The following is a 72089-nucleotide window of genomic DNA, read 5'->3' as shown; positions in this document are numbered from 1 at the left end:
TGAAAGATACATTTTAGAAAGTCCGATATGCTCATGTGGACTAGCAAAATGAGGATAGTTTTCACTTTTTTCTTTACTTGTCCAACATATACTGTAACTCGAAATAACATGTACTTTTACCAAAAGGATATACATTAGACTCAGTACTATTCGGAAATGCTCATGCAACTGCACCTGTAAATATGCAGATTCTTGAATCTGTTCATTTATATATCGTAAAATCAGGCAGATTTGACGCCCTTTTCTCATTTGACTGCATCCCAGTGAATGTCACCTATTGCTCTCATTCGATTTGAATCGTTTTGACATGAGCTGACCAAATTATAAACAAGATGATACAGGTAGATAGTTCCATGTATTGAACGAGTTTCAAGTCCTCCTCTGGAAACGAAAATGTTACGAAAGGTTAATTGGATACACGTGTAACCAATCACTTTTTCAAAACCTATGCGACCACGTCCAGCTGTAGCCTTTACTTTACTTTTATTCTCAATAGACCACCAGTGGTGGTATAAGAGTACATATCACACACATCAATTATTACATACAGTCAAAATGGCGGCGGAGGGTAACAATATATTGTAGAAAACCAGTTGTTGGTATAACATATTATCTAACTTTTGTCAGAAGAAAATATGGCGGAAAAGATGGGTTTTGATAGCAGAACAGGTTTGAAATTGGCGGACCAAAATGTCGCTTACATTATAATAAAGGAGTTGTATATCCATATAACTTTCCCCGTTGTTAAGCACACCAACTTCTAAATGCCATCTAAAGAAGTTCACTATATATGCAGCGTTTTTTTAAGACCAAGCGTTTAACTGCTGCCTGACTGTACTATTTTCAGGTTTGATCACCCTGAAATACAATAAAGTGACATAAACATAAACAGTTAAGTTCCCATGCCTCATTTCTAATTCCTCCACCTATAACCAAACAGCGAGAACTGATAATTATTTTGAATTGTCTATTCCTACATGGTGGCTGATTTGGTTCATCTGGCTGACACATTTCTCACACAACATCATAATTTATCGCTTTCTCGCCTTAAAATTCGGAGGCGAGAAAGCGAGAAAGCGATATCACGAGACGAGAAAGCGATAACACGAGACGAGAAAGCGATAGCACGAGACGAGAAAGCGATAGCACGAGACGAGAAAGCGATAGCGCGAGACGAGAAAGCGATAACGCGAGACGAGAAAGCGATAACACGAGACGAGAAAGCGATAGCACGAGACGAGAAAGCGATACCATTACGCGAGAAAGCGATAAAGCGAGAAAGCGATAGAGCGAGAGAGCGAGAAAGCGATAAAGCGAGAAAGCGATAGAGCGAGAAAGCGATAGAGCGAGAAAGCGATAGAGCGAGAAAGCGATATTACCTACAATTCAGTGCTGTCTGCGCATGATCGACTGCAAACGGGAGCTCAGTCGCCATCGTAATTTCTGGATAGTATTAAATGGTTTTCAGTAATGTTCTTGCCCACGAATGGCGGTGTATGACTAGACTTTTAGAAAATATCTTATAGAGATGTAGACTTTCCTTTGACATGCAATTTGCACGTATGCAATAGTCATATCGTGAAATAACGGAAACGTTCATTTTGTGATGTGACTTAAGGAATTACATATTTTTTGACATAACTGGATTCGAATTGTCTTAACCAACTTAATCACACCAACCAATTGAATTGTTTCTTTGATGGGCATTTTAGATTTTGAGTTGATGAAGAATAATGACAATTATATTGATATACAACTTCTTTTATTCTGTGGAGGCGACGTTTCGACATAGATTCTAATGTCGTTGTCAAGCAAGTGATACATGAGTAACAAATTGAGAGAATATATACATGAGTTGTTATTACGGTAGATAGGGATGAGTTGTTTATACATTAAATGAGGTTGATGTACAACGCTTGTAGAAGAGATTGAGTAAGTTGATTGGAAGCCAGAAGGGTGATATACAAGGACTGAATTAGAATTTATAGGAGGCCAGGTTGATGTATATACAAAAGATGGGTTTGATGTACATAGTTGAATTGAAACAGATAATGTACACAAGAAATATTATTGATTACTTTATCAAGTAATAATAGGCATTGGGAATGTAGTATCCTTCATCTCTGTTGAGAGCGGATCATATCTTCTTGATGTGTACTGCTTCCCAAAAGTTTCCGAATTTTCTAGTCTGACTGGTTCTTTTTTATGGTTTTCTTTGAATTATGATGTTGTGTGAGAAATGTGTCGGAAGTGCCAGATGAACGGGAGGGACCTATGACAAATAAGGCATTGTGACGAGTATATTTTCATGTCAATTTCCACCATGAGTGGCCAGCACTAAGACAATCAACCACATCCAAACCAGCATCCTAAAATAAAATCACCGAGTGAGTGTGTGAATTGAAATACATGTATATGTCGCCTAAGAGCAATATTCATGTTTTAGGTTCATTGTTGATGGTTTTGTGACGCCATATTGTACGCCATCAGTTCAATTCCAACTTAATGGAATGGTGAGTTACACTTACATTTCAAACAAATTGAGCTTGCGTTTCTTTGCAGCTCAGTTTATTACATATACATCACATTCAGAGAGTTTTGAAGTATGTGACACTATAAATGAGCTGTATGTAGACGATTCAAAAATAATTATCAGTTCTCGCTGTTTGGTTATAGGTGGAGGAATTAGAAATGAGGCATGGGAACTTAACCGTTTATGTTTATGTCACTTTATTGTATTTCAGGGTGATCAAAATACAGCTGTAGTTTCTTTGAATTAATAAAAACGATGAAATTTATTAACTGAAGAACTTCACCTACATGAACCCAATTCGCTCCTACCCAAAGATAGAGGAGACGCACGTGACAGTAAAGCACCTTGGTACCTCAATGTAGTAACAGAACCATTCCACAGTCAATGGTGTAATCTAAGCAAATAAAAGGATGCAGTCAAACGTTCGTCTAATCAAAGCTGAAAATAGTACGCAGTTAAACGCTGGTCTAGCCATATATAGTGAACTTCTTTGGATGGCATTTAGAAGTTGGTGTGCTTAACAACGGGGAAAGTTATATGGATATACAACGCCTTTATTATAATGTAAGAGACATTTTGGTCCGCCAATTTCAAACCTGTTCTGCCATCAAAATATCTATCAAAACCCATCTTTTCCGCCATGTTTTCTTCTGACAAAAGTTAGATAATAGACATGTTATACCAACAACTGGTTTTCTACAATATATTATTACCCTCCGCCGCTATTTTGACTGTATGTAATAATTGATGTGTGTGATATGTACTCTTATACCACCATTGGTGGTCTATTGAGAATAAAAGTAAAGTAAAGGCTACAGCTGGACGTGGTCGCATAGGTTTTGAAAAGCTGATTAGTGTATCCAGTTAATCCTTCGTAACATTTTCGTTTCCAGAGGAGGACTTGAAACTCGTTCAATATATGGAACTATCTACCTGTATCATCTTGTTTATAACCTGGTCAACTCATGTCAAAACGATTCAAATCAAATAGAGCAATAGGTGGCATTCACTGGGATGCAGACAAATAAACCCTCCTACACATCTACAAAACATTTATCTTGTACACACAGGAGTGAGTCGCTCCCGTCCTTCTCTATCCCCAACGAAACTCCTTACAATATATTAAAAAGCCACAGGTGCAAAGACTAGTACCTACTACCTATTACTTACTAGAAGAAACCAAATGACTCAATAACTACCAGACTGGGTCAGAAAATAAAATATCAGAATATATACAGAATAAACCCTTTAAAACATCCCTATCCAGCCACACATTACAGTGTAAACTCGATTATCCAGACTAACTCACAATGTCAAGGCCACGCACCACACGTTTCACAACCAAAACATAAACACCGTACCCTGGCTCCCAGCTCTACTTTTAACATTTAACCCCAATTCATCTATTTAGTAGACTCCTTATGAGCTTATCAGCAACAGTTTAACTGTTCTGCACAATAAGTCACAATATACTTTACACCACTTACTTAGTTGAACTTATAGGCAATCAACTTCCCACCTTCTTCCGTCCAACTTCTCAGCTCCCCATCTAAACTAACTTATTTTCAATATACAGGTGTTTATCATATAGTGCTTTATTCCCCAAGCAATAATTTTATTACGTTTTGGTTAAACACACCTACCACGTCGGTCGATGAATTGTGGCACTGTCTCAAGTCGATAGTTGGGAGTTCGGGGACAGACAAACATATACGTATGTACAGAAGCCATTCTTGTAGAAGTATGAGAGGTTATGGCACATACATTTAGAACAATACCTTTTCACATAATAGTAGATATATATATGTGTGAAATATGCACACATTAAACGACCAGATGAAAGGCACATGGTGCATAAAATTCCACCACTGATACAATACAGCCCGACGGGGAGTTGGTTTGGTTGGTCTGTTGTTTAACACCGCACTAGGCAATATTACAGCTATATGGCGGCGATCTGTAAATATTCGAGTATGGACCAGACAATACAGTGATCAACATTATGAGCAAAAAACGCCACGGAGTTGGGTTACGATGACATTGTCAACCAACCAAGTCAGCGAGCCTGACCACCCGATTCCGTTAGTCACCTTTTAGGACAAGCATGTGTTGCTGAAGACCAATCTAACCCGGATCTTCACGGGTAACATGGGGAGTAGGCAAATGTGTAGCTTAGCCCAGTGAAAACAGAGCTCATAAAACAGGACTCATAAAATACCTAAAGGTATTAAGAGCAGTTATGGGCGTAAACTTCTGTATTTGTATAACACGATGCAACGGAGTACATTCTTATTCTCCATCGAGTGAATGAAAGCTGAAAACGTACAGTGATAAACAAACAGTGATAAGATAACAAGGGAAGCCAGTACTTAATTAGCGCTAAATTGGTAGGGTTGATGGACAAATGGAAGCCAGGGATTGTTAATCCCGGCATGAATAATGAGATAACAATGGTGGCATTTAACAAGGGAAATGACAATAAAGAAATGCAAGCCGGGAATTAATCCAGACCTCATTTCAACGAAAACACACTCGGTTTCTGGTGTTATTGTTGGATTATTGTTTGGACAAGTCAAAGGATTAATTACAAAAATGCCACAGAATTCGAAAGCATGTTCATTTTGTTTCTATACGATTAAACCAAATGACAATAAAGCCTCCTGTTGGATTAAATCATACGCAGGTTAGACGTCATGTGCAGACAGGGCAGAATTATGTGAAATATCGCTTTCTCGCTCTATCGCTTTCTCGCTCTATCGCTTTCTCGCTCTATCGCTTTCTCGCTCTATCGCTTTCTCGCTCTATCGCTTTCTCGCTCTATCGCTTTCTCGCTTTATCGCTTTATCGCTCGCTCTATCGCTTTATCGCTTTCGCTCTATCGCTCGCTTTCTCGCTCTATCGCTTTCTCGCTCTATCGCTTTATCGCTTTATCGCTTTTCTCGCTCTATCGCTTTCTCGCTCTATCGCTCTTCGCTTTCTCGCTCTCGCTTTCTCGCTTTTCGCTTTCTCGCTTTCTCGCTTCGCTTTCGCTTTCGCTTTTCGCTCTATCGCTTATCGCTTATCACATATCACACACATCAATTATTACATACAGTCAAAATAGCGGCGGAAGGTAATAATATATTGTAGAAAACCAGTTGTTGGTATAACATGTCTATTATCTAACTTTTGTCAGAAGAAAACATGGCGGAAAAGATGGGTTTTGATAGATATTTTGATGGCAGAACAGGTTTGAAATTGGCGGACCAAAATGTCTCTTACATTATAATAAAGGCGTTGTATATCCATATAACTTTCCCCGTTGTTAAGCACACCAACTTCTAAATGCCATCCAAAGAAGTTCACTATATATGGCTAGACCAGCGTTTAACTGCGTACTATTTTCAGCTTTGATTAGACGAACGTTTGACTGCATCCTTTTATTTGCTTAGATTACACCATTGACTGTGGAATGGTTCTGTTACTACATTGAGGTACCAAGGTGCTTTACTGTCACGTGCGTCTCCTCTATCTTTGGGTAGGAGCGAATTGGGTTCATGTAGGTGAAGTTCTTCAGTTAATAAATTTCATCGTCTTTATTAATTCAAAGAAACTACAGCTGTATTTTGATCACCCTGAAATACAATAAAGTGACATAAACATAAACGGTTAAGTTCCCATGCCTCATTTCTAATTCCTCCACCTATAACCAAACAGCGAGAACTGATAATTATTTTTGAATTGTCTACATACAGCTCATTTATAGTGTCACATACTTCAAAACTCTCTGAATGTGATGTATATGTAATAAACTGAGCTGCAAAAAGAAACGCAAGCTCCAATTTGTTTGAAATGTAAGTGTAACTCACCATTCCATTAAGTTGGAATTGAACTGATGGCGTACAATATGGCGTCACAAAACCATCAACAATGAACCTAAGACATGAATATTGCTCTTAGGCGACATATATTTCAATTCACACACTCACTCGGTGATTTTATTTTAGGATGCTGGTTTGATGTGGTTGATTGTCTTAGTGCTGGCCACTCATGGTGGAAATCGACATGAAAATATACTCGTCAAAATGCCTTATTTGTCATAGGTCCCTCCCGTTCATCTGGCACTTCCGACACATTTCTCACACAACATCATAATTCAAAGAAAACCATAAAAAAGAACCAGTCAGACTAGAAAATTCGGAAACTTTTGGAAGCAGTACACATCAAGAAGATATGATCCGCTCTCAACAGAGATGAAGGATACTACATTCCCAATGCCTATTATTACTTGATAAAGTAATCAATAATATTTCTTGTGTACATTATCTGTTTCAATTCAACTATGTACATCAAACCCATCTTTTGTATATACATCAACCTGGCCTCCTATAAATTCTAATTCAGTCCTTGTATATCACCCTTCTGGCTTCCAATCAACTTACTCAATCTCTTCTACAAGCGTTGTACATCAACCTCATTTAATGTATAAACAACTCATCCCCTATCTACCGTAATAACAACTCATGTATATATTCTCTCAATTTGTTACTCATGTATCACTTGCTTGACAACGACATTAGAATCTATGTCGAAACGTCGCCTCCACAGAATAAAAGAAGTTGTATATCCAATATAATTGTCATTATTCTTCATCAACTCAAAATCTAAAATGCCCATCAAAGAAACAATTCAATTGGTTGGCGTGATTAAGCTGGTTAAGACAATTCGAAGCCAGTTATGTCAAAAAATATGTAATTCCTTAAGTCACATCACAAAATGAACGTTTCCGTTATTTCACGATATGACTATTGCATACGTGCAAATTGCATGTCAAAAGAAAGTCTACATCTCTATAAGATATTTTCTAAATGTCTAGTCATACACCGCCATTCGTGGGCAAGAACATTACTGAAAACCATTTAATACTATCCAGAAACTACGATGGCGACTGAGCTCCCGTTTGCAGTCGATCATGCGCAGACAGCACTGAATTGTGGGTAATATCGCTTTCTCGCTCTATCGCTTTCTCGCTCTATCGCTTTCTCGCTCTATCGCTTTCTCGCTTTATCGCTTTCTCGCTCTATCGCTTTCTCGCTCTATCGCTTTCTCGCTTTATCGCTTTCTCGCTCTATCGCTTTCTATCGCTTTCTCGCGTAATGGTATCGCTTTCTCGTCTCGTGTTATCGCTTTCTCGTCTCGCGTTATCGCGTTATCGCTTTCTCGTCTCGCGCTATCGCTTTCTCGTCTCGTGCTATCGCTTTCTCGTCTCGTGCTATCGCTTTCTCGTCTCGTGTTATCGCTTTCTCGTCTCGTGATATCGCTTTCTCGCTTTCTCGCCTCCTGAATTCTAAGGCGAGAAAGCGATGGCCCTAATCAGCCACCATAAATTTCCTTCACCCATGATTTCCTGACACTGAGGTTTTACATTCTCAACCAAAACCGAGGAGGAGTCTTTTATCAAACTTATAAACCATCTAAGACAACAAAAATTACATATGTATTATTTTCAATTTGTGCATGTACTGAGTAGAACAACATTGTGGAACAGCCCGCAAATGATGGAACAGCCGGTGTCAACTGGGATGCGACTGGCAGCCAACACCTTGCCCCGCACGCGCAATCTCATTCCTCACTAGAGCTGTGTATCGTGGCCTAAGTGGCGAGACAATATATCCCGATACCAGTTTAATGAGGCAAGACGATATATCCTGAAACTATTGGCAAGGAACCTGCGAGACGATTATCATCACGATACAATATAGTGGCGATACGATACGTATCCCGATAATTTACAATTTCGAATAACAGAACAGATATGATAGATAAAATGACTGAAACTGTATTTCTTATACAGCAGAACTTGTGTTACATTCACACACACCTAAACAGTTGTTGATCAAATATAGTTTCAGCATTTAATGACTGACTGAGTTTGGTTTTACGCCGCTTTTAGCAATATTCCAGCAATATCACAGCGGGGGACACCAGAAATGGGCTTCACACATTGTACCCATGTGGGGTACCCGGCGTGACGAGCCAACGCTTTAACCACTAGGCTACCCCAACGCCCCCAGCATTTAATGCTTAAGAAAGTACAGACAAACATATTCAGCATACCTTAATGTAATATATATATACATTTGAAAGTGAAATTTCCTTTAGGAAGTTGTGATTCTACACCAATGCTTTCACAAACAACTTAATGTAATTTATATCAGAATTCCAAAGTATTGAAAAGAAGTCTGCTTTCTAAATTGTATGTTTTATTTGTTCTCTTTCTTAACAAAGGTAAGACATCGTTTTTAGTTATTAATAGTGTTATTTGTCAAACAACTAAAACATATTTCAGTTACTTGAAGACAAGTATTCTATAGTTCACAGAGTTTGTAAAATGTTCACACTCTTTCACTTATACACCAACCCCTTTGTCCATGTAACAAAGATAACAGACACAAACAAATTCCTTTAAGCTTCAATTTGTTTTAATTCAGAAGGATTTCAAAGACACTCCTTTCCTATTACTAATGCCATATTCCTTACAACTTTAAGTAGTATTCAAGTTGTATCATGATATATGGTTGCGGTTGAGGGGGTCGCAGATTTATACGGTCATGCTCTTTGTAACCGTTCATCTACAGACACTTGGTTGGACACGTATAGTTCCGTTCAAAATAAACCTCCGCTTCACTTGGCGAACACCAGGTTGTGAGTGAGTGAGTTAGTTACTTAGTTTTATGCCGCTTGTAACAATATTCCAGCAACATCACGGCGGGGGACACCAGAAATGGGCTTCACACATTGTACCTATGTGGTGAATCGAACCCGGGTCTTCGTCGTGACGAGCGAACGCTTTAACCACTAGCCTACCATAGGTTGTGTATTTTGAACAGTGCAGTTGATATCCTTAAATTATGTAGTTTCTACTGAGATTAGATTTTCCAATTATAGTAAAAAAATGTGTGTTAATTTTTTCTTCTTATTTTTAAATATAGAGAAAAACACATTCCAGAAACGTTGTGATCGCCAGAAGTGGAACATCATTAACTCTAGTCAGCTTATTGTCTTCTGATATATCGTTTCAAATGCGTAAGCAGCATGGCGATTCTGGGTAGAATGGACTTCAGTAACCCATGCTTATCGTAAGAGGCGACTAACGGGATCGGGTGGTCAGGCTCGCTGACTTGGTTGACACATGTCATCGGTTCCCACTTGCGCAGATCGATGCTCATGCTGTTGATCACTGGATTGTCTTGTCCAGACTCAATTATTTACAGACCGCCGCCATATAGCTGGAATATTGCTGAGTGCGGCGTAAAATTAAACTCACTCACCCACTCGTAAGAGACGACTATCGGGGTCGGGTGGTCAGGTTCGCTGACTTGGCTGATGCATATAATGGTATCCCGTGTAGATTAGTTCTCATGGTGATGATCACTGGATTGTCTGGCCCTGTTATATTGCCTGTCGTAAAACTGCTGGACTATTGCTGAATTTAGCGTTTGGGCGTGCGTGTTTGTGTGTTTTGGCAAATGCTGAGGACCAGTCACTGAATTTACATAATAATGATTCGTTCTTCTCATATTTCTCACATTACATTAACATCTTTCATGCACTTAAGGGCCGTTGGCGTAGCCTAGTGGTTAGGGCGTTCGCTCGTCACGCCAAAGACCCGAGTTCGATCCCCCACATGGGTACAATGTGTGAAGCCCATTTCTGGTGTCCCCTGCCGTGATATTGCTGGAATATTGCTAAAAGCGGAATAAAATCATACTCACTCACTCATGAACTTTTACCATCTAAATTACACCTGACTTAATTGCCTTTATTAACTTGTGAAATTGGCAAGGTATGTCATACTGCAAGTGAGCATGGGCATAACAAGAGCCCCCCTCACAAGATACATGATGAACTCTCCACTACTTGCATCAGACCCGTGAAGATCCGGGGTAGAATAGGTCTTCAGCAACCCATGCTTGTCACAGAAGGCCACTATGCTTGTCGTAAGAGGCGACTAACGGGATCGGGTGGTCAGGCTCGCTGACTTGGTTGACACATGTCATCGGTTCCCAATTGCGCAGATCGATGTTCATGGTGTTGATCACTGGATTGTCTGGTCCAGATTCGATTATTTACAGACCGCCGCCATATAGCTGGAATATTGCTGAGTGCGGCGTAAAACTACTCACTCACTTGCATCACTTACTCCATATCCGTGAGTGTTATTTTTGAAAGTTGACCTGCTGGATCAAATTATATGACCTTGACATTGTATACAGTGAGATCAAAATGCCTTCGTGTGAGATCAGTGAGCCGTATTCATTGAGCTTTTTATTTGACTGAATGAAGCATATGCTGCTTGTCTGAATATTTCAGAAATATCAAAACGTCCTTGATGTATTACTCCGATGCGAAGATTCGAACCCGGTTGTCTGACCTGGGAGTCGAACTTTTAAACCTGCCACCTACTACTGCCGCCCCTTATCAGGGTTCGTCTGTCCCTACCAGTGACCGATAGCGTGAGCATCGATACGTTGAGTATAAGGACCTACACCCCATCTTCAGGTACTCGTAAGAACACACGCACGATTGATTGATTCATGCGGCAGCTTTATTGGCTGAGTTATTTGTTTGAATTATTCGATTAATTGAGTCATTTGTTTGAATTATTCTATTGAGTTATTTTTTTTAATTATTCGATTGAGTTATTTGTTTGAATTATTCGATTAATTGGGTTATTGATATTGATTGTAGTATCCACATGACTGATTGATAGGTTGGTGAGTTATTTGTTTGAATTATTCGATTAAGATATTTGTTTGAATTATTCGATTGACTTATTTATTTGAATAATTCGATTAAGTTATTTGTTTGAATTATTCGATTGAGTTATTTGTTTGAATAATTCGATTAAGTTATTTGTTAGAATTATTCGATTGACTTATTTATTTGAATAATTCGATTAAGTTATTTGTTTGAATTATTCGATTGAGTTATTTGTTTGAATTATTCGATTGAGTAATTTGTTTGAATTATTCGATTGACTTATTTATTTGAATAATTCGATTAAGTTATTTGTTTGAATTATTCGATTGAGTTATTTGTTTGAATTATTCGATTGAGTAATTTGTTTGAATTATTCGATTGACTTATTTATTTGAATAATTCGATTAAGTTATTTGTTTGAATTATTCGATTGAGTTATTTATTTGAATTATTCGATTAAGTTATTTGTTTGAATTATTCGATTGAGTTATTTATTTGAATTATTCGATTAAGTTATTTGTTTGAATTATTCGATTGAGTTATTTGTTTGAAGTTTAAGATTTATTGAGTTATTGATTGATTGTTGAATCCACATGATTGATCTATTGATTGCTGAGTTGATTGGTAGGCTGGTTGATTGGTAGGTAGGTAGGTTGGTTGGTTGGTAGGTTGTTGGTTTGGTTGGTAGGTAGGTAGGTAGGTTGGTTGATTGGTGGGTAGGCTGGTTGATTGGTAGGTAGGTAGGTTGGTTGGTAGGTTGTTGGTTTGGTTGGTAGGTAGGTAGGTAGGTTGGTTGGTAGGTTGTTGGTTTGGTTGGTAGGTAGGTTGGTTGGTAGGTTGTTGGTTTGGTTGGTAGGTAGGTTGGTTGGTTGGTAGGTTGTTGGTTTGGTTGGTAGGTAGGTAGGTTGGTTGGTAGGTTGTTGGTTTGGTTGGTAGGTTGGTTGGTAGGTTGTTGGTTTGGTTGGTAGGTTGGTAAGTGGGCTGGTTGGTTGTCTAGTCGTGTATGTTGTATCGTAGCCACGTCCCGATCTAGTTACCGATTTAAATGCTCCTCCTCGTCGACCCATACAAACCTATGCAGGAATGTGTCGTCAATGTGCACAGCGCCATCTACGATTAACGTGTACAGGAACTTAAGAACATAAAACCTAAAGAGTTGGCTTTGCGGTTGGAATCGCAATAATTTCTCAATCACGTAAACATTACCGTTCTTCTTGAATGTGAAATGAGGTTAATTCAGACGAATCTCAAAGATATGTTAATATTTATGTGAGCACAAAAGGTTAGAAACCCCGACTCCTGTTCGCGATCCGTTCAAGCCTGTGGCATGTAATCAATAGCTCATTGGATCGCTTGTACAAAGACTTTCTTTTCCACGGGTTGTCGCATTGGTGTCAATAGATCTGATAAAAGCCGGACAGTTGGAATCGGTCGAGGTCACCTTCCCATGACATTAACCATTATTTGGTTAGTGCCGGCATTCATGTGCACAGATGAATGAACGACCTTGTAGACGCCACCTAGCGGAAGTAGGTCAAGTCATTTGATGATCTCTACAGAACCTCATGAGGCAATGTGAGTGAGTTTAGTTTTACGCCGCTTTTAGCAATATTCCAGCAATATCACGGCGGGGGACACCAGAAATGGGCTTCACACATTGTACCCATGTGGGGAATCGAACCTGGGTCTTCGGCGTCCGAGTGACAGTGACGTTGAGGATAGGAGAGTTTGGGAGTTAGATTTTAAGCCACTTTTCGCAGAATTCAAAATATCACGGCAGGGGATTCACAAAAATGGCTTCACTCAGTGAGCATATAATATACTCATGCCAATAATGGTTGTCACCCCCCTCCCCACCCCAACCCCACACCCCTTACACCCCCACCCTCTCCAATTAAAAAACTTGAAGGGGTTGACAACCATTATTTGCATGAGTATATTTAGAAAGTCGAACCTGGTGTTTCATCATCATCGCCGTCGCCTTCTTCATCATCATCATCATGGGGCGGTGGGGTAGCCTTGTGGTTAAAGCGTTGGTTCGTCACGCCGAAGACCCGGGTTCGAATCCCCACATGGGTACAATGTGTGAAGCCCATTTCTGGTGTCCCCCGCCGTGATGTTGCTGGAATATTGCTAAAAGCGGCGTAAAACCAAACTCAGTCAGTCAGTCATCATCATCATCAACAACAACAATCGTCGTTGCATGATGATGATTATTATAATCATCATCATCATAAAAACATCGTCCTAATGACGTCATCGTCGTCTTCGTCGTCACCGGAATCATTATAACGGTATATCCGGTACTCCACACACGGACAAAGAAGAAGGTGGACTTGACCAATAGTTCAACACGTTTCGCCGTTTGCAGGTGTATCAAGTTGTCAGTGTAGATATTTACCAGGAACCAAGTCGGTGAGCTGTGAACACGACCCTTCAGCGCAAGGCATCAGCTGATTCCCCACGTCCTTGACACACAAAACCCCTATGACATGAGGTGTGTAACTTACCAGGGAGAGGGGAAGATCAGGTTACACACACAAGGACGGTGGAGGAGAAGAATGTTATGAAGTATTAGCAAACGTTTCATGTTGATGACGATACCCGTCTCGGAGTCCTTACATTACCCAAGCACAGCAACAGATATATCAGAATCTATTTCAGATTACATCAAATTATATACAAATTATATTCAAATCAACACACCTGAAATGTTTCTAAATTTTATATATATGTATATGTACACATATATGTGTATGTTAGTCTGTCGTACAAATTTCTGCATGGGCTCCTTTTTATTGGATTTTATTCTAATTTAAAACTTTTTTCTGTGAAATATATACATTTCAGAGACTAGCTGTTAGTCCAATGTGTGTGTGTGTGTGTGTGCGCGCGCGCGCGTGCGTGTGTACTGAATTCTCGAAGCCTCGCCCCTACATATTCCTTCTCTCTTCGTGGTTTTACGGATGTCTCGAACCTCAGATACGTCGAATTCTTTACTTCGGGACAACGGTCGTGATACCGTTTGATCAGTTGTATAAACTGCATAAAACCCGGTTCAATCGCGCGATTTCACACTACACAATAAGGAGGAAGGATAAGAGTTCACACTACACAATTTCACACTACACAATAACGAGGAAGGATAAGAGTTCACACTACACAATTTCACACTACACAATAACGAGGAAGGATAAGAGTTTTATTTAAGTCCATTCAATGGTTTATCCATCAGTTAAGCAGTGTAGTTTGTTTCGACACATTAATTGTATCCAACGAAACCCTATCGCTCAAACCGAAACCTTCGCGAATAATACCTCTACGCCTTTACCGTTCACAGTGACAAAACACTGTCGACCAGACCGATGTTTTCTCCGAGAAGAGAAGCAAATAATGCCGCGGGACCTTTATCTTTCACAGAAACAACACGTAAGGTAAATATGTTGCCACATTCACGGGTCATGTATCGACTTTAGGTTCCATTGCGTTTACAAAACATGTTTGATAAAACAAAATTACAGGCACAGGTGGTTTCAGAATCTTACGTAGAGCTAAATCTCCTTTAAACTCCGATTAGAAATTGTATATGAGGTAAGTTTCCACTCTCAGTATGAAGAAGCCACTGGTGCATGTCGGGAAATGACGTCATGGAGCAACCTGAATCTCGCGAGATGTCTTTCACAAAGACAGATCCAGGTCATGCAATGGCTGAATGGAAACCTGAACGCCCAGACGGCGAGGTGGGCAGTCTGAGGTTTCTGAACTAATATCTCACCCCAAAGCCCTTGACAGACATTTCAAACGACCTCTAAACATTGAACAGTGGAAAAATACCAAGCAATGTCAAAAACCGGAAAGGTTACAGAGCAGAACCAAACCTGTGCCACGGCAAAACACAGGTCAAGTCACGTGATGGTCTCTACAGAACCTCGGGTGGCAATGACGTTGGGGATAAGCGAGTTTGTGAGGGAGTTAGATTTTACGTTATTTTTCGCAGAATTCCAGTTATCACGGCAGAGAATTCAAAAAAATGGCTTCACTCACTGAACCTATAGTATTTAGAAGAACGGCCGTTTCATCATCATCATCATCATCATCGCCGTCGTCATCATCACCATTGTCGTCATTGTCGTCGTAATTAATCATCATCATCATCATCATCATCATCAACAACAACAATCGCCAACATCATCAAAAACATTGTCATAATCACATCATCTTCGTCTGTCGTTGAAATACAGCGAGTTATTGTTGGTTTGACACAACCGAGAAAACATGAATAAAGAATGTGTGCGAGTGAGTGAGTGAGTGAGTTTAATTTTACGCCGCTTTTAGCAATATTCCAGCAATATCAACGCGGGGGACACCAGAAATGGGCTTCACACATTGTACCCATGTGGGGATTCGAACCGAGGTCTTCAGTGTGACGAACGGACCAAGCTTTTACTTAAGGAGACATAAAGTTCAACACATCAAATTTCGGCAAAACACAAACAGAGGACCGTAAACACATCACAAACCCCAGGACAAACGTTCAAACACATGGTGCATTTTGGAGTCATTTATTTCCGTGAAGACCCGAGATAGAATTGATCTACAACTCCAAATTGCGTAGATCGATACTCATGATGTCAATCACTGGATTGTCTTTTCCAGATTATTTACAGACCGCCGCAATGTAGCTGGAATATTGCTTAGTGCGGCGTTAAACAACCAGCTGCATTACAATGTACAGGACGGAGAATGATACAGGTACATCGATGTCAGGTAACACTTGGATTTGTTTGTTTGTTGTTTAACGCCGCACTCAGTTGTCTTGCAGCTGTATGATATATAATCGAGTCTGGACCAGACACTCAAGTGATTGACATCATGAGCATCGATCTACGCAATTGGCGAGTCTGACCACCCGATCCCGTGAGTCGCTTCTTACGACAGGAATGGGTTGCTGAAGATCAATTCTATCCCGGATCTGCAGGGATAACAACAGTTTGGGAAGCAAGTCTTGTCGACAGATACTGTAAATTATGTCCCGTACATTTTATGTCCGCATCTGTTTATTTGGACACGAATGCCGTCTTTTTCTTGGGACACGACATTCTCTCATAGGCGGATCCAGGCGTGGGGTGCAGGGGTGCGCACCCCCTTTTTGTCCTGAAAGTCTATTAAATGAAACTCTCGTGAAAACGTGTGAAAACGAACTGCACGCACACGCACACGCACACGCACACACACCTGAGTGACTGTGGTTGAATGAGCTATCTACTTGGAACTGTATTCCAGTCATATCAAGGTGAGTCGTCCCTTTAAAGTCGCTTACATCCATGCTAACCCAACCGTGAAGATCCGGGGTAGACTTGATCCACTGCAACTCCAAATGGCGTAGATCGATCGCCTCTTACGACACGCATGGGTTGCTGAAGACCAATTCTAACCCGGATCTTCACGGGTAACAGTTTGAGGAGCAGGTGTTGTCGACAGATACTGTAAATTATGTAGATTTTATGTGTGCATCTGTTAATTTGTATACGGATGCATGAAGTGAGTGCGGGACTGTGGTAAAATGAGCTGGCTACTTTGATCTATATTCAAGTTATATCACGGTCGTTCGTTTAACATGGGAGGAAAACCCGTAGAAAAGCTGGGCTTAGACCTACTGTGAGTGAGTGAGTGAGTTTAGTTTTACGCCGGCTATATGGCGGCGGTCTGTAAATAATCGGATCTGGACCAGACAATCCATGGATCAACAGAATGAACATCAATCTACTCAATTTGGAACCGATGACATATGTTAACCCAGTCAGCGAGCCTGACCACCCGATCCCGTTAGTTGCCTCTTACGACAAGAATGGATTACTGAAGATCAATATTCTAACCCGGATCTTCACGGGTTAGACCGAAAGTGAGTGAATTTAGTTTTACGCCGCTTTTAGCAATATTGGAGCAATATCACGGCGGGGGACACCAGAAATGGGTTTCACACATTTTACCCATGTGGGGATTCGAACCCGAGTCTTCGGCGTGACGAGCGAACGCTTTAACCACTAGACTACTCCACCGCCCCTTGACCCACTAGTATTGGTAAGATGTACACACACCAATTGTAGGGTCGAAAAAGGATTCGAACCTATGATTAAAGGTTTCAGGCAGCCAAAGTGACGCAGTTTTGCACAACGAAGTAGTTGTTGATTTACCACGCTTAGCGCTAGTTCAGGTTGACGGGCACCGGTCTGTAAATAATCAAGTCTGCGCCAGACAATCCAGTGATCAACACCATGAGTATCGATCTCCGCATTAGGGAAACAATGACAAGTATCAACCATAAGCGAGCCTGACCACCCGATTCCATCGGTCGCCTCTTATGAGGTGAGGTGAGGTGAAACGTCGTGCTTGAGAATATTTGGCTCATATGACGACGTGCATGCGTGTATATGTGTATATGCGGCTGCTTGTACTAGCCCAGACTGAAGCTGGTTTTATAGTGCTAGCCCAGTCAGATACCATGCCGCAGTGAAGCATGAATACCCCACTCAGACACATTATACTGACTCTGAGCCGACCAGTCCTTGTTGTACCCATTAATGCCGAGCGCCAGGCAGGGACCAACAAGTACCATATTTTAACATCTTTTTGGTATGACGCGGTCAGGGATCGAACCCGCGACCTTCCGCTCTCCTGGCGGACGCTCTAACCACTACACCACGGAGGCGGTTCGCCTCTTACGACATGCATGGGATGCTGATGACCAAGTATAACCTGGTTATTCACCATTAAGAAATACAATGTGCATATTGTGAGCTTGTCTGTTTAGTTCATTCGTCCTGCTTCTACTGGCAAACAAGGATAAGTTGGACCAGCGCAGAGAACGCGTTTACGAGAAGTTGGCGGTGCACACGGATTCCGCGCGTAGCTGCACACGCCTTGCTCATAAGACTATCACGTGGTCGGTGTAGCAAGTCGGTAATATTCGGATATATAGATATATATTTCAAGGGAATTAAACATGTCAAAGTTAGGTAAGCACGGTCAGATAATACATTATCATACCCGAGAAGTGGCATACAATGTTATTAAGTACATGGAGAAAGATGAGGTGAGGTGAAATTGGGTTTAACGTCGCTGCAGAATATTTCGCTCATATGACTCCGAGCCGACCAGTACTTGTTGTAACCATTGATGCTGAGCGCCAGGCAGGGACCAACAAGTACCATATTTTAACGCCTTTTTGGTATGACGCGGTCGGGGATCGAACCCGCGACCTTCCGCTCTCCGGGCGGACGCTCTAACCACTACACCACGGAGGCGGTCTCATGGACAAAGAATGTACATCTTCGAAACAGTCACTGTTAAAAACAAGCTATGCCACCGGTTTATCTCTCTTCACTGCTATAATGAAAGATAATTTTAACTGTAACCCTTTAGCCGCAGGGTTTTCAATATGTATGAACGTCGTCTTAAACATCGTAATTGCATTCAGTCAAGGTAATAACAATAATAACAGTGATACAATGCTTTACCCATCCACAAGGTGCAACTGTTCTGTGCAACTGTTCTGCAAGTGTTCTGTATTTTATGTATCATAATCTTGGTAATATTGCCAAATATTTTATGATTTTGTTTATATATTTGAACGCAATTTTAATGTATAATCGTGTCTCGTTGGCCTAAGTAGGCCGGATATTTTCTACAACTTGTCGATGAAATGTATTTTTATATCTGGAGAATGTGTGACACGGTAAAATAAACTAAGTTTCTTCTTCTTCTTCTTCTCTCTCTCTCTTCACTTAGGCGCATCCGAGCAGGTGTCGATCATGATAATGGGGCAGAGTAGTTTCGTTAGCCCAAGCAAGTCGCGAAATCGTCCTGTGATTAAATCCCAACTCGATGATTTCAACCAGTGCACATTCGCCAGTTTGTGCAAAACTCATATGTAGTGTGAAACAACTGCCAACCCTTGACAGTATCCATGAGATGGTCAAAACAGATCTCAATTATACGGGTTCTCGAGAATGTTTACGGTTAACTCTGAAGCAAATGGGATTGAGATGGCACAAAACGAAGTAAAATCGCAAGCTACTGATGGAAAGGAAAGATATAGTTGCAAAACGAATGTAATACTTACGAGCAATTAAAAAATACCGAGCTAAAAACCGGCCAATCATCTTTATTGATGAAAGGTGGTTACATGTGCACCACACTGTCCCAAAATGTTGGCAACTGGAGGGTGACATGGATATAGGTGGGGTTCGACCACCGTCTGGGTCTGGATCTCGGCTGATAGTAGTGCATGCAGGTTCTGAGAACGGATTTGTGCCAAATGTACTGCAAATATTTGAGGCTAAACTCAAAACGGCAGATTATCACGATGAGATGAATTTTGAGAATTCCTCAAAATAGTTGAGTGAAAAATTGATACCCCATATTCCACCCAACTCCGTTATTGTTATGGACAACGCTCCACTCCATGGCAAGCAAGTTGACAAGTGCCCAACAACCACCAATAGGAAGGGTGACATCAAAGCTTGGCTAAAAAGGCACGATATTGCGTTCAATGACAAAATGTTCAAAGCCGAACTGTTGTTTCTTGCCAAATCTAACAAAGCCGGTCCCGTATATCGCGTAGCTACCATACTGTAGTAACATGGGCATGTCGTTCTGCGGTTACCTCCGTACCATGCAGATTTGAACGCAGTTGATATGGGCCAATGTCAAGAATTATGTTGCCATGTTAATACGGGTCAGTTGTCAGGTCGGTGCTCAACTTATCCTTGTTTGCCAGTATTCCCTGCAACATCCCTCTAATCAAATCTTATATTCCAGAAAAACTCGAGCCGAGCATTATGTTCTGTATGTTTGTTGTTAAACGACCACTCAGCAATATTCAAGCTATACTCCTCACAAAAAATTAAGCAACAAGTATTTTCAGTTTAATATCTTTATCAATCTCGATAGCGAAATTTAAATATTCAAAGAATACATAACCTTTAGTGACTGTCACATTGATTTACCTGATAACATTGACATCATCACCCGAACACATCCACTCTCAGAAACAACTTGCAAAATATGTGGCATGAATGTGCTCAGCTTTCAACAGATGCACCCTGATCGGTGTGAACCTACCTGTAATCATTCCTCTGGAACAACAACCGGGTCCTAAACTTCCATGCCCGTCCTTGGAATAATGCCTGAGAAAGAGTTGTAAATGAAGTTGTTTAGATCAACATCATCACACATATGGAACTGACCTGCAAGCTCACTTGATTTTAATCCCATTGAACATGCTTGGGACATTATTGTAAGTTGTGTTCAGGGTCTTGATGTTCACCCCGTAGACTCTGGATGACCTTGAGCAGGCGGTACAGAGAGAATGGCAGAACATTCCACAACAGCAACTTTAAAGGCTCATTTGGTCAACGCAAAGACCTGTAAAGGTTGCATTTGTGCTCATGGTGGTCATATGTCTTACTGAACACTGCTTCTCTGTCCAAAACTGACTTGAACTTTAATGTTACCATTTTGCTCCATCAATGCAGCACATTTTGCACGACTGTTTCACGGGTACATGCTTTTGATGATTTGTAAGTCTATTATTGCTCAATACCATTTAACTACATTTTGTTAATCATGTGTACATATGTATCACCATTCTATTGCATCATTCCATGATTTGCAATTTCAATAAATGAAAATGTAATGAGACTAAACATTTGTGTTGCTTAACTTTTTGTGAGGAGTATATATGGCGGCAGTGTGTAAATAATATGTGTCTGGTCCAGACAATCCAGTGATCAACAGCATGAGCTTCAAACTACACAACTGGGATACGATGACATGTGTCAACCAGCTGATCCCTTTGGACAAGCATTTGTTGCCGAAGACCAATTCCAACACCCGGATATTCACTGGTTGCTGAACTAAAGAATAACACTGAAACATAACCCTGTAAATGGTTTATATACAATGTAGATTAAGACACAATGACAGCAATCGGCAGATTTATGTACATTTCTATATATTTTGCACGCTCCATGGACAACAGACTACTTAAACAGGTCCAGCACATCTTTCCCTTTTGTCATTACATAAAGTGTGTGTGTCATTTAACCAAAAGGGACTATTTCAGAGATGCCATCCCCAGTTTGGACACTTTACTCCAAATAAAATGGCATTTATATATTTGTACAGCAACTAGCAGTCAATATTCAAGCTCACCATTGGCTGTGGAAAAGTAATGACATCAATTCGTGATTAGTGCTTACTTACTCTTTCACGAGTTTCTGTGTAAGCCTGTTATGAAGTATATCTATTCGAATGTCAGAAATATGTCAGACAGATGTTTCAGCAGTGATAAAAAAACATTTATATAATTGCAATTTATTAATTTTTTTCGTTTTGTCATTTTAAAAAACAATTTCAGTGGCTTCATTTGTAGTCATTTTTCTTTGTCATCATGGTAACAAGTTGAAATATCTGATGCCTCATCAAAGAAATCTGAACCATTATTCATATTCCATCTTCAAATTATGCTTAACCCCAACTGTTGTTAAACTACAGTCAGCCACACACACAAACAGCAAATTCTCCAAGTCGTATCTCAGCTTACACCTTTCAGCTTCCACACAGAGTTACTCCCCTTACAAAGGGAGATAATGATGCCATAAACTCCAGACAAGAAGACCATGGCCACCTTTGTGTTGTCTGTCCTACCATGCGTGGAAGTTGGTATTACAAGTATCACTTGTCTCTATCTTTTCATTCAAAGTACTTACATCAGAAAAAAAGAGTGAAATATTGTGAGTAAGAACAGATTTCTCAAAACATATTTTGAAAATATTTACCACAAAGAAATGAAATCTATAAGATAGAGATTAGCTCACTAAAAAAAAAATGAATTCAACCAAAAATTAATTATTCAAACTTATGATAGTGACTGTGTTATGACAAGAGTTGAAAGATGATAGTCAACCCAATTCCTCCAGTACCCAAGACCCTGTGCTCCCCTCCACAGAGTAATCTGAGCGCTACAGTTAACTTAACATGGACACAATCGTGACAAAGTTGTACCATATTTCAGCTACATTATCAAGTGAAAGCTTTTTGAGGGATTAAAGCCACTTTGGTTAAAAACACAAATTCAACCAAGAAACAACAGATCCCTCGATCATTACATTTCTGATGCATTAAACCATGTCGAAAAGCAACATTTCACATGGAATCATTGGTAACCGACAAATTTGCCATCATGATCAACTTTAACACCAATCAACGACTGTACCTTTGTAGATCACACAATGGAACGTTTCATTTAGTATTCGTCTATAAGGAACCCACTGGACATCAATTGGGACTTAAAAACAATGATTTATGTAAATTGAAAGCTTCAGTTTCAGTTCTGACTGAAGAACAATAAAAGCACCCGTCTTGTCCCAATGTCAGATGAATATCCCACATTTTGGAACTTCGTAACAAAGGACTACAAGACCAACAGCTTTGTTCTGTTGAAGAACTAGTAAGTTTAAAGCACTTCAAATCTATATTCTCACATTCAAAAAATGTCTTTGTAACATCAGGAATTCAAGTGTCGTCATGATCCATGGTGAATATATTCAGGACTCCATCATATCTGTGTTATTGGACGTCGTCTCCTCACTAGCTGGCTGATTGTTGTTGTTCGTTACACGAAAGGACTTCTGTAACACATAGGCGTCCGCTGGCTCTATTCGCTTGTAATAGTTTTGTTTTTCTTCCACAATTTCAAACCCAAACTTTTAGTAGAATCTAATCGCACCATCGTTGTTTATTTGTACATGTCTGAAAACATACAAGATACGAATAAGTGAATAAGTGAGTGAGTAAGGGAGTTGGGTTTAATCAAAGTGACTATTTCGATAGGGCTGTGTATTGGCAAATAATTGTATTGCAATATAGAGCTTAGGCCAGACCAATTTTATTTCTTGTTTTACGGATCTGCCGGTCATATTTTTTCAAGAAAATTGAAAAAATATTTCCCCACTCAAAAAATAAAATCCTAATGTTTTATTGGTCAAAACTGTAAATTTACAAGAAAAGTTTTTTGGGGGATTGTGTTTTGTCCCATATACACTTCATAAATTGCCAAATGTAAAATACTTTTAGTATTTATTTATTTTTATTTTTCCCTCCTGCCTTTAGGTTTTCTGAGGACAAAAATCCGTAAAACAAGAAATAAAATTGGTCTGGCTCTGGATTTATGTCATCCAGGCTTAGGTGTTGAAACAGTAGAGAGCATACACTCTTCCAAAACAGCATGGTCGTTTTGATTTGCCAGATACTATTCACTGTGTCAGATAGGCCTACTAATCACCACCAATACCCCGCTGATCGGGCATTAATCCGGATTAGCAGACCTTGTCTCATGTCAAGACACGTGGGACACTCGCGCTTCACTTCATCCGCGGAAGATGAAACCTTCGTGCGGATAAGTGCGGTTGGTTTGTAAAATTTACTGTCCGGGAAAGGAAACCGCATATCCGTTATAGACAGTCACTTTAATAACGTAAGAGATTGGTTTTATATGATAATTGACCGGCAATCGAGGTTTCCGGATATTTGGGGTCTGGGGTCTCACTGTATTGTGATTCGGGTACCCGTACTCTGATACGTATTGCAATATATCAGTGTTTGAAGGTGAGGTGAGGGAGGTTTATTGTACATGCAGAGCCTATTTTCTACATACTATAGTCCTAAAAACAAATGTTATGGTTGTGTTAAACACACATTTCGAATTTAGATTTGATTTTAGGGACTGAATTTTCTTTTATATAAAATTTGTTGCATCAAAAGTATGCTGTTTTATCAATTAATTGTAATGGAAAACATAAGTGCGAATGGAAGTGTAAAATTTAACTTAAGCAAAACAGATAATCACAAAATTTCATATATATTTATTATCCAATTCAGTTCTGAGGTCAGGTGAGGTGAGGTGAAATTGGGTTTTACGTCGTGCTTGAGAATATTTCGCTCATATGACGATGTGCATGCATGTGTATGTGTGGCTGCTTGTACTAGCCCAGACATAAGCTGGTTTTATAGTGCTAGCCCACCGAGATACCATACCGCAGTGAAGCATGCATACCCCACTCAGACACATTATACTGACTCCGAGCCGACCAGTCCTTGTTGTACCCATTAATGCCGAGCGCCAGGCAGGGACCAACAAGTACCATATTTTAACGTCTTTTGGTACAACGCGGTCGGGGATCGAATCCGCGACCTTCCGCTCTCTGGGCGGACGCTCTAACCACTACACCAAGGAGACAAAACCATTGCAATACATATTGTTTGAAAGGTGAACTGGTTGGTGTACTGGTAGTACTGTGAGGTCCTACTATTCAATGAGAGAAACAACTTGAGAGATGCACACCTTAGATGTTTACTGATTTGGTGAAACCTACAAGCATGGTGCGGTAAAATTTTAAAATGTAATTTGTCAAACAAGGATTTGAACCCATGATCATAGGTTCTGACATACTTAAGAGTACTGGCACAGCTAAGTGCAGTCCTCAGACAACTGGGCAAGCCATGAGTGAGTGAGTGAGTTTAGTTTTACGTCGCTGTTAGCAATATTCCAGGAATATCATGGCTGGGGACACCAGAAATTGGCTTCACACATTGTACCCACGTGGGGAATCGAACCCTGGCCTCGAGTTTTTACTCAAATTTGAGAAAATGTAATTCCCAGAATGAACTGAAATCAACATTAAACTAAAACATAGTAGACAATTTGAGTTTTGTGGATAGATTACTAACATTATTTGGGCTTTTGTATTTTCAAAATGTAATTGAGTTAAAAATTCAGCTGTTTCAAATTTTCAAACTCAGTTTGAAATTTGAGTAAAAACTAAGTTTGTTTTGAGAAATCGGGGCCTGGTGTTTGGCATGACGAGCAAACGCTGTAACCACTAGGCTACCCAACTGCCCCAGGCCAGCCTTGAAGGTTCAATTGAATACATAATGGGTGAAATGATGACCAACAAGCCCTTGGCATTTTCTTGCCATGTTTGTTCATTTGTTGATTAAGTTAATGTCCCACTCCTCAATATTACAGTTATATGACAACAGTCTGTACAATGTTGAGTCTGGACCAGACATTCCAGTGACTGTTGTTGTGGCCAACAAAATTGTCAAGTGAGACATTATTGAAACAAATACACTATCCAGGTAACGCAGCAAAGATGCCAACCTTAATTTAGCACAGTTAGTATTTTGGCAAAAAAACTGATGCAAGAATTATTATTTTTTGTCCAAAATTAGTATTAACTTTTACAAAGAATTTTCATATTGAATAAAAAATATATATATATAGTCTAAGACCTTGTTATTATCGTTGTACTCACCTAAATCAGTAGCAAGTATCCACATATAGCTTGATACTGAATAAAATGTGGTTGAAATTTATTGTGTATGGTATGTATGCTATTTGATAATTTAATTTAATGCATTATTTTAAAAAAATTGTATATTTTAGTGCTATCGTAGTCACGTATTCTGTGTTGTTTTTTCGTAATGAATACCATAAAATCGTATGGGTTGGCATCTCTGTGACACTGTTAAAACTCACAATTGTGCACTCGACCACGCTTCAACAGATGGGCTGTTAAAATAAGCTGAGTAAGTGTTGACCAATCTCAATTCATTCTGATGAATAAAAATAGGTTTAAACCAACAGATGGATTAAAGAGCATTAGAAAACATCCATTATTTTCTCACAAACTCTGCATTTACATAAACAAGGACAACATGGTTCCCACTGTAGCTAGGTATGGCTCCTATCACTTTTGTGTACACTGCACACACAGCAAGCAACCACCATACCCAGTATAAGAATGTAGTGGTGAGAAAAAAAAACACCCTCCTCGGAATACTTACAGAAATACATTGTCAAAGTTTGCATCTTTGTCACATATCCTGAGAACATGCTGCAGCATGACCGTCCCTGAAACACATTACGACATCTCCTGTATATAGATGGCCTCAAATAATGGAGAAGAAGGAGTTGGGTTTACCACCACTTGGAGTGAGTGAGCGAGTTTAGTTTTAAGCCGCACTCAGCAATATTCCAGCTATATAGCAGCGGTCTGTAAATAATGGAATCTGGACCAGACAATCCAGTGATCAACAGCATGCGCAAACGATCTGCGCAATTGGGAACCGATGACATGTGTCAACCAACTCAGCAAGTCTGACCACCCGATCTTATTAGTCGCCTCTTACGACAAGCATGGGTTACTGAAGATCAATATTCTAACCCGGACCTTCACGGGTCTAACACAACTTGGAACAGTGTTCAAGTTATATCATTGCTTGTAAGCTTAAAATGGAGGGATGTTCAAAATGATACATATCTCAGACATTTACCACTTTGGTGAAAGCCACCAACATAGGTATGGTGCTGACAACCTAGAGTGAGTGAGTTCGGTTTTATGCCGCTTCTAGCAATATTCCAGCAATATCACGGCCGGGGACACCAGAAATGGGCTTCACACATGGTATCCATGTGGGACGAGCGAACACTTTAACCACTAGGCTACCCCACCACCCCCTGACAACCTAGACACTAAGCAATATTCCAGCTATATGGCGGTGGGTTGTAAATCCAGTCTTGACCAAACCATCCAGTGATCAACAGCATGAGCATTGATCTAAGCAATTGGGATACAATGACATGTGTCAACCAAGTCAGCAAGCCTGACCATGCGATCTCGTTAGTGGTCTCTTACGACAAGCATGGGTTGCTGAACATCAATTCTAGCCCAGATCATCATGTATACCAGAATTCAAACCCACAATCATTGGTGTGTGTGTGTGTGTGTGTGTGTTCATGTGTGTGTGTGTGTGTGTGTGTAATTGAATGATTTGTGCACACTTCTAGAAGGATTAGAAGCCGGGGGATGATCTGATGTCCTTGACATATTTGAACATAATGTTGTTCATTTTTAATTTCAAATTAGTAACTGATTCTTGATGATGTTTGCTAGTTGTTTAACATGACACTCATTAATATTCCAGCTGAAAAACAGCAGCCTGTAAATAATCGAGACTAGACAGACAATGTTGATTCATATCCCGAATAATGATCAGCCTCTTTGGGGTACAAGAACATTCTGTGATCAACTTGTACTAATCTCCCATGATCCCATAGCCCACTACTATGTCTCAGTTTAGCTTAGATCACCACTCTGGCACAGAATACCGACTCCAAGGCGACCAGTCCTGGTTTTATCCCCTTCTGCCAGGCAAGGCAGGGTAACAATAAGTATCATCTTTTAGTGAGTGAGTGAGTTGGGTTTGTAAAACCTACGTTATTAAGCACAAACAGTGATACTTAAGTTGAAAACTTTTAATAAAACTTAAAACAAAAATATACATCCAGCCATAATATCGTGCTACAGATCAACTCAAAGTATTGTTATGTGAACCTATATAGCTATAAACCTCACAATGAAATGTATGAACCTCAAGTGACAGAAGTAACAGACAAAGCCGGAGTGATTATTTTTAGTTTCGTATCATATTTTTAGTTTTCGCATCACTGTGCTTATAACTACTGTTTCATGCCACTATTAGAATATTCCAGCAATATCAAGGGGACACCAGAAATGGGATTCACACATTGTACCCATGTGGGGAATTGAACATGTGACAAGCAAACACTTTAACCACCGGGCTGCCGCCCCACCATCTTTAAGCATCTGTATTAGACAGTCTGGGATCAAAACACCGACCTCTGTTCTCCAGGCAGACACTCCATCCACTTGGCCAAGGAGTCGATGTTCCCGAGAAGGAAAGACTTACCTATGCCCAGTCTCCTGTAAGCGCCAGACAGCCCAGGGTCATTATGTAAAGTCTTCGCTGGTTCTCGGACGTGTCGATCCGACAACACACTGCTCCTATAACTATGTCATTGTAATAGGCTGGAACAAAGAAAAATGCACTTTATGACTTACGCCAACTATAGGATACATGGCAGGGTTTAACCTTAATGCAGAAGAGTTCGTGCATGCAGTATGTACAAACGTAAAAAAAGGTCACAGAAAACATATACTGTAAATCACCAAAATTTGCGTCACAATGTTTTTGCGAGTACCGACCAACAGACGTTTTGATATTTTTCTCAAAACTAGATTGCAACTGATAGTTCTACCTACTGTAAATCCAATTACATATTAAAGGTGGCCGCTAATCTTGAACTGAGCTCAGTAGAGTACAGTCAGGCCGCGGTAATCCGGTCCTCGTTAATCCGAATACACCGACTTCCGAACGCTACTCACTGGGCACCAAATCATCTCCCTATATATTGTATATAATTGACACCTCGTTAGTCCGATGATTCAGTTTCCGCCTCCGAACGCTGGTCAGTCAGAACGGATTGGACGAAGTTGTAAACAGCTGCGTTAATCCGAACGATTGAAGTTAACCGCGCTGCTGACTGGTCCACCAAAAGTGACACGTTGTTTGTTTAGCGACTTAGCGACTCATCCCTTTGATCCCTTTATCATAAGTGATAGGGAAATTTCGATGACCACGCTGTTTTGGGAAAGACTTCAATAAAGAAATATATGCTCGGTACCGTTTCAACACGAATTAAAATGATAAACTATTATAAACCCAAATTATTTTACCCAAAACTTTCGTCTAAATCTAAAAGTTTTCGTTTACGAGGACGGTATCCATTGCCGTAATATGATTGGCTGCCTTAGGTCACATGTCTGATTTTGACCAATCACGACCCTTATAGCAGACTGTAGCGGAAAAAGCGTCATCAGAAACCAATTTTTATCCAATAAAATCGCTTCTTACAACTGTTAAAATACTCTCGGCAAGGGTTCAGTGATGTTGTTGATGTTCAGAGCTTTCGAACGATACCCGACATCAAACGATTCGCCTCCCATGTTATTCATACGATGCTTCGGAAACTGAGGTATTTTCCGTTGTTATGTCATGTTACCGAGCGGAAGGCCACAGATATCAGGAAATAGGCGACCATACATATTATTTAAGAAATCTCTTTATAATAATTTTCTGATGACGTAAAAATGAAAATATAAAAGAAAAAGGCACGGGCACGTTATGACATGTCACGAATGGAAAAAAAATCGCCATAGTTTTTGCTTCTTTAGTGGTTTATCTGGACGTTATAAATGTAAGCTTGCATTTTCATTCCAAAATAATTTTAGGATTAGATGTTTTAAATGGTGTATGGGATGTAGTAGCAATAACGTTTTACAAGCTTATAATTTCCTTCATAAACATAGGCAATTTCCTTCACAAACATAGGCTTCATCTATGACCTCAGAGTCTCGATAGTAAGGAAAGATATCAAGGGGAAGTAACTCGGTGCATATACTGTGGTTTCAGCAGTACGAACATTTCACTATCCGAACATTTTTTTTAAAAAACCAAAGTGTTCGTATTAACGAGGTCTGACTGTACTTCCGTGTGTATGCAGTCAGTGATGTTTTCCTAAAAACAACACATGTTGCACAGGCCAGACAAGCTTAAAACAGAGCAAAGGGATTACATTAATTGGAAAGCCTCCATTAAATTGTTGACAATGACATCACCAAAGCTGTTGATCTCCGTATAAGTGTGATGAAACCTATCCACACCCATTGGATGGTGTCGGCCTATCAAACTTTCTTTAAAGAAACAGAATGTGTGTTGAGTGGTTGGCGCCTGTGTGGACTGTCAGACGTACTGATTGAGTAACTTTTGTTCGAGTATCCCTTGTTTGACGTGTGTACTAGTAATGCTAGTCTTCCCCCAAGTGGTTGTCATTGCTTAATTGATGTATTGTCTCGATATGTTGCTGATTATACGAACTGGTGAATAATAAATTGGGTCATAATATTTTAGCGAGCTCAAGTCATCCGCAATTTTGGCAAAAATATCATGTTCGCAAAAAAATTGTGATTTACAGTATATTGTGTCCCATGGCATGCACAATATTCTTTTTATCAGATTCTTGACAGAAGTATATGGTTTGTGTGACTGAAATAATTACTTAATCATAGGTTATGTACCTTCAACCATTTCATTATGTTATAGGCATATTTCCTGCAAGCACCCTTGGAATCCACAACTGGGTTGGTTGATTTTTTGTTCTAACCCCCTATTTTCATGGGTTGATAACCGGGAGTCTCGACCCCAGCTTTTGTAGGGCAAGGTAAAACACTGCTTAGTATGCTGGTTATAAAAAAAATATATATTTAGACCATAAAATAACTTCAAATACTAGAATGTGATAGGAAAAGTAGAGATTTAAAATCATAATAACCGACACTATCAAAATTACTGACCTCACGACTGAATTTCTGTAGAAGATATTTTTAGACAAAGGCTTTACAAACATTTTCCAAAGGTATGCATTTAGATTTCAAATTAAAAAATGAAAGGTGTGCCCATTTTCTAACATTATTGAGACATGTGAGAGCATTAACACTATTACCAAGTTTTGCAAGTTCCCCCACTTCTAGGACATCCTTGTAGAACTTGTCATTGTAGGTGACGGGAAACACTACTTGGTTCAATCGTTTGAGCTGCTTGATGTTGTGTGGGGTTATGTCCCCTAGTTCAATGCGACCTCTGCAACAAATAGACACATATGTTAGTATCAACTATGTCAACACTTTTATCTAGTTGTAAAACGTTTCCAACTTCAAAAAAAGTTGGTATATTTTTATTGCCTGTCAATAGAGATCATAAAAATTGAGGATTGTTAACTACATGTTGGATTTTCACTAACCAGAGATGCAAATTTAAGCAAAGAGTTAAAAAATGTCCAGGTGCATGCTTTCTGTGTACGAGAAAGTGATATATTCCTGTACATAGGCAGCATCTTCAAACGTATTGCAATGTAGCCTGGTTTAGAGTGAGCGAGTATGGTTTAACACCCCTTTTAATAATATCATGGCAGGGGACACCAGAAATGTCCCATGTAGGGAATCGAACATAGACCACAGAAACGGCTTGACAAGGGAACGCTTCTTTACCACTGGGCTACCCCAACACTCCTAGCCAGGTTGACAACAACCTTCCACCCTCCCACCAGTCAACAACTAAAACGAATCACTGAAATTAGACTTAAAACGAATTTCACTGGGTAATTGACTGAATCCTAAAAAAGAAGTTCCATTTTCTCCTGCTGTTTGTGTATGACTTCAGGGTCAGTGCTAACAAACTCGGGACGTTTTCCTGGTTTGGATTTCGGGGTCGTACCCGTCCGAGCTCCACCTGTTCGTAACCGTTTCGAAATTTGACCTTCCATAGAAACAATGTAAATACGTGAACTGCCCTACATGGTGTAAATGATGTCAGTATTATCATGCTTTTTAATCGACATCAATACGATGGCGCATATCAATATGATACCCTCAACATGCCTCTTCCCAGTTCAACATGACTGATCAAGTCTAGATTTTCCGACATCACGTCATTAAATATTGGGAAAGGATGCCATTTGCTGAATGAAGGGTTAGAAAAACTGCCTTTCTGAACAAATAATATGCTTTACTGTATCCATTTCAAGATTTTAAAATACAACTTTGTCATGCTTGGACAGGAGGCCAGATTTCTTTAAAGTGAACGCCAATTCTCGTGCTCCTTCCCGCCGCACTACCGGAACTTCAGATAATCGACAACTCGCATGCGCTTCCGGAAATACTACATGTATGACAACAATATATTTATGAAAATCGCTGACAAACACTCAGTAGCAACAAAGTTTTGGGTGTGTTGTCATTTTGGGGCGTATTTTACACGTTACTCATTTGAAAAGTTTGATTTGAAAAAAGTCATTTAAAACGAGAAAAAAAGAGAAAATATCCATTGAACAAGGATTTTCAAATTGGCCAATTTCAGCAATACTCCAAATGTACCTGCTAATTTGTCAACTGATATGGAAGTACAACTCAACGTGTAGATTGTGTGCTTAATATATTTAGAAAAACCAACACACTGGTTCTGACAGACCGGACCAAGTATCATCATTGGCTTTCTCTGGGATTCGAACCTGGACCGTCGGACCTCGGTTAACCCTGACAGTCAAATGAGCCTTGTCAACTCGAACTCCACCAACCACTGAAAGTTAGTAATGTCTTCAGCTTGGCCATGTTGGCTAAGTTTGACTCGGGGATTTTGCTGTCGTTCGAATCCCAACCCAATCATGGGAAATGTTTAGGCGTACATACGAGTTTAAAATAGAGAAATTGTTGCACTTCTGCACGAGAGTATGTTTGTTTTCGGGGGTGGAGGTAGGAGGTTGGTGGGGGTTGGGGTTGCATGTGTGTGCGTGGCTGTATGTACGTGCGTGTGTGTGTGGCTGTGTCGCTGCTGCTGTATTAGACCGTGTAGGCATGTTTATTCTAGTCCGGACCTTATAACTGGCCCATAGATCTTCACCCGCATTTATCCCGGGTGGCCAACTACACTACGTCCGAGCTGACGAGGTTTTATTCCTCGAATGCCGACCAGTGAAGATCCGGGTAAGAATTGGCCTTCAGTAACCAATGCTTGTCGCAAGAGGCGACTAACGGGACCGGGTGGTCAGGCTCGCTGACTTGGTCATCATGGGTTGTAGTCAAAAGGGCCGAAGGACAAAAGGGCCGAAAAAAAGTCAAAAGGGCCGAAATGAAAAGTAAAAAAGGCCGAAAAATAAAAATTTGACTTTCACCGGCCCTTTTGACTTTTTGTCACGGCCCATTTGACTTGGCACTTCTCGGCCCTTTTGTCCTTCGGCCCATTTGACTAGATCCCATCATAACCTAGTTGCGTAGATCGATGCTCATTCTGTTGATCACTGGATTGTCTGGTCCAGACTGGATTATTTACAGACCGCCGCCATATAGCTGGAATATTGTTGAGTTAAACAACCAGCGTTCGCTCGTCACGCCGAAGACCCAGTTTCTACATGGGATATAATGTGTGAAACCCACTTCTGGTGTTCCCGACATGATATTGCTGGAATATTGCTAAAACCATACTCACTCACTCACTCGAATTCTTGCGGACTGTTATCTTATCTTCGCAGCAGAATGAAAGTTAAGGGAGCAACTCAGTTTCGGGAGAAAAGTTAGGAGATAAAGCACCGTGATTATATTAGTCCGGACTAATGCCCTTGTGTTAGTATCATAGTTCCAACCAACTGAGTCACATGACACAGTTTCACATGACACCTGTGTTCTCCATTTAATCCCATTTATTTAACAACAAAAAAATTTCATGCGTCGCGATTTGTGTCCATTAAATTCAGATCTACAAACGCTGAACTCGATTATATAGGCCTAAAATCCAATCTGTCCTAAATTTGAGTCTAACTACATCAACGTAAACCTATTATGTCTCCATATTTAGTAAGTGTCATGGTAAAGAGTGGTAACTAGATGCTTGTAATTGCAAAGACATAATCAACGTCCATCTGAGTACCGTATTCTCTATTGACAAATGTAATATGTTGTAAGGCATATACTATATGTCAAAATCGGCCTCTCTCGCGTCATTTCCCGGAATATTACGAGGGTCAAGATCACATGATTTAGGAACATCAACATGGTGAGTTGGTCTATCACGAGTGCCGGTTTTATTTTATGAATCTACTACTTATAGTTACTGAATTACTTCTGCTTTTCTTACTGTAGTGTAGTGTTTCCATTTCATATCAAGTGCTTTTACATAATCGCTTTTGAGAGAAAATTTGGTGAATATTTTCATACCGCATAGCCAAAATGTAACTTCCTCCTCTTTCTAATATTGATTGATTGATTGACCGCTGATTGGATTATTCTGAAGTGATCATCAATTATACCACGTCAGTGATGGTTTTAAGAAGTATAAGCCTAAAGACGATGCGTTTATCCACGCCACAGCTGTTACCAGCTTTAAAATATTCAGCTGAACGACATATGTGGAACAAATAAATACGTGTTTGTGGTTTGACGGTCACATTGCTATGACATGCAATAAGGGGATAAGGACTTTTGTGAAGGTCATGCTATTAACTAAGGATACTTCTGCTAATCATCTTAACGAACTATTTCATATGTTCACAATTAAAAACTGATAGAATTCGGAGTCTAGGATTCATTTTGAATTTGAGGTTGACTGACTGACTGACTGACTGAGTTTGGTTTTACACCGCTTTTAGCAATATTCCAGCAACATCACGGCGGGGGACACCAGAAATGGGCTTCACACATTGTACCCATGTGGGGATTCGAACCCGGGTCTTCGGCGTGACGAGCCAACGCTTTAACCATTAGGCTACCCCACCGCCCCAATTTGAGGTTGAATCGCATTTAGGTTAAGATGTTGAAACTCCTCAGAATTTTCTCAATATTTATTATAGATAATGTTTGTTTTTTGTATATTAAATATTATAAACACTGATTTAATCTATGGATTACAATCAAACATGATGGGTGAATATCATGGTAATTTATACTCATCCAATATGGACATGTTTTGTCGTACTAAGATATATACATCAACTAGTTGTATTCTAGATGAAAATAACTGCAGATTATATAAATATGTATCAATATTATCCACATGTAGACGTTAAATTATCAGTGGAAATTTATTCAACAAGACCTTGTTAATCTGAAGCGTTGGCTCGTCACGTCGAAGACCCGGGTTCGAATCCCCACATGGGTACAATGTGTGAAGCCCATTTCTGGTGTCCCCCGCCGTGATGTTGCTGGAGTAATGCTAAAAGCGGCGTAAAACCAAACTCAGTCAGTCAGTTAATCTGAAAACCTCAGGAAGCAACTTGAACTCATCGAAATGAAAGATGTTTGGAAACTATTTATAACAGAAATATTCTGCTTATACAGATGAATTAAAAAACACTATATTGCCAAAAGAACCCCATAGAATCTCATACATTTGGGATTTAGATATTTGACAAGGTTGAGTAACAGGAGATGTATGTCCTGGATCCTGTCTTACTGAAGGTCACACAGGTGTATTCAAACAGCCTCTCACATCCTGGTGGAGTTACTCCATATGAGTGTTTCTCTATGCCCCACCCAGCCCTTATTTTTATATATTTGAAGTACATGCACAGATTTTATCAAGGACGGATCAGAGATCAATATTCCGCCCCAAGACTGAAGTAAAAGTCAGTTATTGAAGTACAATGTACATACCCAGATTTCGTATCAGAGATCAACATTTGTCCCAAGTATGAAGTAAAATATCAGTAGAAATCCTTAAATCAGAATTAAAAACTGTAATATAGAATTCAATTAAGAAAGTCTTGTAATTAGCAGAGTTGAGTTGCATTTCACCGACATAACCAATGGAACAGGCTTGAGTTTTTATTTTTAAATTGAATCCTTAACACTATTAAAATTTTCAAATTTGCCTCCCAAGGAAAATTCATTTGGAATCCTGGTAATACATCGTTAGGCATGCCCAATTTGAGACTTTAATTTCATTAGTTCCTGAAGTGATTCTTTATCATATTTATTTGCTCAATTGTTACTTTTGTTTGGGACAACATAGTCTTTTGAATTTAAATTTGGGGTAGTGGGTTTGTTAAAATGTACTGAACCACAAGTGATGCAAGGTGTTCATGATGAGAGGCTTAGTTTAAAATAAATATGGCGTCCTGAAGTGTCAGCTCTGAGAGATTTGACTGGGTTGTATATTTTAACTGATTAATTTCAAGTGATACCAAATAATGAAATGGCAGCATATTCCTAAACATCCTTACAGATTGTCTGTGTCTGGGAAATCCTTGTATATGAGACTGCAAATTATTATAGGAATCTGAATCCATATAACTCCTTGATTTCAAACTGTCTGTGAATGCATGGAGTCCACCCCTGAAGGCTGAACGTGCTGTTTGTTTCTCCAGGACTGATGCATTGTTACTGAGTTGTACAAAGAGCTGGTCGGTACACTCACCTCACATAATCCCTGTGTACAATATGAGTGTAGCCATTGTGATACGGCATTGTATAGTGTGTTTTTAAGCTGAAGTCAGCAATATTACAGCTCAGGGTCTCAATCTATAAAGCGTTCGAAGTAGTGTTGGGAATCGGAAACCAAATCCACTATAGATTATCGGAGGACTTGTGGTGAACGATTATCGATTATAATCGAAATATATACGTTTTAAATGTAATTACCAATTATAAGGGTTTTCCCCCAGGTTTTTTCTAATTAATGATTTTAATAACTAATACTGTCATGCAATGAAATGCACGCATGCAAGTAAGACACTGGAATTGTAATTCAACAATAAAAGTGGTTAAAATTCTACAATGCGCATAGCTTTACGCTGTTGAGCGCATGTTTGTTCGTGAATATTCATCAAATTAAATGGTCAGTATACTTAATTCAAGGGTGTTATACAACAACAACAAAATTCCGATTAATCAAAAATATTATGAAGAGGGATTTACCTTGAGTACTGTATTTGAGAGTCCCTGGGACTCATACTCTTAATTTTCAGGGGTCCTGGACTACAAAATGGGGGTCCCAGACACTTAAATGTTATTATAATACTATTTTGTAATATTGTTGTAATTCAGTTTTTGATTATCATGATCACATTGTTACAGTAATAAATTTAAACTGCAAATGATGCTTTAAACCGGCTTGTAGCAGACTCAGTGATAACTTATTGTTACTTGATTGAAATATTTACAAAAATTATTTGGAATTTTTCTGCATCCCTGTGGACGCACTAATAAATTTTATGCGTATAGGACGCAGGAATTCGCGTCGTGTAAATCCCTGTGAATACTTTGTAGGTCAGGACCCTGATTTGGGAAATGTGACTTGCCACTAAATTATGTTTGTTAAAGTTAATACACATACCTGATGTCACCATGGATGCAGAAATTTGAAACAAGACCCTCCCAGTGACCCTCAAAATCAGATAAGACTATTTCTGTATCTTTCTTTTGACAAGTAAAAAATCTCTAGAAGCTAAATTGAAACATCTGTGCATCAAAGGTTCATGTATTATGGATTTGAAATATGTCATTTAATCTGAAAACAGAAAATTATTCAGTAATGAATAGTCAATATTTTCAAGTCAAACGATAAATACAAAATGCTTTAACTGTTTCAAATGAAGTGTATCTAATCCAAACAGGAAATATGTGTGTTAAGCTGAATCCACTATTATCCAGCAAGGAAATTTCTTTAAATACATATGTACTCCCTAAGAAGGACAATGTAGGCAAGAATCACAGGCTGTGGTTTAAGCACAGCTCTCTAGCCGTGTCTGGATGTACTTAACTAGCTCTGTGTCAATACATACTTTATCTGCCTAGCAGCACAAGCCATCACCGAGGCTCAAAACTAGAAGGTGACTTTGACAAGAAAACTCTCATGAGTGTAGATATGACCATGCTGTAGTTGAAAAATAAACATTGATAGGGAGTGGTTATCTAGCTAGGGTTTGAGGAGAAGCGATAGAACATAGGTCACTGTCCGTCTTCTGATGCAGAGTGTAGCCTCGACTTTTATTTGTATGGGAGAAAGTCTCCTTTTTGTCATAATGTAAAATTTGTGAACAGGGTTTTGTGATTTTTGCAAATTTTTAAGGTTTTATGTTTCTTTTATTTTTTGTCAATAAAACTTTAAATATAAACCAGAGGAATGTATTTGTTTTTTTCAGAGTCTATCCTGGATTTTTGTCTGTTTGGGAAAAAGTCTCTTTTTTGTCAGAATGAATAAGATTTGTAAATTTTACAATTTTACTTTATTTTGACTCAAAATGAGTCATATACAAGAGCAGTTAGTATGAGTCAGGATAAGTATAAACTTCATAAATGATATTTTCATTGAAAAAACACAGATAATTAGCCCAGCGTCAACCAATCATGGTTTGCCTTATTTCAGTGCTCGAAACTGCTCGAGTTGGAGTCAAAATTATGTTCTCGCTGTGTGGAAATAAGTTAAATAGATATTCAAATATTGAATCGAAATAGTAATAATGGTTGTTGAAATTTGAAAATAAGGTGTCAGATTCGATTTTCAATGAATCGAAACAAATTGTTGCAGCCCTACTAAATACTAAGGCTGTAACGATTCACTCGCATATTCGGTGAATCGAACCGTAACCCTTCATGAATTCAATTCGTTATTCGTGGTCACCAGAACCGAATTTTAACGAATATTTACATTGTTTTAAGGGAGCATGTTTTACTTGAACCCTTATGTCTTTTCCAAAGTGAGATATGCAAGAATGGAACATGTACTAGCATTGCAGTAGTGCACGTCATGTTAGTTAGCCAAGATTGCACATGGTACTGTCGATTATAACTATTACATACCAAATTTGAGTGTCATGAGATCACTGGTTATTGCTGTGACAAATTAACACTGTCAACATGTCCGTTCCATACTGTACATCAATCACTTAACTACAATATTGTATTCGTGAATAATTATTCGTATTCGTTATCCAATATTCATGATACGCATCATATTCGCCACATAGTGTAATCATTGCAGCCCTACTAAATACAATACTGTATGTGAAGCAGTTGGTCAGTAACTCGAACTGTCCGATTATATGTATGGTCACTACTTGAGTAACAGCCATCTGGATGTGTCTCATTAATATTCATGCTGAAATAATGAATGTCAGAATAGCCACAGAAAATCATTTAAAACTTGCATTGTGACAGTGAGTGAGTGAGTGAGTTTAGTTTTACGCCGCACTCAGCAATATTCCAGCTATATGGCGGCGGTCTGTAAATAATCGAGTCTGGACCAGACAATCCAGTGATCAACAGCATGAGCATCGATCTGCGCAATTGGGAACCGATGACATTTGTCAACCAAGTCAGCGAGCCTGACCACCCGATCCCGTTAGTCGCCTCTTACGACAAGATAGTCGCCTTGTTATGGCAAGCACATGGGTTGCTGAAGACCTATTCTACCCCGGATCTTCACGGGTCGCACTATATGAGCAGAGTTTAGGATTTGAAATTGAAGAGGGATAGAAATACATTTAGTTTCATGATAGGGGCGGTAGGGTAGCCTAGTGGTTAAAGCGTTCGCTCGTCACGCCGAAGACCTGGATGAGTATACATTACCATGATATTCACCCATCATGTTTGATTGTAATCCATAGATTAAATCAGTGTTTATAATATTTAATATACAAAAAACAAACATTATCTATAATAAATATTGAGAAAATTCTGAGGAGTTTCAACATCTTAACCTAAATGCGATTCAACCTCAAATTGGGGCGGTGGGGTAGCCTAATGGTTAAAGCGTTGGCTCGCCACGCCAAAGAACCGGGTTCGATTCCTCACTTAGGTACAATGTGTGAAGCCCATTTCTGGTGTCCCCCGCCGTGATATTGTCAGAATATTGCTAAAAGCGGCGTAAAACTAAACTCACTCACTCACTCACTAGTTTCATGATGAGCAGTAAACAAAATACAAATTACTATAATTATTGGCTGCTGTTGGCATAATGATGAAATAACGGTCAGCCGCCTCACCCTCTCAGCCACCGCGACTTGTGGTCGGTCACTCACTCACTCACTCACTCACTCACTCACTCACTCACTCACTCACTCACTCACTCACTCACTCACTCACTCACATACTCACTCACATACTCACTCACTCACTCACTCAGTAAAGGAATTTTGAAAACGGTATTTTTGCCCTCACTGTGTCCTGATGGTATTGGTGTTTGACATGCAAACTGTCCATTGAGCCACACAACAGTATTGCCTGCTATGCGAACAATTGTAACATGCTTTGACCTTGAAACCCCTGGAGCCTGTGTTAAGCAGTGTATTTACTAACTGTTTGTCAGCACAAACAGCTTCAAAATGTTCATGTTCCTTCCAAGAAACTTATCTCATTATTGTCCCCCGCCGCAATGCGGAACGAAAGAATGAAAGAATGAATGAATACAATTTAAAAAAATTGTATCCCTGATGATAAAGTTGAAACGCGTAGGAGAGAAATTCCTATTGTGTGTATACATATATTTATTGCCTGCTCTCTTGTAATAAGTTCCTTTCTGTGTGTATTTCCAGGCAGGAGGAATGGACAGAGCACGGCGTATGCCGAAGATCGGGGACAACGAGAAGGAGTCCATGTTTGGATATGTTTACGCTGTATCCGGCCCTGGTAAGTGGAGAAGGAAAATGGATCAACTTTGATATTAGTGTTGGGAATTGGTTAAAATCTCATAATTGATGATTGGTTCATAACAACCGATCAATCAACGAAAATAATTGGTTTGCGTCATTTATCAAATGTTCCTGTTATCTTTGTTAATGCACACACACAAAATAAAGAAAAAACATGTAGTAATTTGCAATTGGGTCTTTTGCAAATTGCACAAAATCCATTGGCAAATTTCGCATATTTAAAGGATGATTAGTATGTTAGGAACACAGATTTCCTGGGTTCTTTAAGATAAATTCAATCATGACTTGGAACAAGCTTGTAGTGCTTATGAAATGTAAACCAACCATGTGTAAAATATTGTTGATGCAAACAAGTGTTCCAAAATTGGTTGTGTTCAATTATGAGAAAACACAATCGATTGCTTGGTCGTTTAGGCACTGCGACCAATATTCGATTATTTCAATTAATTGGACCACCACTATTTGATATAGACAATACGAAATAGCCATTGTTTAGAAAATCCTTACATTATTTAATTTGCATGGAAATTTGGAACTAGGTGAATACTTGGGATCATTGAGCATGTTGAGGTCTTATATTATGTTGTATGATTATCTAGGGATCTCCTCTTTTACTTTTTACTAATGAAGACAGGGCCATGGTTTAGTCTAGTGGTTAAAGCGTTCACTCGTCACGCCCAAGACCCAGATTCGATTCCCCATGTGGGTACAATGTGTGGATCCAATTTCTGGTGTCCCCCGCCGTGATATTGCTGGAATATTGCTAAAAGTGGCATAAAACCATACTCACTCACTCACTACAAATGAAGACTGCTTGACTTTCATGAGGTATATTGATAATATTATGATTGATATTTGTTCATTTGCGTTCTTTATTTGGAACACTGGGGTAGCCTGGTGGTTAAAGTGTTCGCTCATCAACTGAAGACCCGGGTTCGATTCTCCACATGTGTACAATGTGTGAAGCCCATTTCTGGTGTCCCTTGCCGTGACATTGCTGGAATATTGCTAAAAGCGGCATAAAACCTGACTCGCTATGTGGAATATTGTATATAAATGTTGTGAATTTATTGATAACCATGGTAACATGTTTCAGTGGTGACGGCGCAGCAGATGTCGGGGCGCGGCTATGTACGAGCTGGTACGTGTGGGTCACGCCGAGCTGGTGGGAGAGATCATCAGGCTGGAGGGCGACATGGCCACCATCCAGGTCTACGAAGACACCTGTATCCTTGCACTGGAGCTGCTCATGCTGTTGATCACTGGATTGCCTGGTCCAGACTCATTTATTTACAGACCACCGCAATATAGCTTGAATATTGCTTAGTGCGGCGTAAAACTAAACTCACCCACTCCACCTGAGCCTACTTATTAGAGCCTAGTCCAGACTGTTTTTGCCCAATACAATCTCAAAGTAAAATCATATTTAATTGCTTCATGGGTACAAACAGTGTGTCTTTGTTCTCATCTACATGCAATCAAAGTTTAATCATCTTTATCCCATTTTACAAAAAGGCCACTGAAAAGTATGAAATTGAGCATGATTTTTTTTTTCACATGATAAGAATACAAATTGTATTAGGCAAGCTTTTGGCAAGTGTATAACATATTTTTTATTCTCCATCTTTGATTTATATTTTTATTTATAATAGTTTTGATACGGAAACATACCAGGGTAATAATCACTTTATGATATAATAAACACAGGGATAAGGTGTGGTAATAAATTGTATCTTTGTCAAAAAGATGAGGCAGTGCAAAATACAGAAATCTGTCATCTGTGCTCTTGTCTAAAATCTGTGCCAGAACTACAACTGCTTAATACTAGTAGGGGTGAAACGGTACGCTCTTACCATGGTACGGTACGTATTGCAGTACAAGGCCTTTCGTTCGGTCCGTTTCGGTTCGGTATATGAGATATGATCATAATGCAAAAAATGGACAAAAAGAGCTAAACCTTACATTGCTTAATGACACAGAAATAATAATCATAATCTGTGCCTTTAAATGAGCAAAACTGTCATGTCCTGACTAGATAGAAGACGTAAAGTATCACTGGAACCTTTGAGCTCACAGCTGTGTGACAAAATAGCAATTAGCCAAGTATGATTAAAATTCACTAACATCACATCAACATTTACTGCAATGAAATCACCACTATATTCCAGAAATGTTCATGTTTTAGAAACATATACACAAATAAGATGTTGTCGAATGTGAGTCTGTTGATGACATATCACAGATAAAGAAATTAAAGAAATTAACACAATACAGTTGTCATAAGATAGTTACTGTCTGTATGACTGATCATTGTCATTGTTCTAAATCATTGTCTTTCTCTCGTTTCAGTATGTTAAACATTTAGAGACTGTCCACAGTCCTTGGGAAGTACTGATACACAATCTTGGCACATTCCAGAGTCATGTTTTATTCAATTTTCAGATTCAATCAAAATATCTTTCAAAGTTCATTCAAAAATATAATTTTCCTTTTTTGAAACAAATATGTTTTGGCTCCTTTCTCTCTTTATTGGTTGTTAAATGTTCGTTGTGCTGATAGTGGTTGTGATGAGATCAGCTCAGATCTTTCTGTTGTGGTAGCAACAAATAACAAACAAAAGGCTGTGATGGGAAAGCCACGAGATCCATACCCATAATTGCAGTCATCCCTCGCCTCCCTTGTTATACATAACACAGAATAAAGGCCAAGTAAAATCGTATTTTCCATGGACATAACAGAACTGCTATTTCGTGTATTGTGCCCAGTCAAAACTATATCGTATCGAGGTGAAGAAACAAACTTTGCAAATGAAAATTTGAATAGGAAACCTGCAATCAAACATCACAGCACATGATAATTCAGTTTTCCTTCCCATTATGCTACCTGTTATTTATCTAAGCCGGAAATAGCAATCAGCTGTGTACAAATGTTTTGCTCCAATCTACCAGGTGATTCAGTTAAAAACGAACTGAAAATATGAAATCAAAGAATTTATTCAAATACCAGAATAATTTAAATATCTCAAGCAGTTATTTTAATAGAGATAATACTTATTGCTATCGTGTTAGCATTATGCATGTTTTCTACGAACATATTTAAAATAATAATTAACATAGGCTCAGCACTTATGTGGCTGGAAACATTTTACGTATGAGACAGTTTAACAATTCTCTGTTGACTTCCTGTGGAGCATGCCACTTTGTGAAAACAAAATGTTGGCAATTAATTGTGAAACATGACTTCAGTGAGTCAATAACGCGGGTCTAGGGGTATATGGATGACGGGGCGGTAATCAGTTCGTGATTACTGACAATAATGTGAAATTAGTGCTATCGCTGCAGGCATGGAAAAGCGGACCCTCATGAACATGGTAAGCGGAAGTGGTATGCGTATAGAATGAGGTGATGCCATTTCACACGCGTTTTCTCCGATGTTACTGTAAACAGTGTTTTTTCTGAATGGAAATGGGATTAAATTTAATCAAATTAGATGAGATCAAAGGAGATAGTTTTATTATGAGTTTTTACATCATACGTTTTCGGATGGCATGTTTACTCGCTATATAACGCGGTGTGTTGCATCAGAGCAAACATGGTGAGTACTCGGCTGATGGTATGTCTTTATGATAAAGTTGTCTTTTATAAGTTATTACGATGTTCGTCTGATTTGAAATAACTGAAAAAGGAACAGAACCCAGCTACTGATCTGGTATCTGCATTTGCTGTCTTGCTGACTTTGTAAGTAGACGACTTGAGGCGATCTCGAACTTACTTCCAAGAAAATAGCGGCCGTCCAGCAAAGAAATGCATAGATTTTTATGAAATGATTCGATTTCATGACGTTTTAGAAAAGGTTTAAAAAGGTGAATAAAATCACGGTACGAAAACTGAAAATACCGAATTTTGGGATTGCATTATGGTATACCGAACCGAAGGCAAAATACCGCGGTTCATCTAATACCGCGGTATACCGTTTCACCCCTAAATACTAGAGCAACGTCTAGAGCTGATGCATCGAGGCCATAGCATGTGAAACATGTTATTGTTTCTGTGACGTGATCTCTGTGTTGATTGGTCTGAGCTCTTACTAGGTTCCATCTGGAACAAGGCTGTCTTGAATTGTTATAAAAATCTAACCGCTCCCAAACAATTTGTATGTATTCATAAGTCATGGAGGAATGGAGTGCATGCAGGACCTGTCACCTGCTGACGAAGACGTGCAGCAGGGGTTTACAGGACACATATTCCTGCGTCTTGTATGCATAAAAATGGACAATGGACGCAACAAATTTTATTAGCGCGTCCTAAGGGACGCAGAAAAAGTCCTAATACTTTTTTGTAAAAATTTCGATCAAGTAACAAGAAGTTATCACTGAGTCTGCTACTAGCCGGGTTATGGTATCATTTGCAATTTAATTACTGTGATGATCATGATACACAATGCAATAACAGTAAATGAATTACAACAATATTACTACATAGTATTAATAATAATATTTAAGTGTCTGGGACCCCCATGTTGTAGTCCAGGACCCCTGAAAATTAAGAGTATGAGTCCCAGGGACCCTCAAACATAGGACTCAATGTAAATCCCTGCGTGCAGGTATAACTTGGTGTTGTTACCTCCTTGACCAACCCAGCTGGTGTGACTGTGGGTGACCCTGTACTGAGAACAGGAAAACCTCTCTCCGTCGAGCTTGGACCAGGAATTATGGGTAGCATCTTTGATGGTAAGATTGTGTGTGTGCATCTCTTGTTTCTTAGGGACCATTTGTAATTTATGGCTAGGGCGAGGGGTGATGATGATTTTTATGGAGAAGCATGTACAGTGTGAAATCCCTTCCCCCTCCTCCCCCAATAATTATGTACAAAGTAAGTAACCCCCTGTTTTGTACAAAATCAATGACGGACGCGACGACAAACACACCCACGCACACACACACACGCACACGCACACACACACGCACGCAACACACACACAACACACACACACAACACACACACACGTTATGTACAAAATCAGTGATGAAACACACCCCACCCAGTACATGTGTACAAACTTGATAATCCCCCACCTCCCCAGAACAATGTGGGTGACCCCCATTAAAATCATCATCACCCCCTCTATCCATAAATTATGAAAGGTCACTAAGTATGGTGATCTACTTCTACCTTCAGTTGTTGGCGATCTATAGCCTGTTATATATAGTAATTTTTGGTCTATAGTTTTACATTTATGTGCTAGTTGTACATCTGGGCCCCGGTTCACAAAGCTCTCGTAAGCCTAAGATCTTGAAACGAATGCTACGGGAAAAGTTACAAGATCTTAGGCTTACGAGAGCTTTGTAAAACGGGGCCCTGTATCTGTGATGTTCTGGTTATTTTGACTCTAGTTTGTCAACAGATTTGTATCTTCTGTGTTTATGTGTCATGAATGTATAACTTTTCACTATATGGCAGAAATACTGCTGATGTGGACATTAACTCACTCATTGTGTTAAACCCTGTTGTGTTATTGCACAAATATTTTTTGACCCGTGTCCAATAACATTCTCTTGTTAACTAATTCATTCACTCAAACTCAAAATCATGTCAAAACTGATGTGATATTGATGGAAAAATGCCTTTTAAACCTGGTGGGATATCGCTGAAATATTGTGACAGGCATCCTCGCTGTTACTCAGTGTTGAGGAGCAGTGTGGTGGCCCAATGGTTAAAGCGTTCGCTCATCATGCCAAAGACCCAGGTTTGATTCCCTACAGAGGAACAATGTACGTGTGAAGCCCTTTTCTGGTGTCCCCTACAATGATATTGCTGGAATATTGCTAAAAGAGGCGTAAAACCCAATTCTCTCGCTGACTCACTCACTCACTCACTACTCAGTATTGTGTTAAAACCTGGTGTGATATCGCTGATAGATTGTGACTGGTGTCAGATATCATTCACTCAAAGTGACGTCAATACTGATGTGATATTGGTGGAATATTGCTAGCAGAGGCGTTAAACCATCCTCACTCACCCACTGTGTGCAGGTATCCAGCGTCCACTGGAAGACATCTCCGAGCTGACACAAAGTATCTACATCCCCAAGGGAGTCAACACGCCAGCCCTGGACCGATCCAAGAAGTGGGACTTCGAGCCCCTCAACATCAGGGTGAATAGAATTTTTTTTTCTTTTGATGTTCTTTTACTCAATTTCTTCTCTACATACACGCATTCTGATTGGCCAGGGGAATATTTCTCCGGGACATGGCTATGAGAGGTGTACGAGTCTTCTTTTGGGTTACGGGAGAGGGACGAGTAGTTACGAATGCTGTCTTTCAGTGTATATCATATTGACCTATACCATGGGAGGTAACTGTGTTACTCAGTGAAAGATTATCTCGCCTGCTATCACACATAGCTGTCAGTTTTGAAATATGCACCATGATTGATCTTATTTAGTACTACATAATGTTTAGAAAATATGAGTAATATTATTTTTAAAAGAAAATGAGACATTAAGTTTTAAGTACTTTTATTATATAGGTATTTGTGTCGAGAACCTCCAAAGTGTGATAAATTTTATCTTGTTCACAGACAGAATTAAAGCCAGCTGATGCTTTATAAACATATATTTGTAGCTGTGTTCATTTTTCATTTGACTGATGTGTGATTGGCATGATATTGTCTACAGACCATGCTTGTGAAATAATTGCATATTTCATTCTTCATCAGATCGGGAGTCACGTGACAGGTGGTGACATCTACGGTGTGGTGTATGAAAACATCCTCATCAAGCACAAGATCATGGTTCCTCCGAAGGCGAAAGGAACCGTCACGTTCATCGCTGAGCCAGGATCATACGATGTCAATGTGAGTTGATGTGTTTTCATGTTCACAGTGGGCTATGCATGGACAGTGCCTTCAAGATACAGTGTTCATCCCAGCATTGTTCATTGATACAATCTACGATCCCAAAACAGTGTTTAAAATTAATATGAATTTGGTCCTTTTCCTAACCCTGATGTTAAAAGTTATAGACTCGGGATTTCATTGAGTCCAGACAAACCTCAGTGGTCCAGCTCATAGAGAGCACCCTTGTTTGATATGCCAAGTTGCATCCCTGATTTTTTCGGATAAGATCAATAAAAAAAAAGGACCAATGTTCTGACAGATCACACCCATAATCTTTATCAAAACCCTTATATTAATAATAGTTTAAATAACCCAATTGTTTTATACTGATAGTATACTTCATGATAGTAGCTATCACTGTTTTGACAAAATCTCTTATTGGAATTTTCCTTTAAAGCGGACTCATACTGGTCGGCCCTTTGAATCGATATGCAGAATTCGACCGAGTCGTATCGGCTGAGTGATTAATTTAATTAAACAAAACGGTACAAATCGGCCACTCAAACCCATATCAATCGTGTAGAGCCTGCTCAAGTTATTCGGCAAGTTGGCTGTGGCCAGCCAATCAAATTGAGTTTTGACGTCACGTGGTAAATGTTTACAGGCTTCGTCTGCTTCTAAAAAACTATGCCTCGACTTTTCACGACTGTTTATCTTCAATTTCAAGTTCTTTAATAAGATGGTTGTATGCTCCGTGCATGTCGTGACGGAGAATCCAATCTTTCGTCCAACAACTTCTCTTTTTCTTCACTTTGGCATTGACGTCTTCTTCACAAAGTATCGCACAGCAGATAACTGCTGCTAGGTCTGCCTCAGACATTTTGATACCATGGAAACAAAATACCGCAAGATATTATGAGATCAACACTAATATCGGCACATTGAATTGTGTGAGAGGTAGCAAATCGATCAGTCGATATTCGTTACAACCACCAAACATGTTGTACCATGAATGGAAATCGGCAGGTCGTGACGATATGCCGACCCATATGAGTCCTGCTGAAGACAGCTGAATAACATATGTGTAATCTCCCCTTGCAGGAAGTGATTCTGGAGACAGAGTTTGACGGCGAGCGCACCAAACACACAATGTTACAGGTGTGGCCTGTGCGTCAGATGCGACCGTCTGCTGACAAGCTGGCTGCCAACTACCCACTGTTGACTGGACAGAGAGTTCTCGACTCACTCTTCCCGTAGGTCACATAATAACCTCACATTTCAGTCTTAAATATGGTGCTCACAGTCATAGTCATTCCTTGGCTCACAAAGAGATTAGGGACCCGTGAAGATCCGGGGTAGAATAGGTCTTCAGCAACCCATGCTTGCCACAAAAGGCGACTGCTTGTCGTAAAAGGCGGCTAAAGGGGTCGGGTGGTCAGGCTCGCTGACTTGGTTGACACATGTCATCGGTTCCCAATTGAGCAGATCGATGGTCATGCTGTTGATCACTGGATTGTCTGGTCCAGACTCGATTATTTACAGACCGCCGCCATATAGCTGGAATATTGCAGAGTGCGGCGTTAAACTAAACTCACTCACTCACTCACAAAGAGATTAGGCCTCCAGCAAAATTAGTGGCATACATGAGACCAAGTTCAGTTTCACTGGACTCAGATGCTCATAAGGGTTAGACTCTGAACTGGAAGCATACACAGTCACATGATAACCCCCCTGTCAGACTAACATATGGTACTGTTTGTAGTCATACCAAGCCAACCCTTGGATTATAAGGGACCGTTCAAAATTTATGGCAAAGGGGGTGTGTGATGATGATTTTCAAGGAAAGGCATGTACAATGAGAATGGAACAACCCCCACCCCCAAAAAACAACAACAACAAAACCCCAACAACCACCCAAAAAATGTATGTACAAAGTAAGTGTACAAAATCAATGACCCCCAACCCCTCCCCGTAATTTATAATCATATTTTTGTCTACAAAATTGATGGGAAACACACACACACACACACACACACACACACACACACACACACACACACACACACACACACACACACACACACACACACACACACACACACACACACACACACACACACACACACACACACACACACACACACACACACACACACACACACACCACCATTAAAATCCACCCATCATCACACACCACCCCACACCCCACCCAGCCATAAATTATGAACAGTCCTTAATAAGATTATGTCTCCAGCAAAATCCTTTTGTCTCCAAGACTGTCCGCAGTCATACTTATTTCTACCTTGGCTTATGTGAAGATTCTTTTCCAGGAAAACCTTTGTCTGCAAAAACATATCTTTTTTTCTTATATTATATATTTTCAGTATGTTTTGCTGTTGATGTATGGACTATTATTAGCAGTGGTCATGTGACCGGGTTAAGTTTCACTGAAATTCAGGTGCTAATTTGTGTCTGAAGTTGCCGACTGGACGAGGATCTGTTTTCTGTACATGCAGTACATAAGACATGTGTGAACTGGGTTTGTTGGTGTGTTTCCCAGATGTGTGCAGGGAGGAACCACAGCTATCCCCGGCGCCTTTGGTTGAGGCAAGACTGTCATCTCCCAGTCGCTGTCCAAGTACTCCAACAGTGACGTCATCGTCTACGTCGGATGTGGGGAGAGAGGAAACGAGATGTCAGAAGTACTCAGGGACTTCCCACAGGTAATGTCCTCATTGTGAAATATCATAAAGCTGGAATATTGATGCGTTAAACAACAAAATCATTGTTAAAATACATATAGCTGGAATATTGCTGTGTTAAAACAACAAAATCATTGTGAAAATACATATAGCTGGAATATTGCTGTGTTAAAACAACAAAATCATTGTGAAAATACATATAGCTGGAATATTGCTGTGTTAAAACAACAAAATCATTGTGAAAAAATCTGATTATAGAATTTTTGCAGTTTAATGTTGTAGATAATATGCCTGATACAATTGAAAGATTGAACTCTCCTGTGTGGTATGATTTTCATGGCCAAATGTCAAGGTCAAAGGTTAATCTGTCAAGTTAAATGTCAAGGTCATACTTTAGGTCATGTGACAGTAAGAGGCAAGGACAGGCGCGTAGCAAGTAAATTATTTCATGTAAGCCCAATAGATTGGAAAGCTTTATGTTCAGGTAGTATTGTGGCCTTTTTAGCAACAATCATGTGTAAGCCCGGGCTTTTTTAAAACATGGTAGCTAAGCCCCTGAAGGTGTGTTGATAGGTGCGATGTGTTTGGAGTGAGAGATGTGGTAGTATGAGTTGAGTACAGTATGATGATTGGTGCGATGTTGTTGCAGCTGACCATGGAGGTTGAGGGCAAGCCGGAGAGCATCATGAAGAGAACCGCCCTTGTGGCTAACACCTCCAACATGCCTGTAGCTGCCAGAGAGGCCTCCATCTACACAGGTGAGTGCAGCAGCCAGTCAGTGTATTACCAGCCGTGGGGAAACTTTGGCCAGTCCCACTGTCACCCCCACAGTACATCACATCATCCCCAGGGTACATTCTCTCACCCCCACAGTACATCACATCACCCCCAGGGGTACACTCTCACACCCCACCCACATCCCTGGGTACATCACATCATCCCCCAGGGTACACTCTCTCACCCCACAGTACATCACATCATCCCGAGGGTACACTCTCTCACCCCACAGTACATCACATCATCATCCCAGGGTACACTCTCTCACCCCTACAGTACATCACATCATTCTCTACCAACCCTACAGTACATCCACATCATCCCCAGGGTACACTCTCTCACCCCCACAGTACATCACATCATCCCAGGGTACACTCTCACCCCACTACTCACAACCCTACATTGTACATCACAGTACATCACATCATCCCCGGATACACTCTCACCCCCACAGTACATCCACATCATCCCAGGGTACACTCTCTCACCCCTACAGTACATCACATCATCCCCCGGTACACTCTCTCACCCCACAGTACATCACATCATCCCCAGGGTACACTCTCTCACCCCCTCAGTACCCATCATTGTACATCACATCATCATCCCGGATACACTCTCTCACCCCACAGTACATCACATCATCCCCAGGGTACACTCTCTCAACCCTACAGTACATCACATCATCCCCAGGGTACACTCTCTCACCCCTACAGTACATCACATCATCCCCCGGGTACATTCTCTCACCCCCACAGTACATCACATCACCCCCAGGGTACACTCTCTCACCCCCACAGTACATCCACATCACCCTCACCCCCACAGGGTACACTGTCTTCATCCCTCAGTACTCACATCATCATCCCAGTGTCATCAATGCTCCTAATGTCAATCACTGGATTGTCTGGTCCAGACTTTATCATTTACAAACCCCCATTATACAGCAGGAATATTAGTGAGTGTGGCCTTCAACACAAACAAACATTATTACCCAGTATACTGACCATACCTGTGCTCATGAGTTTCAAGATTTAACTGAAATGCTATTGAAACCACACTGAAACTCATCTTCTGCAACATAATTGTGGGGTAGTCCAGTGGTTAAAGTGTCAGCTTGGAATGAACCATGTCCGGTTTCAATTTGCCACATCGGCTCAATATCTGAAAACCATCTCAACTGGCCAGCAGTTAAATTTGAAGGAGTGACTAGATCTGAAACCCTCATCACAGACAGTTGCAAAATCATCCACAAACCATTTAATGTTTGTCAATAGGTATCACGCTGTCCGAGTATTTCCGTGACATGGGTTACAATGTGTCCATGATGGCTGACTCAACATCTAGATGGGCCGAGGCTTTGAGAGAAATCTCTGGTCGTCTGGCCGAGATGCCTGCTGACTCTGGCTACCCAGCCTATCTTGGCGCTCGTCTGGCCTCCTTCTACGAGAGAGCTGGTCGCGTCACGTGTCTCGGAAACCCCAGCAGAGAGGGTTCCGTCAGTATTGTCGGACCGTAAGTATTTTGTCATATACATGAAGTATTACTAATGGAACATTTATCCAATAAAGTTGGTATTTCATTTACGATATATTATGGGGTGATCACTGTTCAAACTTAACATCAGAGAGTCTTTGTTATAACCCTCAATTTGTATATTAACAAACTTTATGGATAACAACTTCTTTTTTATTTCATGAGTGCGACGTTTTTGATACAGATTCTTGTACCATTGTCAAACAGTACAAGACGACGGTACAAGAATCTGTATCGTAACGTCGCACCCACGAAATACAAGAAGTTGTTATCCATAAAGTTTATCAATATTGTACTTACCAACTTCTAAAATGCCACTCAAAGACCTCAGTCTGAAAGTAAGAACTTTTGGATGTCCGTTGGTTTAAGTGTTCTTGTAGCAAATTTGAATAACCACATAATAAAAATGATCCTGAGGATTTAAAGGGACGTTACTGTGTTTGAAATTGTTCTGATTACCTCCCTTGAAGTATGATGCCCAGTCCATCAGTGCTGTCTGTCTGCTTGTAGTGTGTCTCCCCCTGGTGGTGACTTCTCTGACCCCGTGACGTCTGCGACCCTGGGTATTGTACAGGTGTTCTGGGGGTTGGACAAGAAGCTTGCTCAACGTAAACACTTCCCCTCCATCAACTGGCTCATCAGCTACAGCAAGTACATGCGAGCACTCGATGAGTTCTATGACAAGAACTTCCCCGAGTTTGTGCCACTCAGGAAGAAGGTACATCAGCTAATTATACCCATTAAAACATTTATCTTGAATTCTAAGCTTTATACTCTTGATGTGCTAGGTGGTCAAAACTGTTATTTTGTTCAAAGTTTGTTTCTTAAACTTTCTGCCTCTTCAAGAGAATTGGTCTTCAGCAACCCAATTTCGTGGATTTCTTGAATTTGATTGATTGACTTATTATAGAGAGATAGGGCATCTTCATTTGAGTGGAGAATTGATCTTCAGTAACCCATGCTTGTTGTAAGAGGCAACTAATGGGATCGGGTGGCCAGGGTAACGGACTTGGTTGACACATATCATCGCATCCCAACTGCATAGCGTCGACAGGTTTTACTCTTCAAAATGTTTTCATTTTTTATTGTATAAATTGTTTTCGTCACGATATGGCTGAGATATTGCCGATGTGACATTAAACATTAACTCACTCACTCACCAACTGCATAGATTGAAGTCCATTGGCCCAGACCCGAGTAATAACAGCCCACAGTCTAATAGCTGGAAAAAAATAATAACATTGACCCATGTAACCTGTTGATAAAATTGTGACCGGAGAAAAATGTTGAGTTGGTCTATCAACCAAATTCTGCCTGTCAACACTAAGTATTTTCTCTTACAGTGCAAGGAGATCCTGCAAGAGGAGGAAGATGTCTCAGAAATTGTGCAGCTTGTTGGAAAGGTAGATCTATTGCTTGTTCCTTCAGGCTTCTAGGGGCGGTGGGGTAGCCTAATGGTTAAAGCGTTGGCTCGTCACGCCGAAGACCCCGGGTTCGAATCCCCACATAGGCACAATGTGTGAAGCCCATTTCTGGTGTCCCCCGCCGTGATGTTGCTGGAATATTGCTAAAAGCGGCGTAAAACCAGACTCAGTCAGTCAGTCCTTCAGGCTTCTACAGTAAAGAATATCCATGAAACACTTTCCTGAACATTCCGGAATGGTCCTGTGTTTGTTGTAAGAGGCAAATATTGGATCACGTGGATCTGTCGATGGATGTTATTGCATCCCACGTATCTGTCCTCCAAATAGGAATCAGTGGATTATAGATCTGTAGTGTTGGGAATTGTTTAAAATCTCATAATTGATGATTGGTTCGTTACTACAATCAATCATCGAAAATAATTGGTTAGCGTCATTTTTTAATTTTGTTCATGCACATAAAAATAAGAAAAAGGCATGTAGTTCTTTTTGGGTTTTTTTGGCAAATTTTCATATCTGTAAAGGATGACTAGTATGTTAGGAACATAAATTTCCTGGAATCTTTAAGATAAATTCAATCATGACTTGAAACGAGCTTGTAGTGCTTACGAAATATAACTGACAAAACCAACCATGTGAAAAAATTGTTAATGAAAACAAGTGTTCCAGAATTGTTTGTGTTCGATTATGAGAAATTATGATCGATTGCTTGGTCGTTTAGTCACTGCGACCAATCTTCGATTATTTCAATTAATCGGACCACCACTAATTATCTGACCAGTAGTTGTTTGCAGACACCCATTATATATTATGTCTGGAATATTGAGTGTGGAGTTAAACAACGTACAGACAAACATTTCAGGACATGCTCAGATTAGAAGTTTAGATTATTGTCACTCTTGAAATTCCTTATGAACTGTGTTTATAGATTTGTCAGCACCTCAAGGTTTTGTTAACGATGTAAGACTTGCATCACTAATGGATATGCCTTGACAAACCTGAAGTGCTGTTAATAGCAGTGATAAACGCACATCATCTCCATCACTTATAGTTGTCTTGGCAAACTTGTTCCCGTGCGGAAACTGTGACGCTGACAGGCATTAAACCTGTATCTATCCTCCACAGGGCTCCCTGGCAGAGCCAGACAAGATCCTCCTGGAGGTTGCCAAACTCATCAAGGATGACTACCTGCAGCAGAACGGCTACACTCCGTACGACAGGTGAGTGAAATCTCTCTGATCTGTGACTTCAACAAAACAGCACATTAGTTGGTAACTAAATAATATTTAATTATGTTATTAAAATTTTGAAATCTAAATTCAAAGTTGTTTCTAACTTGGGACAGAATATGAGCTCCTGATCAGATCTTGATAAATCTCTGCTCAATTAAGCTTTCTATATAATCATAATTGTTATGTCTAAACAACTGCTTGTTCTGCTCCGTCCAGGTTCTGCCCCTTCTACAAGACAGTGGGTATGTTGAAGAACATCATCTCGTTCTACGACCTGGCTCGGCACGCAGTGGAGAGCACAGCACAGAGCGAGAACAAAATCACCTGGTCCATCATCCGAGATCAGATGAACGACATCCTCTACAAACTCAGCAGTATGAAGTTCAAGGTCAGTCTATCAGTCTCAGAAGCAACTTGTGTGTGTGTTCTGAACATACACACCGGAGTGTGACACTTGTTCCTTGGTGGATGAATACTTCTGTGTTTAAGACATATATTTAAGTCCATCGCATCAGATCTATGAAGATCCGGGTTAGAGGGTTAGAATTGATCTTCAGCAACCCATGCTTGTTGTAAGAGGCGACTAACGGAATCGGGTGGTCAGGCTCGCTGACTTGGTGGATGCATACTTCTGTGTTTAAGACATATATTTAAGTCCATCGCATCAGACCCATGCAGATCCGGGATAGAGGGTTAGAATTGATCTTCAGCAACCCATGCTTGTCGTAAGAGGCGACTCGGGTTCGTTCCCTGGTCGCGTCATACCAAAAGACGTTAAAATATGGTACTTGTTGGTCCCTGCCTGGCGCTCAGCATTAATGGGTACAACAAGGACTGGTCGGCTCGGAGTCAGTATAATGTGTCTGAGTGGGGTATTCATGCTTCACTGCGGCATGGTGTCTCAGTGAGCTAGCACTATAAAACCAGCTTAAGTCTGGGCTAGTACAAGCAGCCGCACATACACATACACACGCATGCACGTCGTCATATGAGCAAAATATTCTCAAGCACGACGTAAAACCCAATTTCACCCATGAAGATCCGGGTTAGAGGGTTAGAATTGATCTTCAGCAACCCATACTTGTCGTAAGAGGCGACTAACAGAATCGGGTGGTCAGGCTAGCTGACTTGGTGGACACATGTCATCGAATCTCAATTGATTAGATTGATGCTAATGCTGTTGATTACTGGATTCGGGCCCAGACTTGATTATTTACAGACTGACGCCATATAAGTGGTATATTGCTGAGTGTGGCGTTAAGCAACGACCAAACAAAACTTTTGTTGTAGTGAAAATGCCTTCAAAAGCCACCCCAACTGAATCTGATTTGATATTTCCCAAACTGTTTTAGCAGTTTTCTGCCTGAGGATCATCCTTGGGATGTCATCAGTGATTTAAAGCAAAATCAGCTGAATTTAATGTCTTAGAACTATCTTTGTCCTCATTCCAGGACCCTGTCAAAGATGGCGAGGCAAAGATCAAGCAGGACTTTGACGAACTCTACGAGGAGATGCAGACGGCGTTCAGGAATCTAGAAGACTAGACCAAGGTCAAGGTCACCCGACCATGTGATACGAAGGCTGTGTTTTTAATGTGGACCATATTTCTCTGTTAGAATACACCACGTAGGTACAACAACACTGAGTCTCCTTGTGGATGTTTTATAAAAGGCACAGAATCAAATGTTGAGCTTAGTGTTTGTTAAGTCGTAATTAGCTCAGGCTCTTTGGTTTCCCTTAATCCAGTCTCTTCACTGTCAGGAGTATCCTGGTTTAACATTTCTGATCGTCAATCAAACTGGGCCTCACTTCTGTAGTTCTGTGTGTATCTGACATCTGAGAAGTATTGGTTACATAGTTTCCATAATATAACGGACTGTATTCCCGGAATGGCTGTAGATAGCGGGTATTTTGTAAATATGGATGTATTATGATTGAATCAAGATTCAAAGTCTTTGTATGTATAAATTGAACATCTTCATCGCCAAATTAAACTACAGCAAATCGTATATCCCATTTCAGCTTCGACTCATAGGTCAATGAAGGGTATCTGGAACCATAGTAAATATTTTATAGAGATATGGTGACAATTCATTTTAGGAGCAAATAGCTCAGCTTTCACTCTTAGTGCAAAAGATATTTCTCAGTTTTTGAAAGAGACACTGGTCGGATACTACTGACACTTGACTGCATTATTTTTTCTTGAAATGGAGCAGAAATTTGTCCTACTGTAATAGTTGCGATTTTGACGATGCATCTGCTAACAAGATTCATTTGTTTACTGATTACACAGCTGTTACCAAGATTAATTCATATACTGAAATGTGTTGGTTCCATGGCAATAGCAAATACTACTGTCTTGACAACACATCCCAGCAGTCAGTCACTTTTAGCCTGATATCTCTGTTTACATGATGTGTAATGGGTTGCTGTAGGTCAAATATTTCATGAATATTTGCAAACATTTTTTAAAAATGTTATAATTGGTAAAATGTGAAAAACAGGCCCCATTACAATTTAAGGTGTTTCATTATACAAATGTGAGTTTAGAACAAGTTAAGTCTTATGATTGAAATCCATTATTTCTTTGAGTGAATGACAAATTGTGAAGTTTTGTATTGAGATTGTTTGTGTATGTCCACAACGTTCCCAAAATGCTGTTTGTGTTTGGATTTGAACATTTGTTTGTAAGAATTTCACCCCAGAGTACTAATTGTTGAGAAGAACTATTCAGTGTACTGACCATTCCATCCTATTATTGATTCATGGAATCATTGTTTACATCGTATGTTTCTCTGAAAATATTGTTCAGTCATATTATTAGAAATTTTGTTTGTTTGTTGGCGAAAATTAAGGACACTCTGTGTTCTAAATGATATATGATGTCAAGTATGATATAAAAACATTATGAATTAAGAATTTTTTTATCTAATTTTATTACAATATGATAGATCTGTGTTTACACTAAACATTTTGGATCTTTACGAGACTTAATGTCTGCAGTAGCATTGTAATGACAAAATTCAAGTTATATATATTATGAGAACTTAGTTTAAGTAAACAAAATGTGTGTAAATCATTTTCAAAATTGGGTTTTCTTGTTTTGATTTTCAGGATTTATTGACAAACAGATGTATATCATCTGTTCCCAGAATTATGATTACATATCTTATAATGTGAGTCCACCTTGAGCAATTGTTGAAGTTTGTCATTTTGTAATTTATTTCATGAAGCTTTTTGTTGAGACTGCTTTACATCAAGTTCATCCAGTGGCTAGTCATGCTCCACATTCGAACCCTGTCCTATACAGCACAATTAATGCTTGCTCTTTTCATGACATCCATTTTGCTTTGATGCAAAGGTTTGTGTACACTTAATGTTTCTTTAACAATGAATGCTGTTTGATATTTATTACAAGTGTCACTGTATAGTTCAGAGATGTACACATACTCTAGGTGATGCACTACGTACAAGAGAGTAGAAAAATACTGTATGGTATTATTTCTTGTAGGATACAAGTAGCATATGTTGCACCGATAGATTTTGGCGTTACAGGAATGGGGTGTTTACCATTGTTACCATGGTTTTGGCAGATTTAGGCCAAAATAATCATCCTTGTAATGTTATCTTGAGTGATTTGAAGCAGAATCAGCTGAATAGAATGTCTTTGAACTTGTCCTCATGCAAATCACAGCGCATGACAGTGAAAGTACTAGTCATGAGTAGTCTCCCTTAGTTTGTCTTCCTGACATGGTTATCCCCCTTTGATAGTTATCAATAATCTGCTCACTGGTATGGAATTGTAAAGTAGTTGCCAAGGATTGTCAAGTATTCGTCAGATTGTCAAGTATTCATTCTTGATGACCAAGAGGTCACTTGCTGCAGCAGTTGCCTCCCCTAGTTTGGGCGTCTGATGTGCCCACCATTACCCACCTGTCAGTAACGTGCCCCATCTTGCTTCTTCTTTGTAGGAGGGTGGAGTTGACAGGCTATGATATTATCATTACAAAATAAATATGCTGGAAATAATATGACGTCTGTGTTTATTTTGGAATAAAATCAAAGAGATTGGATGAAGTTTGAAATATTAAGAATGTTGCGACTGGATATTTTGTGAGAATGAATAATAGCAGTGGTGGTGGTGGAATTGGGTTTAACGTTGTGCTTGAGAATATTTCGCTCATATGACAACGTGCATGCGTGTGTATGTGTATGTGCGGCTGCTTGTACTAGCCCAGACTGAAGCTGGTGCTAGCCCACTGAGATACCATGCTGCAGTGAAGCATGAATACCCCACTCCGACACATTATACTGACTCCTGAGCGCCAAGCAGGGACCAACAAGTACCTTATTTTAACGTCTTTTGGTATGACGCGGTCGGGGATCGAACCCGCGACCTTCCACACTCCGGGCGGACGCTCTAACCACTGCACCACGGAGGTGGTCGAATAATAGCAGTAACATAGTGGAGGTAAATAGCTGAGTCTCAGGCAGACTTGCTGAAAGACGTAGTCCTGGAAAATCTCTGTCAGGATCCACTGGAATATCGTTCACTGTTTATACTGTAGTTAGGTTTTGCTTCTTCCGAGACTATTCAGCAGTACTTTGGTGCAATCTGGAGAGATAGACCCGTGAAGGTCCGGGTTAGAAGGAACCTTCAGTAACCCAAGCTTGTTGTAAGAGGCACTAACGGGATCGGATGGTCAGGCTCGCTGACTTGGTTGACACATGTCATCGGTTCCCAATTTCGCAGATCGATGCTCATGCTGTTGATCACTGGATTGTCTGGTCCAGACTCGATTATTTACAGACCGCTGCCATATAGCTGGAATATTGCTGAGTGTGACGTAAAACTCAACTCACTCAATTTTGGTGCCGTGTGATGCCAATAATTCAGTGCTGAAATTTTTTCATCATCTGTTTTACCTGAAAGTGACAAATCATATTTAGTATATTTAGCCCAAATCTGATAAGGATACATTCTATGTAAAAATAACTTGTACACCAATTTGACTCCAGGAAAATATAAGTGGCACCCTTCATAGAATCATTCCTGGAGGAAATTCAGGTTAAAACAGTCACAACCAGCAGATCCTTGGGTGGATAGAGACACAACTCTGAACGGGAGAAGCTCAGGCTAAAGCTATCCATTTTCTCACAGGAGACAAAAATGAAAACAAAAGCAAGGTTTCATAAAATACATTTTATATAGCTCTAAATAGCAGGATATAATTTAGTAAGAACAAAATATGAAATCTGTCACTCAAGCAATGGAAATATACAAGTAGGCTTGCTGTACACCACACAATGTTATAGTTAAATTCAGGCTACATGACTTAGCACCATCAAAATCAGGTAAAAATCTGAACTATCATTCCAAGTTACAGTGACATGAAAAAGGCTTCCACCACTTCTCAACCTCTAAGTGTCTGGTTATATCCGCTGCATTTATTAAATGTTCAATTATCAAAAGGGCCTAGGGACAGCCTAGTGGTTTAACCTGTTGCAAATCTATCAAGAAAGGTTTTGAGGGACAAAGGTCTTGAAATTTCTTCCCAAACCAAGGCATATGGTTTATATATTAACTTACCGATTGGCCATTCAGGTCAAAGAAAAGGAACTGGTGGGAATGATATTTCTAAATTGTCTGAAGCAGTTATCTGTATAAACTGGGTTTAAACTCTTTTGACTATTTCAGATATATCATTGCATGACTGCTTTATGTTATTATTGGATATTTATAAAGCGCACATGTCCACGCACTAGTGCATACTCAATTATAAGGAGCTGGTATTTTTTCCCTCGATCATTGGATGTCAATCTCAACTGCACATCTTATTATCAGTCTCATCTCCCTGGGAAGCTTACAACTCTTGCTGCCACTAGGCGTACCGATTTATTGTGGCTTTCTCATCCTAACGAGGTACCCATTCACAGCTGGGTGGACTGGGACACATAGTCACAGTACTTTGTCCAACTTCACTGCACGTTGCTGTACCCGCAACTGGGTGTTTGCACGTTTCATGTGGCCTCCATCTGGTCATATACCAACGGATTCGTGGGTTCTTTTATGTGCACAGGGTTGTGTACTGTACTCTAGGGATTGTGACAACACTGAAAGAGTCTGCACACAAAGTTGACTCCGAGGTTTTTACACCCGGTCACAGGTGGGCTCGATCCCGGCACCTTATGCTCGCTGGATCACTAGTCTGGTGCCTTAGCCAGCTCGCCCACCAAACTCCCATGTTGGATGAAAGTCCGCATGTGTAAGTCATCTTAAACCATTACAGGTTTGGTTACTCCCACGAGTAGCTAAGACAAGCAGCAAGAATCATGATTTGGGGAATTCCAGATTCTGACATATCTAAGGGAGATTACTCAGAGAACTAAAAATGACTTCCACATGAGTTATGTTTATATGCACACTGTCTTATCAATTTTGTTATTAAAAAGAAATAAAAATTGAAATCGTCAACACACAGCCGAACTACCAGAAGTAGGGGTTGTCTTCATAATCTGACAATCTGAGGTATGTAGGCAGTAGTATCATCACAACCTCATCCTCCCCAGTCCAGGGTATATTGTTTCTGTTGATTAATACCCTTAGTAACCCTCAAAGAATAGTTATCAGTATGTGTTTATCTAATTAGAAAGCAGCAATATTTCTTCACCATGGATCTTCATATTTCACAACCATGTTTGCCCCCACAAGTGTTTTGTGGGGGCAGTGGTGTAGCCTAGTGGTTAAAGCCATGGCTCGTCACGCCAAAGACCCGGGTTCGATTCCCCACATGGACACAATGTGTTAAGCCCATTTCTGGTGTCCCCCGTCGTGATATTGCTGGAATATTGCTAAACGTGGCGTAAAACTAAACTCAGTCTGTCAGTCAGTCAGTCAGTCAGTCAGTCAGTTTTGTGTATTCCATCTGTGCCTAACAGAAACATATCCATTTACTACAAACCCAGTCATTAAAACGACTAAACTGATTATATAATGGACAGCGTTATCTATGCTGTAATTAACTCGCTGTCATAATCTAATAGAAATCGGACAGTGAGGTCACCTAGCAGGAACTACTTTCAGTGAGCTTTGTACATCCTTTGTGCTAAACAACTATCACAGAATGTTCCCTAAACAGTCAGAGAGTGGTTTCTTGATGTGCGAGTACGTATGTTAACAAACATGGCTGCAACTATTTTGGCACTACATTGTAGCGGTTCACTGAGGCTTTGTATTCTTTCTCACTTTCTGAAGCAATAATAGTGAACAGCAACTTTTCATAACCTTGAGTTCTCTTAAGAATGAGTGAGTGAGTTTAATTTTACACCGCTTTTAGCAATATTCCAGCAATCTCACGGCGGGGGACACCAGAAATGGGTTTCACTCATTGTACCCATGTAGGGAATCGAACCCGGGTCTTCGGCATGAAGAGTGCACGCTTTAACCACTAGGCTACCCCACCGCCCCCTCTTAAGAATGAGATCACGATAAACACATTGTTTTCTGTAACATCATATATCAGGAATCAAACAGTACCAGCGGTATATGTAAGTTCACCAAAGGCTAGCACAAAACAATTCTTTTACATAATTTACAATATTTAAGATACAAATGCAATTTATGTACTAATTGCTATGCAATGGCAATTTTTAAACAACTTTAGACAGAAATATCTATAAATTTCAAAGTCAATCTATCCATTTAGATTGTACAGTGCCCAGCTACCATTATGAGGTAAGACATCTGTTGGCAATAACCCAAGTTAAGTGAGTGAGTGGTTTTAGTTTTATGCTGCTTTTAGCAATATTCCAGCAATATCACAGCCAGACACCATAAATGGGCTTCACACATTGCACCCATGTGGGGAATCGAACCCGGGTCTTCAGCGTGACAAGCTTTTAACCACTAGGCTACCCCACCGCCCCGTCATGGAACCGAAGAATGAAGCATATGACCATCACCTCATCATAACTGCTATAGTATCACTGAATAGCGGCAACATATTGTCTTCTTTACACATGCAGTATACAGAACATTTATCATAATGGGATTCTGAGCAGGGTCTTCGGTGTGAACCCGTGAAGGTCCGAGTTAGAATGAACCTTCAGTAACCCATGCTTGACGTAAGAGGCGACTAATGGGATCGGGTGCTCAGGCTCGCTGGCTTGGTTGACACATGTCATCAGTTCCCAGTTACGCAGATCGATGCTCATGCTGTTGATCACTGGATTGACTGGTCCAGACTCGATTATTTACAGACCGCTGCCATAAAGCTGGAATATTGCTGAGTGCCGCGTAAAACAAAACTCACTTGCTCTTCAGTGTGACGAGCGAACGCCATAACCACTAGGCGACCCCACCGCAGTATCTGCCGACATGGTAAACGTCTGAAGTTTTCATCCTTCATCAAGATGCCACAAAGTAGTATATCTGAATTACCATCAACCGAGGTTATCTCTATTCACACTCCGTTCCTTCATAAACGGCGAGGGGCGGCGGAGTAGCATAGTGGTTATGGTGTTCACTCGGCACACCGAAGATCCAGGTTCGATTCCCAACATGGGTACAATATGTGAAGCCCAGTTCGGGTGTCCCCTGTCGTGATATTGCTGGAATATTGGTGTAAAACTAAACTCACTCACTCATAATGGGAATGAAGCCACGGAACTTGATCTGAGGTTGAGACAACTGAGACCATTCGTAACTACTTGCCTCTTTCCGTGACCTGCAAGAAGAGTCGTATCCCTATCGTACGCCATTATTGCCAAGAATCGTGGCAAACCAATCAAATCGAACGTGGTAAAATGCATTTCCAAGCATGAAAATGGCTGCACCGTTAAAATTTGAAACATCGCTAAACCATGAAAAGCACAATTTAAGCATAAACTTTGAGCTAAAGAATAAGCAACTTTAGACACTGAAATATATTTACAAAGGGAATGACTATTGCTGTTTTGCCCTCGGGATATAGGATATTCTAGGAGCCATGTTTGGAAATTCAGAGTTATCTTTCCTTGGTAATAGTACTAGACTATTTTCATCTCCATGCCCGTTTGCACTTAGACAGGGTCCATTCCTAAACATGGACACGAGAGGGGGTATGAGACGAAATCCGGCTTGCCAGAAATGACACGAGTAGTTACGAATGAACCAAGACTGACCCTGACAGAAAGCTGACAAAGTAAGGATGTCATCTGTGATCTCTGACACCCTGCTGCAAACATACCATAAATTACATATTAATAAACACACACATTCATGAACATAAATAGAATAGAATATTTTGGGGTCAGAAATACCACAACTTACCGGTAAGTTATACCTATAGAGAAAGGGACAGCCAGGTGTTAGAGAAGCATGTGCACAAGTGCCAACAAAGTTATTGATTCATTAACCTGTGCTGTGCCGTCTCCATCCTTTCTCGCACACCCGGCTGTCCCTTTCTCTGCACTCCTCCCTCGTAACAAATAGTGAACTGTGTCGATATTTTAATGATAGTTTGTTAAACAACTTTCTTATTTTTAGGACATAAATTCTGCAAACACCTCTCAGAGTTGGTCTGACGTTTTCATTATGATCAGTGTTTCATTGAGTATTTTATGTTTATAAGTTTTCAAGTTAGATTGCAATTCATCGGTCCGCTTTTGAGCCAAACGGACTATAACAAATGCTTATCCACAGAATGTTCATAGTGTTGTGAACTATTGTTCTGCACTTTGTGGATTGGGTCCCAGTCCTATGTTTATTTCAGAACAATTCTTGACGACCACCCAAGGAATGAACCTTTGTACATTGTAACCATGGTAACAGAATATTTACCAGCCGCTGTATCCGTCAACACATTTTAACAGGCATTGCTATTTGGGTTGGGTATTGCCAAAATGTTCATACTGCGATATATTGTGATATGTGTTGGCGTACTGCAATATGTAGTGCGATATATTGTGAAAGTGTAACACACGGGTTAAGGTAATGGAATTACTGTTTCCTTTCTTTTGAAACAATGCAGCTGGCCACTGTCAGGACTCAGATGTGATTGTACAAAGGATTAATAGAAAATGTTTCCAAATTGAAGACTTCACTCTAAAGTTTTGAACTGGAGAAAAAGCGTCTGTTTATCAATACGAGTCCTGGTACCATCTATTTTTTTTATTTATATGGTTTAAAAGTCATGCAAATGCAATTATATGACCAATAAACATTCTCAAACTATTAATGTATAATACAAATGTTATTAATATTTTTGACCACATCACGATCATTACCGATCATGGTCACGGAAATTGCTGATCGTATTGGGTGAATTGGTTCGCGAGAAGTGTACCGCAATATATCATATTGTGATGTTCAAATTGCAATATACTGGTTAACCAGTGTTATCGCCCACCCCTAATTGCTATATATGTCAAATTAAAAGACTGACATCCATTTCATAAATCTTATTGCAAGATGGTGAGACTTCTTAATTTTAGGCATATTTTAGGCATCCAGCGATTAACATCATGAGCATCGATCTATGCAATTGGGATACGATGACATGTGTCAACCAAGTCAGCGAACCTGACCACCCGATCCCGTTAGTCGCCTCTTACGTCAAGCGTGGGTTGCTGAAGACCAATTCTAAGCCAGATCTTCAAGGGGTTTCTCGTCAGTTCGGAGAGTCATGACACCTGTACACACATCGTGATTTGAACAATAGGAATGAAAATGGCAACATTATGATAAGGACAAACCATACGCCTTGGATTTTATATACAATTTTTGTCAGAATCTTTCACAGTGTATTACAATATTTGCTTTATGGTGTTGGCTTGACAAATGTTCCAAGGGACCGTTCATAATTTATGGCTGGGGGTGATGATGATGATGATTATTTTAAGGAGAGGGGGGGTGGGGGTTGTTGTTCTGTGGAGTTAGTGGGTCATCAATTTTGTACACCTGTATGGGATGGGGATCAATTTTATAGATTAAGATATTTAAAAAAGATGCTTAGAAATTATGGGAAGGTAGCTGGTATTGATTTTGTACATGACATGCAGGGAGGTTCACTTACTTTGTACATACACTTTAGGGGTGGTGGGGCGATTCACAATGTACATGCTTCTCCACAGAAATCATCATCACCCTCCCTAGCCACAAATTATGAATGATCCCCACTTCATCCTTGTCTCCCCGCAATGTCACCAGAGCAACACATTATAGTAAATTATGTCATTTTTGAATTCACAGACTGAGCTGACGTCTCCACTTGTGATCCAAACCCACATTCTCTCAAAACAAATGGATACGTAATGTAAAGTGTAATATAGTGAGTGAGTTAAGATTATAAGTCACATCGGCAATATTTCAAGCATATCGTGACTAATAGTGTAATATATACCAGCAACACGTATATACAGATTATCTCGCTCATAAAACAATTGATTGCCTAGGGACATATAATCTGTATGTCATACCATGTGGTTATCCTTCCATGTATATATATACACTGATACTCCTAGTCTCTTTGACTGTAAAGTCAGGTCCACCTTGAACGTTTCACTGTGAGTACATTTTACATTCTGTGAAATATTAGATATTGTTTTGCACTACCACACTATAGCAAGTTTTAAAAAGTATACAGTGTAAGACAGATTGCAAGACATAAAAGAGACATCACTACTGGCAAAATATTATAACTGAAGGAAAGGTATTATATGAGTTTAAATTTTCTGCTTTACTCTTGAAGCTCCTTTGTCCTTTAAATGTTCACCATTTTTCCTTTTGAGATTTATTTGATCTGTGAATTTGGCACTGTCCATTGTTCTAATAATTGACCTTGACCTGCATCATCCCTCTGACCTTGATCTTCATCATCCCTTTGACCCTGACGCTCATTGTTTTGTCTTATTCCATGTCATCAAAGTAGGGTCACTGTCTCATGCTTCTTGCAGACATGGTCAAGGATCACCTAGATGGTTTGGCATCATGGGTTGGTGTCCTTTGGTGTTGCTTGGTTACCAGATGGGTTCCTGGTTTTGTTGGTCATAGATCGGTGGAATACAGCATTGGTGATGACTCTTACGGGTGTGAACAGCTTTAGCGGGAACTCACTGAAAGAAGGAATGAAAGAATGAGGTGAAATTGGGTTTTACGTCGTGCTTGAGAATATTTCGATCATATGACGACGTGCATGCATGTGTATGTGTATGTGCGGCTGCTTGTACCAGCCCAGACTTAAGCTGTTTTTATAGTGCTAGCCCACTGAGATACCATGCCGCAGTGAAGCATGAATACCCCACTCAGACACATTATACTGACTCCGAGCCGACCAGTCCTTGTTGTACCCATTAATGCCGAGCGCCAGGCAGGGACCAACAAGTCCCATATTTTAACGTCCTTTTGGTATGACGCGGTCGGGGATCAAACCCGCGACCTTCCGCTCTCCGGGCGGACTCTCTAACCACTACACCACGGAGGCGGTCGAATGAAAGAATGAATGTTTAGTCAATGTTCTCTGCAATAATCAGCAATCTTCAGCAGACTTCATCAGAAGCAATGTAATATGTTTCTGTGTTTTGTTGCATTTAGCAATATTCCTTCAACATGACAGCATTTTTCATAAATAACCTAGTGAGTGAGAGCATCGATCCACATATGTGGGATACAAGCTTGACAATGTGATTCCTTTAATAACAGTTTCAGACAATCACAGTTTGTAGTGTGGAATCATCATGACGCATTAAGCACACCAGGTACATACTACATTCAGTTTTCAAAACATTGACGCGCCACTGTAGCATTTTTCTGAATATGTTGTCTGAAGTTAAAAGTGAGTGAGTTGAGATTTTTACGCCGCGACTCAGCAATATTCCAGCTATATGGCGCGTCTGTAAATAACGAAGTCTAAGACCAGACAATCCAGTAATCAACAGCATCAGCATCGACCTGCGCTAATTGGGAACCGATGACATGTGTCAACCAAGCCAGCGAGCCTGACCACCGATCCTGTTAGTCAGCCTCTCTTACGACAAGTATGGGTTACTGAAGGTTCATTCTAACCTTGGATCTTCGCGGGTCTGAAGTTAAAATGTCAAGCAAAGACCCCCATAATTCTGACATCAAATCATTGCCCCATCATTGCAACAATTTCTTCAACCCATCTAAAACCAGGAAAGGTAACTCTGGTTGGTAAGCAAGGGCAACAGGCACCTCAAAGTAGAAGAGGCGCATAACGGGCACAACTCTCAAATGTTATGCAAGCAAATTAAACTAATCACACTCTCAATCACGAACATTGGTAAGTCGCCATGAAATATGTTGTTAGTAATAAATGGCACAGTAGTTATCAAGAAGCAGGCTGAGATATGGGGATGGTAGATCTGTGATCAATGTGCGGGAGTAAGAATGGCTTTTCCCAGCTTTAAACAATAATACAATAATCTTTATCTTGCCTCAAACACAAATGTCGTTTTCTGATTGGCTGAGCGTTCTTCTAATATTTTCAATGTACCCCGCTGGGAATGCTGAACTCATTTGGTACTTCGTAGCAGTAATTCTTTATCTCGAATAACATTGTATCATGTATGCTGTACGGAAATTACAGATGTTTTGCGAATGCAAATCGATGGAAGGGAGATAACTCTAAATTTGTTTTTCTTGTCATCTTGTCTTCTGGTACTCCATACTATGATCTGATACCCGTGCTTCAAACAGTTTAAAATTATCATTGAGGTGTTCGGTAGGATAAATACGTTGTTCACTGGTCCCTCAGGGCCCATGGGCATCGAGGGCATCAGCCCATGTCCCCGGAGACCAGTGAACAACTTATAATATTTATCTCACAGCAGGGGACACCTAAATCGAAAACACAGGATGAGCTTAATGTCTCAACCCCATGCCTCACTACATGAGGAACCTCTACATCTTCTACTCACAAAGGCTGTGCAGGCTCCCTGAGCATCATTGGCACTGATGATGAAGAGCTGGAACAAGATGGAGAAGATGCAGCCACTGAAATAGACACACACTGAAATCATCACAAGATCACGACTTTTATTACAGCTGTAGCATGAGCTAACACATGCGGAAGTGAGTGAGTTGAGTTGAGTTTACAGCCACAATATTTCAGCTTCCAGCTATATGTATGGTGGTCTCATCACCACTTTTATTACTGGCTGTTGTGAAGCTAACAGATGGTAAGATCCAAAATGAGTTTAAGTAAAAGGTTGGCCTGTGTCATATGGGTTTGTCAACCATGGTCATGCGTACATAGTATATCTTTCTTCAACCAGTTTTGGGTTCATGAATACAATATGTACAAAATTATATCACTTGATCACATAATCTTAAAACAGTTTTGGTTGTGAAGATAAAATGTAAAACAAATATGTATAAAGATCAACTGTAATTTATTCAAAAGGTGGATTGCAAAATACAATACCATGAAGTTCTCATTAGATACCATATCTACGAAGCTTGTGTACTTCCTATCGCCAGGATAAAATAATACCCTGGATAGTTGAGAATGGAGAGACAGGGAAATGGACACATTTTGCAATCAGCATAACACCGATAATGCTTGAAAGAACTGTTCCAATTGTTTTTACCAATATTATTGCAATAACATGCACGCCAGTGTCACCAGTAAAGGATTTCTACAACAAGCATCGCTCAAGTATGACTTCAACCAATTAAGCAAAATCATAGCACTCCTCACATCAGGGTTGTAAAGGGGTTATACATATTGTATCTAAGTGGGGAATCGAACCCAGGTTTGACAAGTGAACGCTGTAACCACTTGGCTAACATATCTTTTCCAATAACATGAGTCAGAAATATTTTCCCATGTATAGACTGAAGCTTCTCCCATTCCATGTTGTTGAGGATGTTAGCTGCTTGTTACCAACCTTATCACAGTTGAGGAAGATAGCGAATGACGTTGCCAATGCCATGGGCAGGCCAAACCCAACAAAGTAGGGGCCAGTTGACTCCTATCAATGACAGTCGAAGTGTGCACTTCTAAACCTGAAGTGAAAACAATTGAGATGAGTATTCACATCATCATCATCATCATCATCATCATCATCATCATCATCACTCACATTCTGAACTGCAAATAAGGTAAATCTAGGGTTCAATCTGTAGTTCAAAAGGATTTCAGCGCAGCAAAGGGACACTACTCTGCATGGCAAATTACCCCTTGTTTACTATGGATTCAATGAAATGAAAAAAAAGATGTTTGTGTTTCCTATTTTGAGCCAAGCAGAAAATAAAAGGCGTGAGGTCAGGGCTCCAGATAAAGCAATGATTCGCGTGATAATGCGGATAAAAAATATGCACTCGATCACGGTAGGAAATAGTTTTAAAAAACATAGCAGAATCGCACCACAGCAATTGTGGCACGCTCTTAGAATCATTTACAGACGATTTATGTGAAAAAATTATTGTTTTATTGTTTATTGACCTGTTTACACAAGAGTAGCAATGTTGTGGTGCATATATGAAAGCGAAACACACAAGATTACTGGATCGCCATTAAATTCCATTCAGTACTCTAAATGTACTCTTAAGTTTTTCCAGTACTCCTATATTGAATAAATAAGGAGTACTTACTCCTGATGTTGAAAAATTATCTGGAGCCCTGGAAGGTACCATATATTACAGCAGATAAGCCGATGTCATAGATAAGCCCCTAACTTGACCCTTAAAATCAGTGTCAAAATGATATGTTTCGTACATAAAGTGGGAACCTGTGTTTATTATAATTCCACGGCAGAAAAATGGCAAATTCTGTAGATATTCTGCATGAAAATGCGTTTTTCGCGGACCATACGTTTTTCTGCATCAAAAGGTAATTTCCGCGATTTATTCTGTAACCCTGGAATCGGGGAATCCAGGATGGACTGGTAGGTTATTTGTTTTGCTTTACCTCTTTTCTTGCAGTATATCAGTAAAAGTCTTTTTTCAAACAACAACTGATTCTCACCATATTAAGGAGAATGACTGGTGTTGGGCTTGTGTATTTACAGTTGTTAATAATAATAATAATAATAATAATAATAATAATAATAATACACAAGATTTGTATAGCGCCTTATTTGCTTATTTAAAAAACTCACAGAGACCATATTAATGGCTGAAGGCTCTTTAACATATAAATAACCGTGATGGTGATATACAGGTGGTATACAAGTGATGCTAAAAGATGAAACATCTAACACATGGTAAAACACATACAAGGAGTAACATTGCATGAGTGATAAAACCAGTGATACATTATGTGGAATAAGCAGCTTTAAAAGATGAGTTTTAAGAGCTTTCTTAAAAATGTCCAGTGAGGATGAATTTCGTTGCACTAAAACTACAGTTACAACTCAGAAAAATAATAAAAGGTTTAGGTTTTGGGAACTCCAAAGACGGGTCAGCTGGGAAGTTGGAATGTTTACAATGTTTTGGCAATATAGGCAGGGTCTCACCCATGTTGTACCACTTGTACTCGAAGGTGTAGAGAGAGTAGAGCAGGCAGAAGTGTAGGACGCTGACTAGTTGGCCCACTCCATAGATCGGCAGAGAGCTGGCCATTGTTGCCTGCAGATAACAAACAAATGTCATATGATGGATCCATGTACACAAGAAGTGAGTGGGTGAGTGAGTGAATGAGTTTAGTTTTACGCCGCACTCAGCAATAATTCAGCTATATGGCGCCAGTCTGTAAATAATTGAGCCTGGACCAGACAATCTAGTGATCAACAGCATGAGCATCGATCTACGCAATTGGGATACAATGACATGTGTCAACCAAGTCAGTGAGCCTGGCCACCCGATCCCATAATCGCCTCTTACGACAAGCATGAGTTACTGAAGATCAGTTCTAACACGGATCTTTATGGGTCAGTATACAAGAAATGTCACTGTAATTCAATCAATTATAATTTGAGATACAGTTCCCTTATTTCTCATCGCTGCCCAGGTTTAAATGATTAGTGACTAGTGATGCATTTACCACTATGGTGAAAGCTTCTGAGAACTAGTTCAGTGCCTGTACATCTCTCTCAGACACTCAAATATACACACACACACGTACATCTCTCTCAGACACTCAAATATACACACACAGCTGTACATCTCTCTCAGACACTCAAATAT

General features: G+C 39.9%; 3 protein-coding genes across 3 annotated transcripts in view; 1 reads left to right on the top strand and 2 right to left on the bottom strand.

Annotated features, from left to right (window-relative positions):
• Positions 1-22728: 22728 nt before the first annotated feature.
• LOC124253503 (N-alpha-acetyltransferase 50-like) lies at positions 22729-31961 on the bottom strand. Its single transcript, XM_046687300.1, is given in 6 exon segments — positions 22729-23089; positions 26186-26252; positions 28112-28135; positions 28138-28230; positions 30765-30901; positions 31860-31961. Coding segments are annotated over 6 exon segments (534 nt in total). The 5' UTR covers positions 31868-31961; the 3' UTR covers positions 22729-22884.
• Positions 31962-33785: 1824 nt separating this feature from the next.
• On the top strand, positions 33786-57453 carry LOC124253502 (V-type proton ATPase catalytic subunit A-like). Its single transcript, XM_046687299.1, is given in 16 exon segments — positions 33786-33865; positions 40341-40434; positions 41554-41576; positions 41578-41683; positions 45097-45186; positions 46489-46610; positions 47174-47311; positions 48395-48546; positions 49854-50016; positions 50645-50753; positions 52050-52287; positions 52819-53026; positions 53652-53711; positions 54855-54949; positions 55178-55349; positions 56413-57453. Coding segments are annotated over 16 exon segments (1866 nt in total). The 5' UTR covers positions 33786-33862; the 3' UTR covers positions 56506-57453.
• Positions 57454-68903: 11450 nt separating this feature from the next.
• LOC124253508 (etoposide-induced protein 2.4 homolog) overlaps positions 68904-72089 on the bottom strand; it is a 20324-nt gene continuing 17138 nt past the window's right edge. Inside the window, exons 7-9 of the mRNA XM_046687305.1 lie at positions 71420-71531; positions 69909-69968; positions 68904-68926 (exon numbers count right to left, since the gene is read on the bottom strand). Of these exons, the coding sequence (XP_046543261.1) occupies positions 68904-68926; positions 69909-69968; positions 71420-71531 (195 nt within the window). The remainder of the gene's footprint in view (positions 68927-69908; positions 69969-71419; positions 71532-72089) is intronic.

The sequence above is a fragment of the Haliotis rubra genome, unplaced genomic scaffold, assembly GCF_003918875.1.
Source record: "Haliotis rubra isolate DU_JTF1 unplaced genomic scaffold, ASM391887v1 Scf542, whole genome shotgun sequence".
Lineage (NCBI taxonomy): Eukaryota > Metazoa > Mollusca > Gastropoda > Lepetellida > Haliotidae > Haliotis > Haliotis rubra.
The sequence above is the reverse complement of the archived record's forward strand: the minus strand, read 5'-3'. Positions and strand labels throughout refer to the sequence as shown.